Source organism: Babylonia areolata, chromosome 12 (genome assembly GCF_041734735.1).
Source record: "Babylonia areolata isolate BAREFJ2019XMU chromosome 12, ASM4173473v1, whole genome shotgun sequence".
In the NCBI taxonomy this organism is placed as follows: Eukaryota; Metazoa; Mollusca; class Gastropoda; order Neogastropoda; family Buccinidae; genus Babylonia; species Babylonia areolata.
The window spans coordinates 21,312,743-21,382,742 of record NC_134887.1 but is presented as its reverse complement, the minus strand read 5'-3'; the positions used below and the strand labels follow the sequence as shown (position 1 = coordinate 21,382,742).

The following is a 70,000-nucleotide window of genomic DNA, read 5'->3' as shown; positions in this document are numbered from 1 at the left end:
AGAGAGAGAGAGAGAGAGAGAGAGAGAGAGAGAGAGAGAGAGAGAGAGAGAGAGAGAGAGAGAGGCAACACACCAACAAAATGTCTCTTTCTTTGTCCTTTCAGATCAAGGCAAACCCCTCACCCAGTTTCTGCAAGCTAATCGCGCGGTAAAATGATTTGTGTGTGTATGTGTGTGTGTGTGTGTGTGTGTGTGTGTGTGTGTGTGTGTGTGTGTGTGTGTGTGTGTGGATACAACACTCTATCTTTGTCTCTCTCTGTGTCTGTCTGTCTGTCTGTCTCTCATGAAAACAGCACTACGATACTTTAAATGGGGTCATGGCCAAATTGAATAAACTATCGTTATCTCTCTCTCTTTCTCTCTCTCTCTGTCTGTCTCTCTCTCTCTCTCTCTCTGTATGTTTGTCTGTCTGTTTGTCTGTCTCTGTCTTTCTGTCTGTCTGTGTCTCCTTCTATTCCCCTCTCTCTTTGTGTCCTTTCACTCTCTGTCTCTCTCTGCGTCTCCCTCCCTCTCTCTCTCTGCGTCTCTCTCTCTGTCTCTCTCTGCGTCTCTCTCTCTGTATGTATATCTGTCTGTCTGTCTGTTTCTGCGTACTCTCTCTCTGTCTGTCTGTCTGTCTCTCTGCGTGTGTGTGTGTGTGTGTGTGTGTGTGTGTGTGTGTGTGTGTGTGTGTGTGTGTCTCTGCCTATCTCTGCGTCTCTCCTTCTCTCTATCTCTGCGTCTCTCTCTCTATATATATATATCTCTGTGTCTCTCTCTGCGTCTCTCTCTCTCTCTCTCTCTCTCTCTCTCTCTCTCTGTGCGTCTCTCTTTCTCTCTCAGTCTCTCTCTGTCCCTCTCTCTCTCTCTCTCACCCTCAGTCTCTCAATGCGTCTTTCTCTGTCTATCTCTCTCTCGTTCGTTATCGTTATGGTTATCTCTCTCTGCGTCTCTCTGTCTCTCTGTCTCTCTCTGCGTTTCTGTCTCTCTCTCTCTCTCTCTCTCTGCGTCTCCCTCTCTGTCTCTCTCTGCGTCTCCCTCCCTCTCTCTCTGCGTCTCTCTCTGTGTCTCTGTGTCTCTCTGCGTCTCTCTCTCTCTCTGTATGTATATCTGTATGTCTATCTGTCTGTCTCTCTCTCTCTCTATGTCTGTGTGTGTCTCTCTCTGTGTCTTTCTCTGTCTGTCTGTCTGTCTGTCTCTGTGCCTCTCTCTGTCTCTCTCTCTCTCTCTCTCTCTCTGTGTCTCTATCTGTGTCTCCCTGTCTCTCCTCCCAATTCCCTAGCCCCTCTCTCTCTCTCTCTGTCTCCCTATCTCTCTCGTTATCTTTGACTCTATCTCTCCGTTTCTATCTCTCCCTCTGTCTGTCTTCTCCTCTCACCACCCCCTCCTCCCTCTGTCTTTGTCTGTCTCTCTCTCTTTCTCTCTCTCTTCTGAGTTTCTGAGTTCTTTGTTTTCTACCCTCTCCCCCTCTTCATTCTCTTCATCTTCCGAGCGTCAACTGAATATAACAGTCTGCGAAAATGACGTTTTAGATATTTACTACATTTTACCCTTAACTTGATCATTCAACGGACAATCCATGTAGGTGTGTAGGTATGTAGGTGTGTAAATATGCGTATTAATGCTGTGTGTGTGTGTGTGTGTGTGTGTGTGTGTGTGTGTGTGTGTGTGTGTGTGTGAATATGCGTATGTATGTTTTGTGTGGGGTGGGGAGGGGGCGTGGAGGTGAGGGTGTATGGGGGGAGGGGGGTATGTGTGACACAATATTTGCTATGTTTTTATTTGAAGTCCCTTTTTTTTTAGTTTATGAATGTCGAATTTGTTGATATACTTTTGCTTGTTATTGCTTGATTTTTCTTCGTTTGCTTTAAAACAAGGATAATGAAGAATATTTCTGTCATATTTCAGCGCTATGACACATTCTAGTGAGTATACTTCACCTTTCTCTTAGTTTCTTTAATTAAAAAAATATCCATCGGGCCATTGTGAATACGATGATTTCCAGCTTGCTATAAAAGAAAGTAAGAACAAGAAAGGTAAGGCTTTCAAGACTCACTTGTGATACACTTAAAAAAAAAAAATCTAATCGTTAAAATGTGTTCTGTATTTGTTATTATAATGTTTCGGGTTAAAACAAAAAGAAAAAAAAAGTCCTAACGGCAGATTCGAAACCCGTGTGTTCGGATGAGAAGAAACTGTCTTACCCATTACACTATCGTGGCTCCTTAACTGAAGTTCAAAAATATATAATTTAAACATGCTTTTTTAAAGGGCGATGAATCGATTGCGGTATTCGCAGTGAGAACGCTGTTTAGATCATATTATTCTGGTGTATCTTGGGCATTCAAAAAATCTTTAAGGGCAAATAAAACTTCTTTTTAAGTCCGCGGTAAAGGAGACGTGGCTATCGCCGCAATCACACTGCAACATTTAGCCGTTTTATCTGGATCTAGATAGATGTACAAGTTCAGTTACACCCAGTCGACACGGTCAATCCAATATCTCTTTTATGTTCATTCTAGTTTTATAAACCGGCACTCCCACCGCTCCCTTCCGGGACTGGTGAGGCGGGTGGCTAGACACCCTTATGGAATTAAAAACGAGATCCATAAAAGGGCGTCAGCTCAGGAGAGCCACCAACGGCCAGCTAGCTCCACTGTGCTGTGTGCATGCCACACGCAGTTGGCCCCCGGGGTGTGTCTACCCATGCATGCGAAGTCTGGATCTGGCAGAATCTGCGGAAGAAACCTATCGGTTCAACGGAGAGGAAGGCGGTTACAGCAACGCACTGTGGAGTGCAGATAGCAAGATGGGACACCGAAAGGATATCTTGGTCATCCACTGCATCCGTGCTCATCCTCCAGTCGTTTCGACTAAGTCTTGCCACTGGAAATTGGTGGACAAGGACGAGAGAGTGAGGTCGACGTTGCGCAACTCCTCTTCACTTTAAACAAACTCATCGCGCAAGTCATCAGTCATCCTTAATGACCTTTCATCCTTCATCATTTCATCACCCCCAAGTCCTGTGGCGACAGGCGAGCGACGAAACGACAGGTGTGGGTACACTGGCAGTCGCAGCCGCAGACCTGCACGCAGGCGGCTCAGGCCATAGGGTCGTTCTTCGTCGACAGGAGCAGCGATGGAGCTCGGCAGCCGTCTGAGCGTCTGAGCAGCCCTCTTTAGGAATGCACTGCTCACCTCCCTGGCATGAGGAAGGGGCTAGAAAAGGTGCCCTAAAAATTGCCTGCTCCATATCACCCTGGCCAGCATTCCGCGGCTGGCTGGGACCCTACATCAGCGGTCGAAACAAAGAGAAAGAAAAGAAAAAAAAACAAGGATCGTTCCTATCACCATTGGTGCTTGGAACATAAGGACTCTCCTGGACAGAGATAACGCGGACAGACCCCAAAGGAGAACGGCACTAGTTGCATCCGAACTCGCCAGATACAACATCGATATCTCAGCCTTGAGTGAGACTCGGCTTGCAGGCGAAGACGAGCTCTGTGAACGGGGATCTGGTTACACCTTCTTCTGGAGTGGACGAGGAAGCAAAGAGCGACGTGAGGCTGGCGTTGGTTTTGCAGTAAAAACAGCACTTGTCAGTAAGCTAGCTGGAATCCCAAAGGGAGTCAATGATAGGCTTATGACCATGAAACTCCCACTGGCATCTGGCCAGAAGCACCTCACCATTGTCAGTGCCTACACTCCAACCATTACCAACCCAGATGAAGTAAAGGCGAAGTTCTACGAGGACCTTCACTCTGTCATTGCTGCCATCCCTAAAGCAGACAAGCTCATCATTCTTGGGGACTTCAATGCTAGAGTTGGCTCTGACTACATTTCCTTGGATGGAGTGATTGGAAAGCACGGTGTGGGCCACTGCAACCCAAATGGATTGCTTTTGCTTCAGACCTGTGCAGAGCATGAACTGCTGATAACCAACACAGTTTTCTGCCTCCCTACCTGTAACAGGACGTCATGGATGCACCCTCGCTCAAAGCATTGGCATCTCATCGATTATGTCATCGACAGGAAAAGGGATAGGCAAGATGTACGTGTAACAAAGACCATGTGCGGCGCGGAGTGTTGGACAGACCATCGCCTTGTAGTCTCGAAGCTGAATATTCGAATCCAGCCCAAGAGACGCCCCCAAGGCCAGAAGGCTCCAAAACGGCTCAACATCGCTAAGCTGAAAAACATCACCATCAAACAGTCTTTTGTGGAGCTGCTGGAAGATCGTCTGGAATCCGCCTCTCTGGACAACCAGAATGTGGAGTCTGACTGGAGGACCCTGCGTGAGCTGATCTATAGTACAGCTTCAGAGACCCTGGGACCCATGACCAGAAAGCACAGAGACTGGTTTGATGAAAACTGTGATGAAATCAAGCAGCTTCTGGATGAGAAACGCCGTCTGCATCAAGCCTACCTGAGCAACCCAAAGTCCACATCAAAAAAGGATGTGCACAATGCCATCCGCAGGACTGTTAAGCAAAAGTTACGCCAGATGCAGGATACGTGGCTGAGTGACAAAGCTGATGAGATCCAGGGATATGCTGACAGGCACGATATGAAGAGGTTCTATTATGCCTTAAACGAAGTCTACGGCCCCACATCCTCAGGATGAAAATTCTCGAACGATGGGCTGAACACTTCAATAGTGTCTTAAATCGCCCTTCCTCCATAAATGATGAAGCCATAGACCGTCTCCCACAAATCCCCACCAATGAAGCACTAGACGATCCACCAACACTTCTTGAGACCCAGAAAGCAATCCGTCTGCTATCCAGTGGCAAAGCACCTGGCTCAGACTCCATACCAGCAGAGGTCTACAAGGATGGAGGCACTGTGCTGACTGAGAAGCTTCATCAGCTGCACTCACTCATGTGGAAAGAAGAGACGATCCCCCAGGATTTCAAAGATGCATCTATCATTCACTTGTACAAGCGAAAGGGGAACCGGCAAGCCTGTGATAACCATCGGGGCATTTCCTTGCTCTCGATTGCAGGCAAGATACTTGCCAGGATCCTACTAAACCGCCTCACAGCACACCTTGACCAAGAGGGCCTGAGAGCCAATGTGGATTTCGGAAAGAGCGCGGAACCACCGACATGGTGTTTGCTGCAAGGCAGCTGCAAGAGAAATGTCAGGAGCAAAATGCTGATCTGTTCTCCACCTATGTCGACCTCACTAAGGCCTTCGACACCGTGAGTAGAGAGGGACTGTGGAAGATCATGGCCAAGTACGGATGCCCTCGGAAATTTATTTCCTTGGTCAGCTAATTCCATGAAGGCATGCAGGCTCGAGTCCAGGACAATGGCGAAACATCTGCTCCTTTTGCTGTCACAAACGGTGTCAAGCAAGGCTGCGTCCTGGCTCCTACGCTGTTCAGCCTCATGTTCTCTGCAATGCTTACTGATGCCTTCAGAGATGGCGATGTTGGAATCGGCCTAAAGCACCGAACAGATGGCAAGCTGTTTAACCTCAGAAGGCTTCAAGCAAAAACGAAGGTCATGACAGACATCATCAGAGACTTTTTGTTTGCTGATGATTGTGCCCTCAACGCTGGATCTGAAGCTGACATGCAACTCAGCGTCGACAAGTTTGCCACTGCCAGCAGGAACTTCACCTTACCATCAGCACGAGGAAAACTGAAGTTCTCCATCAGCCAGCCCCAGGGAAACCCTACGTTGAGCCCAACATCACAGTCAACGGTCAGAGACTCAGTGCGGTGGAGCGGTTCACATACCTTGGCAGCACACTGTCACGAAATGCGACCATCGACGATGAAGTGTACGTCAGGATTGCAAGAGCAAGCGCAACTTTTGGTAGACTCAATGCAAATGTCTGGAACAGCAGAGGCATTAGTATTGAGACCAAGCTAAAGGTCTACAGAGCAGTAGTTCTCCCCACACTACTGTACGCCTGCGAAACTTGGACAGTGTACCAACGACATGCCAAGAAGCTGAACCACTTCCACACAACATGCCTCAGGAAGCTACTGAACATCAAGTGGCAAGACAGGACCCCAGACACAGAGGTGCTCGCAAAAGCCACCTTTCCCAGCATCTTCACCATCCTGATGCAGTCCCAGCTTCGCTGAGCTGGACATGCCAGACATCGGCTGTCCAAAAGGCTCTTCTATGGCGAGCTGCAACAAGGGAAGAGATCACACAGAGGTCAGAAGAAGCGCTTCAGAGATACTCTGAAAGTCTCTCTGAAAGCGATTGATATCAACCCTGACTCCTGGGAGGAATCTGCAGTGGACCGTGACAAATGGCGCGCTGCTGTGCACAAAGGCGCCAAGTTGTGCGAGACCAACAGGACTGCTGCAGCTGTTCAGAAGAGGCAGGCCAGAAAGTCACGGGCAAACAAGCTCCCTGACAATGATATGCCTGTCTTTGTCTGCCCCAACTGTCAGCGGACATTTCGTGCGCAGATTGGACTATTCAGCCATCTGCGCACTCACAGATAGATTCATGAGCATCCTCCCCCCCACCCCACCACCACCCTCCCCCCATCCCCCAGGTGGATGACAACGATGGTCATCATCGATCTCGAAGGACACACCACAACCACCAGTTTTATAGTTTTGAAGTTGATATGAAAATTGAGTATTTTGTTAAACTGATAACATGTAGAGGCAAATAGAAGTACTTCTAAACGTCGTATGAAGTGAAAAGGACTTCATTTTGAGAAAAGTCAAGACTGGAAATTTTTACGTTTCATCAATTCAAGGGTATTAACTCTCATGGTTTATTATTTTTAACTGTGATTCTGTGGATATTTTTATGGCAGTTTGGGGCATCATCCAGTAAGTGGTGAGGCGTTCACAAATCTTTCTCTGAATAAATATTTAACGGTCTCCTTCTCCAACTTTCCATCACATGTTATCGTGTATTGTCGATTGAATATAGGACTGAACGGGCAGGTCAACAACTTGAAACAAAATGGCGTCGTTCGCGTTCGCGAAGAATATGAGCTTTGAATATGTATAAATATGTGTAACCAATTGATTTTTGCCCATGACCTTCAAGGCTCAGCCGATAGATCTAGTCCACTCGTCGTATTGATTTTAGTATTTTCTAAAAAAGACCACTTGGGCGAATGAACATAGTGAAAGCCCTGTACACTGAGAGTAAAACACACAGGCTTTTTATGTATTGAGTATAATTTCAAAATGTAATGTTTAAGATGGGAAAGATCAGTTTAATGCAAATTAAGCCCTCTAGCATTAATTACAGATTAATTTTTCTTTTTTACAATTGGCAAAAAAGACATGCAAAATAAATATAATTTCCATGCTTAGCAAAAGAAGTTCCTGGTTGAACAAAAAAAAATGATAAAAATGACTGCTCTTGTTGTTGTGTCAGAATATCAGATCAAAGTGCCAAGTTTGGAGAATAAAAAAAAATATAAATATAACTGTAAATTCAGTTTGCATATAATTTGGCTTCTTTCTTATTTTTTTGTGCCCATCCCATAGGTGCAATATTGTTTTAAACAAGATGACTGGAAGGAACTGAATTTTTTCCTATTTTTATGCCTAATTTGGTGTCAACTGACAAAGTATTTGCAGAGAAAATGCCAATGTTAAAGTTTACCATGGACACACAGACACACAGACAGACACACACACACACACAGACAACCAAAAACCGGGTTAAAACAGACTCACTTTGTTTACACAAGTGAGTCAAAAATCGGCCTCCTTATGTCCATGCGCATTTTATTTATTGACGTAAGTCATTGATTTTAAATCTTTTCACTGTGTGTGTGTGTGTGTGTGTGTGTGTGTGTGTGTGTGTGTGTGTGTGGTGCGTATGCGTTTCCGGTTATGTTGTGAAATCACGTGTTCTTTAAAACCTAGGTTGCTTATTGCTCCTAATGATTTTTTTGTGTGAATGTACATTATATGCATCATATTCAAATATCGATTTCACATACATGAGATTCACACATTCTTCACAGAGAGAGGGGGGAGGCAGATAGAAAGAAGGAAAGAGAAAGAGAGAGAGAGAGAGAGAGAGAGAGAGAGAGAGAACGAACGGACTTTTTTTAAATGAGGGAAGTGGAATAAGCATGCACATGCTTTTTTACATCCAGCCCTCAGGGCAAAGAGAAATTATATCAAAATACTCGAAAGGTTATAGAAGTACACACATGACATTCAAATACACTCAAATGCACAGTAAACAATTAAAGGTACACCATCATAATGCAATGACAAAAAATGTATATGAATATGATATAAAAGTGCAATATGAGAGAGAGAGAGAGAGAGAGAGAGAGAGAGAGATGATGATGATGATGAAGATGGTGAAAGAGGGAGGGAGGGAGGGAGGGAGACTGATTTATGTTGATGATGATTTTCCTCCATCAGCAACGACAGATGCGTGAATACTGACCTGGCTGAGCACCAGAAGCTGACACTCATCGGCAAGAGCAACGACTTCAATGACGACGGTATGGTGACGGTACAGGATCTGGAGTATGATCTTTTCACCAACTATGACGCAGACAGTAAGTGACGTCACTTTGCTGTCAGCTATCGTTCAACATAAAACAAGCTCAACACTCCGTCGCTGTAGTTCTCATAATCATCATCGTCATCACCATCATCATGACCATCATCGTCATCACCATCATCATGACCATCATCATCATCATCATCATGACCATCATCATCGTCATCACCATCATCATGACCATCATCATCATCATCATGACCATCATCATCATCATCATCATCATCATCATGACCATCATCATCATCATCATCCTCACCATCATCATGACCATCATCATCATCACCATCATAATCATCATCATCATCATCACCATCATCATCATCATTATCATCATCATCACCATCATCATCATCACCATCATCATCATCATCATCACTACCACCACCACTACCACCACCGCCATCATCATCATCATCATCACCATCATCATCATCACCACCACCACCACCACCACCATCATCATCATTATTATCATCATCACCATCATCATGACCATCATCATCATCACCACCACCACCACCACCACCACCATCATCATCATCATCACCACCACCACCACCACCACCACCATCATCATCATCACTACCACCACCACTACCACCACCGCCATCATCATCACTACCACCACCACTACCACCACCGCCATCATCATCATCATCATCACCACCACCACCACCACCACCATCACCACCACCACCACCACCGTCATCACCATCATCATCACCACCACCACCACCACCGCCACAACCATCATCATCATCACCACCACCACCACCACCACCATCACCACCACCACCACCACCGTCATCATCATCATCACTACCGCTACCACCCCCACCACCACCACCATCATCATCATCACCACCACCACCACCACCGCCACCACCACCATCATCATCATCACTATCGCCACCACCATTACCACCACCACCACCACCACCATCATCATCATCATTACCATCACCACCACCACCGCCACCACCACCACCACCACCACCACCACCACACTGGCTTCATCACTGTCGTAAATACAATTTTAATAACAATGCTGATGATACTTTTCTTTTGCGAGTGCTGAAAGCTACTTGAATACACAATGAAGGTCGCTACTTTATAGATAGTATTGTTTGTCATCATCATCATCATCATCATCATCACCGTCGTCGTCATCACCGTCTTAATCACAATGCTGATGATCACTTTACTTTTGCGAGTGCTGAAAGCTGCGTGGATAAATCATGAAGGTAAAAGTGCCTCCTACATGTATACCTAGTATTGTTTATCATGGTCATTGTCATCATCACAATCATCGTTATCATCGTTGTCATCATCATCATCATCGTCGTCGTCATCGTCATCGTTATCATCATCATCATCGTTGCTGTTGTTTTTTGTTGCAGTTGTAGGAACAGTGGTGATGGTGACAATTAATGTTCTTTTTATCTTTTATATCCCTTGATTATTATCAGTTATATGTTCATCAGTCAACAAACAATATACACAAACGACATCTACAATTATTACTTTGCGTCATGAGACAAAACATAAAACGCGTTCTATTCCTTTGCACAGAGAGATACAGTTGAAAACTATCATCACGGGATACAAGCCGATTCAGACTCTGTCCGCCACTATCTCTCAACCAATGCAACCAAGACACTTTTATGCTCTCTGGTTCTCTCAAGATTGGATTACTGCAACTCTCTTTTGGCTGGCGTTCCCAAATATCTCTTAAACAGACTCCTTTGCAGAGCTTCCAAATTTGACCATGTTTCTCCTCTCCTTCAGTCTCTCCACTGGTTGCCTGTTTCTGATCGAATAGACTGTAAGTTATCCACTCTGACCTTTTCTGCAGTCAACGGATCTGGTCCCAAGTATCTTTCTGAACTCCTCCATATATATACCCCGTCTCGCCAGCTCCGTTCTCCCTCTGATACTCGACTTCTTAGGATACCTCACGTCAGAAGTAAGACCTATGGACACAGGTCGTTTTCTTTTCAATCGCCAAAGACGTGGAACAAGCTACCTGATAACCTCCGTCATTCTGATTCCTTCGCATCTTTTAAATCTCGTCTCAAAACTCACCTTTCCGTCAGCAATAAGTTCAATTGTGGCAGGTCCACTTCCTTTGCGTTAGCCTTGCGTGACTATGTGTGTATACATATGTATGTGTACATAACTACATGCATGTATATGAATGTGTATTGTGTGTGTGTGTGTTTATGTAAGTTTGTGCAGGCCTATTTGTGCGTATGTGTTAGGGTAGCTGTTAGATACACATGTATGTTAAAATGTATGTATGCAGTGTGTGTGTGTGTGTGTGTGTGTGTGTGTGTGTGTGTGTGTGTGTGTGTGTGTGTGTAGAGTCACATTTTGGTGTGTGTATGTAACATAGATGTAATGTTTTATGTCAACAAAAGCGTTTTTGTAAAGCACCTAGAGCAGATTTCTGGATAGTGTGCTATATAAGTATCTATTATTATTACTATTATTATTATTATTATTATTATTATTATTATGTCATCACTGGTGCTAATTCATCACCACATCTACCTACTGTTGTTACTACTACTGCTGCTGCTGCTGCTGTTATTGTTGTTGCTGCTGCTAATACTGTTGCTGCTACTACTGCTGCTGTTGCTGTTACTACTGCTGCTGCTGCTGCTGTTGCTGCTAATACTGTTGCTGCTGCTGCTGTTGCTGCTGCTACCGTTGCTGCTACAATCACTAGCATGAAGAGCGGCGTTTGGCTGTGGGTGTGTACAGAGAACGGGCAGGAAACTCAGGCTGTGGGTGTGTGCAGAGAACGGCCATGTGACTCAGGCTGTGGGTGTGTACAGAGAACGTCCAGGTGACTCAGGCTGTGGGTGTGTGCAGAGAACGGCCAGGTGACTCATGCTGTGGGTGTGTGCAGAGAACGGCCAGGTAACTCAGGCTGTGGGTGTGTGCAGAGAACGGCCATGTGACTCAGGCTGTGGGTGTGTGCAGAGAACGGCCATGTGACTCAGGCTGTGGGTGTGTGCAGAGAACGGCCATGTGACTCAGGCTGTGGGTGTGTGCAGAGAACGGCCAGGTGACTCAGGCTGTGGGTGTGAGCAGAGAGCGGGCAGGTGACTCAGGCGGAGTGGGTGACTCGCTGGACGTGTGTCTACGGCGACACGGGGGACTTCGCTCGCTACAAGATGATGATGTGTAGGGCCGTGATGATGACGATGTTGATGATTGTGGTGATGATGGTGATAATGATGATGGTGGTGGTGGTGATGATGATGATGTGTACGGTGGTGATGGTGACGATGTTGATGATGATAGTGATGGTGATAATGATGATGGTGGTGTTGGTTTGTAGGATGGTGATGATGATGATGATGGTGGTGGTGGTGGTGGTGGTGGTAATGGTGATGTGTAGGGTGGTGGTGATGATGATGGTGGTGGTGTGTAAGATGTTGATGATGAGAATGATGGTGGTGATGGTGATGATGATAGTGATGGTGATAATGATGATGGTGGTGTTGCTGTGTAGGATGGTGATGATGATGATGATGGTGGTGGTGGTGGTGGTGGTGGTGGTAATGGTGATGAGTAGGGTGGTGGTGATGATGATGGTGGTGGTGTGTAAGATGTTGATGATGATGATGATGTTGTTATGTAGGATGTTGATGATGAGAATGATGATGGTGATGGTGATGATGATGGTGACGGTGATGATGATGGTGATGGTGATGATGTGTAGCATGGTGATGATGATGTGTGGTTCGTCCGTCGGGATCGACGAGGACCATCTAGTCATCCTGGGGGTGGGTGGGTTGGGCTCTGTGGGTGTGCAGATGACTGGCCAGGCCAATCCGCGCCCGGAAGGTTCTGACGCAGTGTGGACAGGGGATGGTGGCGGGTACCAGGGACTTGCTGGCACTGCTTTTCCTGGCCTGTCTGCGTTGCTCTGCTGCAGCGATCCTGTTGGCCTCGCAGGATTTGGTGCCTTTGTGGACAGCTGAACGCCACTTTGGTCTGTCCATTGCATTCAGCTCCCATGTGTCGTGGCTGAAGTTGAAGGCCTTCAGAGAAGCTTTCAGAGTGTCTCTGAAGTGCTTCCTTTGGCCTCCATGTGAGCGCTTGCCATGTTGGAGTTCGCCGTACAGCAGTTTCTTGGGGAGCAGGTGGTCTGGCATGCGAACTACATGGCCTGACCAGCGCAGCTGGGCCTGCAACAAGATGGTGTAGATGCTGGGCAAGTTTGCACGAGTGAGCACCTCTGTGTCAGGGATCTTCTCTTGCCACTTTATGCCGAGAAGTTTTCTGAGGCTGGTGGCGTGGAAGTGGTTCAGCTTTTCGGCGTGGCGTTTGTAGACCGTCCATGATTCACATCCATAGAGCAGTGTGGTGAGAACTATGGCCTTGTATACTTTGAGCTTCGTCTCCAGGGTGATGCCTCTCCTGTTCCAAACGTTCTTATTGAGTCCGCCGAAGGCAGCGCTGGCTTTGGCAAGTCTGGCATTCACCTCGTCGTTGATGACAACTGTGCGAGAGAGTGTACTGCCCAGGTATGTGAACTTGTCCACCGCGTTCAGTCGTTGCCGGTTGATGAAGATGTTTGGTTAAACATAAGGCTTTCCTGGAACTGGCTGGTGCATCACCTCAGTCTTCTTTGTGCTGATTGTGAGGCCAAAGTTGTCACAGGCAGCAGAGAATTTGTCGACGCTGTGTTGCATGTCAGCTTCGGAGGCAGCAATGAGAGCGCAGTTATCAGCAAAGAGGAAGTCGTTGACGGTGTCTGTCCTCACCTTGGTTTTTGCTTGAAGCCTCCTGAGGTTGAAGAGTGAGCCATCTGTGCGGTACCTGATGCCAGTGCCTACGTCAGCGTCTCTGAAGGCATCTGTCAGCATGGCTGAAAACATGAGACTGAACAGGGTGGTGGCAAGAACCTCACCCTTGCTTGACTCCGTTGGAGACAGGGAATGGTTCTGAAGTCTCTCTGTTGTCTTGGACTCGGGCCAGCATCCCATCGTGTAGTTGCCGTATGATGGTGACGAACTTTCTGGAACATCCGTACGTCGCCATGATTCTCCAAAAGCCATCTCTGCTAACAGTATCGAAGGCCTTGGTCAGATCGACATAGGTGGAGTAAAGGTCGGCGTTCTGTTCCTGACACTTCTCCTGGAGCTGCCTGGCAGCAAGCACCATGTCGATAGTCCCGCGTTCTTTCCGGAAGCCACACTGGCTCTCTGATAGGAGACCTTGCTCAAGGTGCGCTATGAAACGGTTGAGTAGCACTCTTGCCAGAGTCTTGCCTGCGACAGACAGCAGGGATATTCCACGATGGTTGTCACAGGCCTGACGATTTCCTTTGCGCTTGTACAGGTGTATGATGGAAGCGTCTTTGAAGTCCTGTGGAACTGCCTCATGCTGCCAGATGAGTTGGAACAGCTGATGAAGCTTCTCAGTCAGCGCTATACCACTTTCTTTGTAGACCTCAGCTGGAATGGAGTCTGAGCCAGGGGCTTTGCCACTGGATAGCAGACGGATAGCTTTGTGGGTCTCCTCCAAAGTAGGAATGGCATCGAACGATTCACTGACTGGCACCTGGGCGAGTCGGTCGATGGCTTCATCATTGATGGTGGAAGGGCGGTTCAGTACGATGTCAAAGTGTTCAGCCCATCTGTCAAGGATCCCGTCCTTGTCAGTGATGAGGGTAGAACCATCAGCACTGAGGAGTGGAACAGATCCAGAGGTGGTGGGACCGTAGACTTCTTTCAGGCCGTTATAGAAGTTCTTCATGTCGTTCCTGTCTGCAAAGCCCTGGATCTTATCAGCTTTGTTGCTCAACCAGGAATCCTGCATCTGCCGCAGCTTTAGCTAGATGGTGCTGCGTGCGCTCTTCAGTATGTCTTTCTTTGACTGTGACTTGGGATCTTCAATGTGGGCTCTGTAGGCTTGGCGTTTGTCTTCCAGCAGCTGCTTGATCTCAGTGCAGTTCTCATCAAACCAGTCTTTGTGCTTCCTGGCAGAAGGCCCCAGGCACTCCATGGCAGTGTTGTCACCGTCTCATGCAGTGCGCCCCATGCTGCCTCCACATTCTGGTTGTCCAGGACGGCGGACTCAAGGTGTTCCTCCAGGGTGTCAGCAAAGCTCTGCTTGATGTTGCCTAGCTCCAGCTTGTTGACATTCAGGCGTTTGGGTGCTTTCATGCCCTGAGGCCGTCTCTTGGGCTGGATGCGGAGGTTGAGTTTGGAAACGATAAGACGGTGGTCTGTCCAGCACTCGGCGCCGCACATGGCCCTCGTGACTCGTACGTCCTGCCTGTCCCTCTTCCTGACGATGACAAAGTCGATGAGATGCCAATGCCCAGAGCGAGGATGCATCCATGACGTCCTGTTACGGGTAGGGAGGCAGAAGACGGTGTGTGTGATAAGAAGGTTGTGCTCGGCACATGTCTGGAGAAGTAGTTGACCATTGCTGTTACAGTTGCCAACCCCATGCTTCCCAATCACGCCTTCCCAGGAGGTGCTGTCACAGCCAACTCTCGCGTTTAAGTCACCAAGAATGATGAGCTTGCCTGGGTTGGGAACAGTAGTGATGACAGCGTTCAGGTCCTTATAGAACTTGTCCTTGATCTCATCCAGGTTGGTCATAGTGGGCGCGTAGGCACTGACAATGGTGGTAAACTTCTTCCCGTTGCATAAAGGGAGTTTCATCGTCATCAGGCGATCGTTCACTCCTTTCGGGGGGCCAGCCAGCTTGCCAACGAGGGTTGTCTTCACTGCAAAGCCAACTCCAGCCTCACGTCTCTCTTCAGGTCCGCGACCGCTCCAAAAGAAGGTGTAGCCTGCGCCTCGCTCACAGAGTTCGCCTTCTTCTGCCAGTCTGGTCTCACTTAAGGCAGCGATGTCGATGTTGTACTTGGCTAGTTCACTCGCAATGAGTGCTGTGCGTCTCTATGGTCTGTCTGACTCGCCTCTGTCCAGAAGCGTACGCACGTTCCATGTGGCAATGGTCAATGGGGTGCTCCTTGCTTTCTTCTTTCTTTCCTTTGTGTCGATCGCTTGAGTAGGGTCCCCGTCAGCCGCGGTATGCTGACTAGGGTGGTGGGGAGCAGGCAATGTTTAGGGCACCTTTTCTAGCCCCTTCCTCATGCCATGGAGGTGAGCAGTGCTGTCCTGATGAGGGCTAGCTCAGTCACTCAGGGGGCTGCCGATCTCCACCGCTGCTCCAGTCGGTGAAAAACGACCCTATGGCCTGAGCCGCCTGTGTGCAGGTCCGCGGCTACGACTGCCAGTGTAACCACACCTGTCACTTCGTCGCTCGCCTGTCGCCACAGGGATTGGGGAAAATGATGGTATGGGATGAAGGATGACTGATGACTTGCGCGATGACTTTGTTTATAGTGAGGAGGAGTTGCGCACCGTCGACCTCACTCTCTTGTCCGAGACCGTCTGTATTCAGTGGCAAGACGAGGTCAAGACGACTGGAGATGGAAACGGATGCAGTGGATGACTAGGATGTCCTATGTGCCTCATCCTGCCCTCAGCACTCTGCTGCAACCCTCAGCACTCCACAGTGCTCTGCTGAACCATGAAGGTTTCTTCTGCAGAGTCCGCCGGATCCAGTCTTCACATGCTTGGGAAGACAAGCTCTAACTCACCGAGGGTTTGAGGCCCGTCGGCTACCCTCACCTAGTTTAGCCAGCCTGTCAAAGCCGTTGCCCGGGGGATGGGCGCTGCTGCATGCTAGCAGCTTCTAGGACCCATAGGTGAGAGCTGGGTGCCGGTGGGGACCAATAGAGGACGAACCACTCCCGGAAGAGCGTGACAACCCCCCCACCCCCCCACCCTCTCCTCTAGAGGTACTACCCCTCCCGTGCAACCCCTAACCCCCGGTGATGATGATAATGATTATGTGAAGGAGGAGGAGGAGGAGGGTGTGTATGCTAATAATTGCTGACACTACCCCTTCTTGGTAGTCCGTCGGGAGCCGACGGTGATGAGGTCTGTGAACTGAGCGAGGACAGAGCACGTGACTCCACAGCCCAGAGCTGGAAGCACACAGGCACCCACAGGTGTCGCACTACCACTTCTACTGCTGCTGTTACTTCTGACAGCAACTATGTGCAGCAACAACAATAACAACCACTAGAGAACTGTACAACAACAACAGCAACCACTAGAGAACTATACAACAACACCAACAGCAACAACAACAACCACTAGAGAACTATACAACAACAACAACAACCACTAGAGAACTACACAACAACACCAACAGCAACAACAACAACCACGAGAGAACTATACAACAACACCAACAGCAACAACAACAACCACTAGAGAACTATCAACAACAACAACAGCAACAACAACAACCACTAGAGAACTATACAACAACACCAACAGCAACAACAACCACTAGAGAACTATACAACAACACCAACAGCAACAACAACCACTAGAGAACTATACAACAACACCAACAGCAACACCAGCCACTAGAGAACTATACACCAACACCAACAGCAACAACAACCACTAGAGAACTATACAACAACACCAACAGCAACACCAGCCACTAGAGAACTATACACCAACACCAACAGCAACAACAACCACTAGAGAACTATACACCAACACCAACAGCAACACCAGCCACTAGAGAAATATACAACAACACCAACAGCAACAACAACAACCACTAGAGAACTATACACCAACACCAACAGCAACAACAACCACTAGAGAACTATACACCAACACCAACAGCAACAGCAACAACAACAACTACTACTACTGATGTTGATGGTGATGATGCTGGTGGTGGCACTGGTGCTGCTGATGATGATGACGACGCCGATATTAATGAGAAAAACAACAACAACAACAACATAAGATAAAATAAGATAAGATAAGAATAACTTTATTATCTCCAACTGGAGAAAATTGGTCAGGTGCATTATCACAACATAGACAAGTAAACAACATGGGGACCATAACTGTAAAAGTCAACAACAGCTTTTACGAATTTTACGAAGATACAAATGTAAAAAATATCACATACATCGTTTCATACATACATACATATTGCACATTCATTATAACCAATTGTCACGTTTTTAAGCTCAGTAAACACACACACGCACACGCACACACACACACACACATACGCACACACACACACACACACACACACACACACACACACACACACACACACACCACAACTAGAACAAGGTACAGCCTATCATGCACGGACTTTCACCCTTTCACACACACACAGTTCTCAAGAATTTAAAAGGTGGATTGAACGTGGAATAAAAGTCTTCAGAGCTCTTGATTTCAACTTAAAAGTTCTGTAGCGTCGTCCTGATGGCAATAGCTCATAATACTTTGCTAAAATATGGGTGTCGTCAGTTGCTATCTGCCTGCTTTTTTTAACCACTCGACTTTCATACAGCTCTTGCATACTAGCTTGTTTCACTCCCACAATTTTACTGAATACACTCATGACATCGTTCAAAACACGCTTACTCCTCACTCCCAAACATCAATGACAACATCAATAGCAACGTAAATAAACAGCAATGGCAATATGCATAAGAAGAAGAAGAAGAAGAAGAAGAAGTACAAGAAGGAGAAGAAGAAGAACAACAACAACATCAATAACAACATCAATAACAACATAAATAAACAGCAATATCAGTGCGCATAAGAAGAACAACAAGAAGAATAAAAGGTGGAAGACGAGGAGGAGAAGGATGGGGAGGAAGAAGAAGAAGAGATGATTATCAGGTCGCTGCAAGACTCTCCATCTCTTTATTTCCTCTCTCTCTCTCTCTCTCTCTCTCTCTCTCTCTCTCTCTCTGTGCGTGTACATGCAAAAACAAACAAACAAACAAGCAAATAAAAGAAAACAAACACAGACGCACACACACAAATACACACACTGACCCAAACACACACACACACACACACACACACACACACACACACACACTCACACACACACACACTCACACACACACGCACATACACACACACACACACACACACACACACACACACACTTTCTGAGGAAAATTTTTTATAGATTGTGTGTGTGTGTGTGTGTGTGTGTGTGTGTGTGTGTGTGTGTGTGTGTGAGGATAGTTGACACGAGGTTTGGGTCGCAGAACAATGCACACATTATCATTGAATTAAATCGTAATGTTAACCATCGGAAAACCATTTATATCGTTCTCTCTCGTCCTCATGTATCTTTCCCCTCCACCACCTCCACTCCCCACCCCCACAGCACCCCCCCCCTCCCCGCCCCCCTCCACCCCCTGTCCTCGTCTGTATAAATGATGTGTCTTGATTCATTGCGTTCGTGTTTTGCAGACACTGGAGTTCCGATTGACGGTTTCAAAGCCAACAATCGTCAGGTACAGCTGTATTCATTTTGTCTTGTTTTGTGGTGTGGGGTAGTGTGGGGTAGTGTGCTTTGCTGTGCTATTATGTGGAGTGTTGTCGCGCGCGCGCACGCGTGCTCGCGTGTGTGTGTGTATGTGTGTAGGGGGTTTCTGCCTGGCTGGTTGGAGCTTGCGTGCAAGTCTGATGTTCATCTTGCTGCGTACCAGGCGATGGTCCGACCAACAGACTGCTCCTGTCATGCAACGCGTAATGGAAACATCACCTCTGTCCCTCTGCCGGACAATCACGTAGTCCAGCATGTGCCATTGTTTGGAGCGGGGATGCATCCATGTGTTCTTGTACTTGTCCGCTTGTTGGAAGAGGGTATTGGTTATGGTCAGTCCATGCTGCGCACAGGGCGAGAGCAAAAGCAGAGCTCCCCCTGCCCTTTGGTCATCCTCTTCCGCCTTCACAGCCGTTGGGAAAGGTTTCCTTCTCCGCCTGGTCCGTCGTTGGAAGACTTCATATGCGGCAGGTAGTACTGGGTTACATGGTACCAGTAGCAAGGGCTATGCCCCTGACCTGACACACACACACACACACGGCAGTTAAATGGTTCCTAAAGGCCAACTAGCCCCCAAGTCTGCAGCACTAACAGCCAGTGCAATTTCCCTCCGAGTTTGAGAGTCACAGTCCAAAGACTATGCTGTAAATGGGGTGAGGGGGGGACAGTGAGGGGTGGTGGTGGAGAAGTGTGTGTATGTGTGTGTGTGTTTGTGTGTATATTTGTGCGTGCGTGTGTGTGTGTGTGTGTGTGTGTGTGTGTGTGTTTGTGTGTGTGTCTGTGTGTGTGTTTGTGTGTGTGTGTGTGTGTGTGTGTGTGTGTGTGTGTGTGTGTGTGTGTGTGTGTGTGTATGGGAGGGGGGCCGAGGAGCGTGGGTATGTGTGCCTGTATGCTTACACGCGCGCGTGTAGGTATATATGAAAGTTATTTAAGTGACAGTACAACGACAATGCATATTATCAATTTAGAGGATAACGATGATATTTTAAATGCATGTATTACTGAAGGTGAAATTATTTCAGCCATCAAGAGACAAAAGAAAGGAAAAATGCCGGTGAAGAGAGGATTCGTAATGAATATATCATTAACAGCGTTCCTTTGCTGACAGAAACATATTGTAAATTATTTAACAAGATGCTGTACGAAGGTGTTGTACCAGAAAAATGGGTATCCGGTTTGATATTGCCATTGTATAAAGGCAAAGGTGATACACTTGACTGTGATGATTATAGGGGAATATCTTTTCTCAGCTGTGTTTTAAAACTATTCACTACAGTGTTAAATGCTAGACTGACTGATTATATCAATGTAAACAATATATTTCCATGGGCCCAAGCAGGATTTAGACAGTCCCATTCTACATTAGATCAAATGTTTGTTTTGAAATCACTAATTGATATTTTCTCAAAAGAAAAAGAAGAACCTTTATTCTGCCTTTGTTGATTAAAAAAAAAAAAGAAAAGAAAAAAAAGCCTTTGATTCGGTTTGGAGAAGTGGGTTATGGCAAAAACGTGTTCATGAAGGCGTGAATGGTAAAATTTTGCGTATCATAATGAACATGTATGATATAATTATATATGATATAATTGTGTGTTTTTAAATGGTGAGAAATATAATTCCTTGAGCATTTGTTAGGGTATACGAGAAGGAGAAAACCTCTCGCCTTTGCTTTTATATCTGTATCTCAATGATTTAGAGTCGTATTTGACTGAGCATAAGAGTTCATCTGTTGATCTTTTATTGAATGTTAACAACAACATTCTTGGATAGTTACATGCGATTATTTGTACTCTTGTATGCAGATGACACAATTTTACTTTCGGAGACGAAAGAAGGATCACAAATTTCCCTCAATGTTTTTCATAAATATTGTTTAAAATGGAAACTAGTGTTTAATGTAAAGAAAACTACAGTGATGATATTTAATTCTACAAAGCAAAAACCAGTTTTTAAGTTTGGTGATGCATGTTTGGATGATGTCGATTCTTTTAAATATGTTGGTATCGAATTTAGTAGAAACAGAACGTTTTACAAAGCTAAAAGAAATGATTCATGAACAGGCTAAACAAAAGCTATGTTTCTGTTACTTCAGTCAGCCAGAAATCAAGATTTACCTTTACATATCGTTCTGGACATGTACCAGTCTATGATTGTTCCTATTTTATTGTATGGTGTAGAAATATGGGGTTATGAAAATGTAGATATACTTGAAAAATTAGAATTGAAATTTTTGAAACGCTTGTACAAACTGAACAGGAATTCTATGACCCAAATTGTTTATGGAGAAACTGGTATTTATCCAATTAGTGTGTTTTGGACCAGGTTAGTTATATCAAACACAGAAAAATATTCTGGGAAAATATATTTGATATTACTTGATTTTTACTGAAATGGCATTTATTCTTCAAAATGGATGAGTTCTATCAGACAAATTTTAAGTGTGGTGAAGTCTGTGATACATACAAACTATAAGCAAAACGGTAAAATTTGACAGACAACATATACGTAACAAAATAAAATACACACATATACACGCGTGCACGCACACGCCCGCCTGTATGCAAGCACCCATGCACACGTATTGTATTTTCCCATGATCAAACGAATATAGTGGTAAAATCAATTCAAATTGATACTGATCTGTAAAGCATTCAACCAAATCTTAATCAAACATGGCATGGGAGTATCAACCACAGGCAATTTAACACTAGTTCAAGTAAATAAATTATATATATATATATATATATATATATATATATATATATATATATATATATATATAATAAACAAACTAAAAACAAAAAACCCAACACCAGAACACCGAGCACGTGGACTGCTTCAGATGGAACTGTTCCGTTTCTAGCATGCAATTTTCAGTTCTACGAATACTCAATACTGACGTAAAGCAAAAAAAAAAATTATTTTGATCATTATATGTTAATAGGCCCACTGGTAACACTAAATAAGAGGTCACTTATTCACCCAGAAGGTCAGTCAGTGGATGAGATGTTTGAAGTTGAACATCGAGGATTTTACTGACCTGAGTAAGAAAGATGCTGCGTGAAACTAACTGCCGAAGCTACACCTTGCCTCAGAATCCCACAATACTAACAAACGATTTCTACCGTCTCATGAGAGTAAATAAACAGCGGAGTTGCTACACACCATTTCTTTCAGAACTGTGAAAAAACAACGGGAATCCCCAAACCAAAGGTATGCGACATTCTGCATTTCCAGTACTGTTCCATTTCATTTTATATGGGTTACTTTGTGACGTCAGTCAGCCATGGCACGACCACTGCATGCTCATACCAACCTGCCGCCCCTTTCGTGTCAACTGAATGGACTATACTGCAGCAGCTATTTTTAGACAGGCAGCGAGCAACAAAATCATCCTTCGGAACCACGCGCTTTCACCGTTTTGGATGAGTGAGATCTGTTATATGATAATTATCTCCCTTACTAATAATCAGTTTTCAGCCTGTAAGTATAACACCCAATTAACAGGCACATATAGAGATAATGTGTGTAAACGTAACTTCCACACTAAGCAAAGGAAGTTCCGTTTTCAGCAACAAATTTTTTTTGTGTAAAAAAAGAAAGAAAAATGTAACAGTATTTTTTTATGTAAACATTTAAATCTATTTTGTGCCCTTCCCAGGGATGCAATTTCATTAGGATTAGAATGTATGGAAATAACTGATCATTTGCTATTGTTGTGCCAAATTTGGCATCAACTGACTAAGTATTTTCAGAGAAAATAACAATGTTAAAGTTTACCACGGATACACACACACACACACACACACGCACACACAACTGAACACAGGGTTATTACATAATAGACCCACATTGTTTGCACAAGTGAGTCAAAAATCAACTCACACGCGCTTTCAATGATTCATTTGAAAAGGAAAGAATGTCGTATACACAGAGACAATATATGATTAATCATTCTAAGGTAAAGAACTTGCTCGCGATAAGCTTTGCAACTGGAGACCAATCACACTCACAAACACTGATTACACAATTGTTTACTAGCAAAAATACTAACACTTAACAGGAAGACTGAGCAAATTAATACCGAAAGTAATAAATCAAGACCAAGTCGGATATATCAAAGGGAGAAGTATTTTAACATTAATAAACAATGCTGCCTGTCTGACTCTCAGAGTCCCACGTAATGATCACATTTCCCCTCACCTCCGCGCTCTACACTGGCTCCCAATTGAAGCGAAAATTAGATAGAAAGTAGCGTGTCTCTGCTATTCTGCTTTCCACTCTGCAGGACCTACAAATCTTTCTGACCTTATCAGTGTTTACACTCCCGCAAGGAATCTCCGCTCTTCCCCTGACTGTCAGCGTTAACTTTTGAAACTTCCTTGTGTCAATACAAGAACCTATGGTGAACGTTCTTTCTTCCTTGCTGTTCCTCACATCTGTAACAACCTTCCTCATCATATCAGTGCATCTGATACTATCTCTGCTTTTCGATCATCACTAAAAACTCATCTTTTTAAAAGCCATCTATAAGCACTCTCAGCTTCCTTGTTCTCCAACACCACCCATGTCAGCTCACTTTGGATGTATGAAGAGTGGGAAAGGGAGAGTTTGTGTGGGGAGGGGGGGTGGTTGAGAAAAAGTGGTCATGAATGATTTATGTAATTTGTAATATTTTTCTTTCTTGTAAAAGCTTCGTGAGCTCTTAGAGAGAAATGGCGCTATACAAATGTACATTATTATTACATTATCATGATATGAACAACTGACGATGTTATGAAATATTTGAATCAAACATACAAGGCTGGGTATGTCTGCTAGCTTTAGATTATACAAAAAAACTTCTATTCAGTTTCAGTAGTTTCATATCGAACTCCTTCAGAGTTTTCGGTTTTGGCGAAGAGATGAAAAAATGGATAGCGACTCTCAGTAGTGATGCATTCAACAGCCTACATCACGGAGGGTGGGTGGATTTCTCGAACATTCCCCGTAACCTGCGGCCTTCTGCACAGCTGTCTTTTTTCACCTTTAGTCCTCATACTATGCGTTGTACCACTGGCAAACAAGATCAGAAATAGTAACGTAACAGGAATAGGATTACCACACCACAACGTACTGAATACACACACACACACACACACACACACACACACACACACACACACACACACACACACACATATATATATATATATATATATATATATATTTAAGAAAGAAAAAAAAAGCAATTAGCTGATGACACAGCACTGTTTCTTCATGATCAGAAAGACATGATGTGTGCCTCTTCTATCATTACATAATTTTCAAGGTTTTCTGGTCCTTTTTATTATTTTTTTTTTTTAACCAGTCGAAAACTTGAGGCAATGAAAACTGGAAAGCATAACCACGAAGAAAATCTACCGTCCACCATCACAGACAAGATCAACTACTTGAACATTTCTTCAAAAACCGTGTTGAAGCTGAAGAAAAACAACAACAAAAAAACCTGAGAAAATACAAAATATGATAAAATCTCAGTATGCTAGGGACCTGAGAATACACGGCAGAATAGTTATAGTTAAGTGTTTTTTAATCCGTAATTTTTTATTTGTGGTGCAATAAATTGGGACTGCCAGAAAAAAGTACTTACAGCAATCAATAGAACTTTATATACATTTATTTGGCAGAGAAAATTCTAAACAAAATGACATTTGAAAAGGTATAAAGGAAAATAATGGAAAGCAACCCTGAGCATGGTGGTATGAAAATGATAAAAATGTCAACAAATTACAAACATGCTCTCCCTGGGGAGAGCAGCCCGAATTTCACACAGAGAAAACTGTTGTGATAAAAAGAAATACAAATACATACATACATAATTTTATATATACATACATATATATATATACGTATGTATGTCTAGACGACATATATTATAAGCGGCTACTGACAGAAACAAACTCATTCACATCCAGCTTTTGGGATTTTCGAGATGCTGCCCTGTGGTCGACGGTACAGAAGTATAAGGACGAAACCAATCGCTTTGCCAATAGCTTTTTCCCCAAAGCAGTCAGTGCGCTGTCTCTCGAACAAATCACGTGTGATTAAAGAGAACTGTGCAATCAACAATCATATACCTGAAGATAGTGCGTGCGTGCGCGCGCGGCGGTGTGTGTGTGTGTGTGTGTGTGTGTGTGTGTGTGTGTGTGTGTGTGTGTGAGTGTCTGCGTGTGTGTGTGTGTGTGTGTGTGTGTGTGTGTGTGTGTGTGTGTGTGTGTGTGTGTCTGTGTCTGTGCATGTATGTTTGTGCACAAGTTCTTATACTGATATGCACATGTATCTATCCTAAATTCTACTGTATCTGATCCTAAATTCTACTGTATCTGTGTTTGTGTATGATTTTCGATTAGTGTTTTTACCTTTTATGTTCTATACCCCCCGCAGCCCCGGCCCACCCATTATTCCTTGTGACCCCGGTACACTTGGTATACAAAGCATATTCTATATATATATATATACATGTGTGTGTGTGTGTGTGTGTGTGTGTGTGTGTGTGTGTGTGTGTGTGTGTGTGTGTGTGTGTGTGTTGTATTTTGTATTTCTTTTTATCACAACAGATTAATTTTCACTGTGTGAAATTCGGGCTGCACTCCCAAGGGAGATCGCGTCGCTACACTACAGCGCCACCCATTTTTTGGTATTTTTTTCCTGCGTGCAGTTTTTTTTTGTTCCTATCGAAGTGGATTTTTCTACAGAATTTTGCCAGGAACAACCGTTTTGTTGCCGTGGGTTCTTTTACGTGCGCTGAGTGTATGCTGCACACGGGACCCCTGTTTATCGTCTTATCCGAATGACTAGCGTCCAGACCACCACTCAAGGTCTAGTGGAGGGGGAGAAAATATCGGCGGTTGAGCCGTGATTCAAACCAGCGCGCTCAGATTTTCTCGCTTCCTAAGCGGACGCGTTACCTCTAGGCCATCACTCCATGTCCTATACATCTTCATATATATTCATCTCTCTCTGTTTTCTTTTCCGTTCAACTGTACGTTTACTTGTGCATTTCAAAATTGTGGGAAAACACACGTCAGCCAAAAATGTTACCGGGTTGTGTGGGGAACATGTCTATGTTCCTCCAGGTCTATGTTCCCCAAAACGTTTTTGGTAGGTCTCTGTTCCCCCAGGTATGTACTCCCCGTCTATGTTCCCCCAGGTTTACAGTCCCCCAGGTTTATGTTCCCCCAAAACCTATGTATGTTTAAAACCGTACATATTGGGAGCTGCAGTGGTCAGCAAAGATTAACAGTGATCAGTGGTCAGTGGTGGTCAGCGGTGGTCAGTGGTCAATGGTGGTCAGTAGTCCGTAGTGGACGGCGGTGGTCAGTAGTGGTCGGCAGTGGTCAGGCAGCGGTCAAACACATAATGCGCAGATGTGACAACACAATGCAGTCTGATCACTTTTGGACTGTGGTCACAAGTAGTCAGCAGCGGGGGACATAGACCTGGGGGAATGTACACCGGGCTGAAAAAAAACTTGGGGGAACCTAGACGGGGAAACCTAGACGGGGGAACATAGACGGGGGAACATATAGCTGACCCCGTGTGAAGTCCAATGAGACGGGAAACATATTCATGGTGATTGCATTTTGTCTTTTTAATGAGATGTCGTTTTCCAGGCGTCGTGTCATCAGCTGTTATTTCATGGTGATTGCATTTTGTCTTTTTAATGAGATGTTGTTTTCCAGGCGTCGTGTCATCAGCTGTTATTTCATGGTGATTGCATTTTGTCTTTTTAATGAGATGTCGTTTTCCAGGCGTCGTGTCATCAGCTGTTATTTCATGTCCCCTGGCCAAGAGAGAGACACGGACACGGACATTGTTTTATTGCCATTGACAATACTATCCTTTGACAAGGGGGGCAATGTATGAACAAAAGAATAACGGCGGTGTACAGAGAAATTAACACACTGCTAAGAGTAAAAGAAAATCAACGACAAACAACAACAACAAAATACAACATAAGGGCCGAGAGAGAGAGAGAGAGAGAGAGAGAGAGAGAGAGAATACAGTTATTTTACCGCTCCCTGAAATGCTTATTTAGAATAATGATTCAGTCATATGACGGCGTCCCCCCCTCACACACATACACACACACACACCCATTGCTCCACCACACGTACTCGCAATCTCTTAATCTGACTGATCGTGGGCATTTTTATTCAGGCTGCTGTTGAAAGACAAAGGCCACTGGCAGTCATGAAGCTTGTTTTCAACTGCTTCGTTGCCTGTGTGTGTCTGGGCGTCATTTCTGTCCTGATATATACTGCACTGGTTTTACAGGAACACATAATAATGCGGGTAAGTACTACACTGTAATAATGTCAATCTTTGAATTGATCGGTTATTATCTGTACGACACGAACGGTTTGTTACTCCAGGACATTGAAAGAAAAGTGTCCAATGTGATCAACAGTGTCTTGTCAATATGAACTTCTGTGTGTGTGTGTACCTTTACTTCCGTTTTACTGAGAAGAATGTCTGCTAGATGTTATGTTAGGATTTTCATTTGAAGAACTTTTTATCTTGCTTTTTTGTGGCATCCTTGGATCTTGACCATGCTGACCTATCGAAAGTAAAAGCAAATGTCCTATTAAAAGAAGATGTCCATGGGGTTACTGTCTCTTCACAGTCGAGTAATATTTTCTCAATAGTTTTAGGTTTTGTGAAGTACTGATGAACTTCATATATACATAGTCATCCTTGAATTTTTTGTGTATCCAGTGAATCAATGCTTTTGGAATATTGTGAGTTAGAATAGTATTTTCAAGCAGTCAGTTTGCTTTATGGCTTCGATAAGTCGTAACAAAGTGGCTGAACAGATCGGATATGTATTGGCACTGTGCGCAGTGCAGACTGAAGGTCCAATCAAAGACAACATTTCAGAAAAGACACCTTACTGTCTGAATCTGTGAAAACGCACGCTTCTCTTCAAAATCTAGGAACGTTTCACTGCACAAGTCGCCAGAAGTTTGCTTCACTTTCAAATACTCGGAAGTCTCCAAACAAACGCACATGTGTATAGTACGAGTTATGTGTGTCAACTTCTGGAACACAGTTCAAGAAGATTCGTTGATTTAGGCGACAGTTTGTGGACATTATACGATAAGTGATGAGGTCTATGCACAAATCTTTCTCCAAAGAAAAAAAAAAAAATAGCGGCCATCGTCACCTCTATTCCGAAACATGTAGTCCCGAACTGTCCATTACCTTCCTTGTCAGAATGTTGTTTTTCCTTATTTAAAATGTTCTCTTTAGTTTGACACAATGCTCAAGTGGATAGATTCCATCTTCCAGCACTTCCGCTCGCTTGATGTTGAAGAGCTTGTTACACAAACTTTACGACAAGCCACCCGCCGCTCCATGTTGAAGAGACTGTCCTGCCCCTTACCTCTCTATTAGAGATGATAATGACATTCGCGCAAGTGTGGATGCTCAAGACCAGTCGCTCCGATTCCACCCAAACGGTCTTGAAAGGCGGTAGCTCTTCGTATAGAGAAGGTAAATAATAATTAAAAAAAATAATAATAATAAAAAAAATAATAATAAAACGGTTCCGTGATCCTGGGCGCCAGGCTCAGGCACGTCTGTTGCCATTCCCTAAATCTGTAGCCATTCCCCAAATCTGTAGCCATTCCCTAAATCTGTAGCCATACCGCAAATCTGTAGCCATACCCCAAATCTGTTGCCATTCCCCAAATCTGTTGCCATTCCCTAAATCTGTAGCCATTCCCCAAATCTGCAGCCATTCCCCAAATCTGAACCATACCCTAAATCTGTAGCCATACCCCAAATCTGTACCATACCCTAAATCTGTAGCCATACCCCAATCTGTACCATACCCTAAATCTGTAGCCGTTCCCCAAATCTGTAGCCATTCCCCAAATCTGTAGCCATTCCCCAAATCTGCAGCCATACCCCAAATCTGTAGCCATAACCTAAATCTGCAGCCATAGCCCAAATATGTATCCATTCCCCATATCTGTACTATTCCCAAAATCTGTAGCCATTTCTGTAGCCATTCCCCATATCTGTAGCCATTCCCCATATCTGTAGCCATAGCCCAAATCTGTAGCCATTTCTGTAGCCATTCCCCAAATCTGTAGCCATTCCCTAAATCTGTAGCCATTTCCCATATCTGTACCATTCCCTAAATCTGTTATAAATTTTGCGTTTGGCAATACATTTTTGACTGAGCGATTTAACGCATGAATGCATGTTTACAGAGTTTAGTATTGATACAAGATCTTTTATGTGTTCAAGGCAGATTTTGTCAACCGATTTTAAAGTTCCTTCGTGTGTGTGTGTGTGTGTGTGTGTGTGTGTGTGTGTGTGTGATATGTGCGTACACATGTGATGTTGATAACAGGCTCGTCCTTCTCAAGTCAGAATGGAGGGAGACGCTTCAGTGTCACACCTGAACAGTGTTGGGATGTCAGTACAGGGACAGTCCTCGGCGAATAAAACGATCCCAGTGAAGGTGACACCATTTATTTTCATTCATGAATTTCGTTCATTTTCGGTATATGTTCATCTACTGTAATGGGTGAATAATCTAAATTTTGTGTTTAAGGTTGTTGAATAAAGAATAACAAAATCAAACAGAAATATTCACAGGGAAATTTGAATACAGGTACAAAACGGCGCTGATCCCTGTGAGCTCAGTAAATGGTCTGAAGTCTTGGTTTTCAACTTCAATCAGTATAATTATCGACTATGGGATTTCCTATTATCTTAAAAAAAGGCGGTTTAATGGTGTCTCCACAGCGGTTCATGATGTTTCAGGTGGAGCTATTTCCTAACTGGACAACCACCAATCCCCATGATGAAAGATTCACTCGTCGTGTATTCATCTACTCTGCCATTGTAGCTCTGCACAACGTACCGCCTTATGGTACGGAGATTCATTTTGTCATCTTCCAAGATGGTAGACGGCTTCTGAATCTGACGTGCTGTGCAAAACCCTCTGACACGGACGAGGTCTACATTGGACATCAAGCCAGATTGGATTTCTCCCAATCAGAAATCTTGCCAAATGCCAATGAACGTGATTTACAGCTTGTGGGGGCCATTTACAGCTGCTGGTTCCCCCTTTCTTCCCGGCGGATGAACGGTGCTCACGCGACGCTGACGTCAACTTCATGTCCAAGAGACCTGAGCCAGTATCTGCCTGTCCACCAACCTGTCCGAAAACCAGGTGGGTTGGCCGTTTGCGCTAAGATCGCTTACGGCTTGAGGTTAGATCCGAACAAGCTGGTGGAATGGTTTGAAATGCAGCGCCTTCTGGGAGTTGACCGAATTCAGCTGTTTGACCTGAACAACACGGACATTGTGCACAAGGTCTTTAAGCATTATCAGGATTCAGGACTGCTGGATCTCCTGCCTTATAAATTACCAGGTGAGTATTCGTCCTAAAATTTAAATTATGAATGATCAGTTGTCTTTGCTTTATTTTAGGCAGCAGAAAACAATGATGAGCATGATGCAGATGCTGTGTGTAGCACAGTAGAGTAAATTTCTGTTGTTGTTGTCGTTGTCGTTGTTGTTTTTATGAAGTTTGTCTGATGCTGTTTAGCTTTATTTCAAGAAAAATACTGTTGTTGTTTTGTTGTTGTTTTTTTTTGTTTTTTTGTTTGTTTTGTTTTTTTAAGAACGCACAGAGTCCAAACAGATTCCATCATTCACAACCAGATGACGGGCGCAATAGCCGAGTGACTAAAGGGTCCCGGGTTCGAATCTCGGTAACGGCGCCTGGTGTGTAAAGGTGGAGATTTTTCCGATCTCCCAGGTCAACATATGTGCAGACCTGCTTGTGCCTGAACCACCTTCGTGTGTATACGGAAGCAGAAGATCAAATACACACGTAAAAGATCCTGTAATCCATGTCAGTGTTCGGTGGGTTATGGAAACAAGTACATACCCATAATGCACACCCCCGAAAACGGATTGTGGCTGCCTATATGGCGGGGTAAAAACGGTCATGCACGTAAAAGCCCACTCGTGTACAAACGAACCCTCAGATTGAAAGTCCAACGCTTTGACCACTCGGCTATTGCGCCCGTTAGAAAAATCAAATGCTGTTCAATGCACGGACCAAGAGTAAATGTTCTCCATTTTCTCTCTCCACGTATCAGCCGAATCAAACCCATATGTAAGGTTGTTTGTCCCCTTGACTTTTGGTTGATTGGGAGCAGCTCTATAGTTCCTTACCAGCAAGTCAAATGCTAAAACTTTAACTCGATCGAAATAAATGTTCTTACTCTACCTTTAAACGTGACTTTTGGGGAATGTATATGTATTGCATTTCTGTTGTCTCAAATAGTCAAATATATAATTTCTCTTTTTGTAAATCACCAATATCGTGACAATTAAGTGCACATGTTTTAGTTGCTGACGTTTTTGGTATTTGCCTGCCTGTCCCACGTACTGATCACATTTCTCCCCACCTCCACACTCTACATTGGCTCCCCATTGAAGTGATGATCAAATGCAAAGTTGCATGTCTCTGCTATTCTGCTTTCCACTCTGCAGGATCTACATGTTTTTCTGACCTTTTCAGTGTTTGCAGTCCCTCAAGAAATATCCGGTCTTCTCTGACTCTTGAAACTTCCTCGTGTCAATACAAGAACCTTTCGTGAACGTTCTTTCTCCTTTGCTGCTCCTCACATCTGGAACAATCTTCCTCATCATATCCGTGCACCTGATTCTATTTCTGCTTTTCGCTCACCACTAAAAACTCGTCTTTTTAAAACCTATCTATAGGCACTCTCAACTTCCTTGTGCTCCAACACCACCCATGTCAGCTCACTTTGGATGAATGGAGAGGGGAAAGGGAGAGTCTGTGGGGGACGGGGTGGGGGGTTGAGAAAGAGAGGTCATGAATGGTTTGTAATTTGTAATATTTTTCTTTCAAGTAAAGCGCCCTCAGCTCTTAGAAAGGGCGCTACATAAATGTACATGATTATTATTATTATTTTTTTTAATTCAACAAAAATAAAATTGTGACGAAGGAGCAAAACAAAACAACGTGTTTTATTTCAAAATAGGAATGCAAATAGATAAACGGGGGTTGATTAGATGCCGTAACAGCTTTTGTGATTCTGTACCTTTTTAACTGTGCTTCTAAAACTAACAGTGAGGGGAGAGTGGGGAGATAATTATGTTGATGCTCACTAAAATATGCATAACATGACATTTACAAATACATCAGAAATCCAGACCGTTAGTGTGACTGACAATACGTATTAACCAATAACAATATGTGTTTATAGGTGTTTGGATATTTAGTCTGATTTACGCCCCCACCCCCACCCCCCTCCCCACCCTCATGCTCTCCAATCGCTTAGTTACTGATCATTTAAAATGTGGGAGAGCTGGTGTGACTTCGTTCAGCCTTACGACCAGCTGTGACTGAAGTGTTACTATGGTTTTCATTTTGCATGTTTGTTCCTGTTGTGGGTGTCCATGAAGCATGGTCTTTCAGTTTTTGCGCGCATGGAAATCATGTTGCTCTTGTGCCATGCCTCTGGTGAACAATATTGGTCCCCTTTCACCTTCTGATTCAGGTAGTCGTTGGGAGGAGAAGTAAGTTCTTCCATCACGACCACACCAGATGTCACCACTTCCATCATCACAACCACACCACATTCCACAACTTCCATCATTACATCCACACTAGATATCACCACTCACATCATCACATCCACACCACATTTCACCACTTCCATCACAACCACACCAGATGTCACCACTTCCATCAACACAACCACACCAGATGTCACCACTTCCATCATCACAACCACACCAGATGTCACCACTTCCATCAACACAACCACACCAGATGTCATCACTTCCATCACAACCACACCAGATGTCACCACTTCCATCAACACAACCACACCAGATGTCACCACTTCCATCATCACAACCACACCAGATGTCACCACTTCCATCATCACAACCACACCAGATGTCACCACTTCCATCATCACAACCACACCAGATGTCACCACTTCCATCATCACAACCACACCAGATGTCACAACTTCCATCATCACAACCACATCACATTTCACCACATCCATCACAACCGCACCACATGTCACCACTTCCATCATCACAACCACACCACATTTTATGACTTCCATCATCACAACCACACCAGATGTCACCACTTCCATCACAACCACATCAGATGTCACCACTTCCATCATCACAACCACACCACATTTCACCACTTCCATCATCACAACCACACCAGATGTCATGACTTCCGTCACAACAACACCAGATGTCACCACTTCCATCATCACAACCACACCACATTTCACAACTTCCATCATCACAACCACACCACATTTCACAACTTCCATGATCACTGCCACACCAGATGTCACCACTTCCATCATCACAACCACACCACATTTCACCACTTCCATCATCACAACCACACCACATTTCACCACTTCCATCATCACAACCACACCACATTTCACCACTTCCATCATCACAACCACACCACATTTCACCACTTCCATCATCACAACCACACCAGATGTCATCACTTCCATCATCACAACCACACCAGATGTCACCACTTCCATCATCACAACCACACCACATTTCACCACTTCCATCATCACAACCACACCACATTTCACCACTTCCATCATCACAACCACACCAGATGTCATCACTTCCATCATCACAACCACACCAGATGTCACCACTTCCATCATCACAACCACACCACATTTCACCACTTCCATCATCACAACCACACCAGATGTCACAACTTCCATCATCACAACCACACCAGATGTCACCACTTCCATCATCACAACCACACCAGATGTCATCACTTCCATCATCACAACCACACCAGATGTCATCACTTCCATCATCACAACCACACCAGATGTCATCACTTCCATCATCACAACCACACCAGATGTCACCACTTCCATCATCACAACCACACCAGATGTCACCACTTCCATCATCACAACCACACCAGATGTCACCACTTCCATCATCACAACCACACCAGATGTCATCACTTCCATCATCACAACCACACCACATTTCACAACTTCCATCACAACCACACCAGATTTCACAACTTCCATCATCACAACCACATCAGATGTCACCACTTTCATCATCACAACCACATCAGATGTCACCACTTCCATCATCACAACCACACCACATTTCACCACTTCCATCATCACAACCACACCACATTTCACCACTTCCATCATCACAACCACACCACATTTCACCACTTCCATCATCACAACCACACCACATTTCACCACTTCCATCATCACAACCACACCACATTTCACCACTTCCATCATCACAACCACACCACATTTCACCACTTCCATCAGTGTCTTCAGGGCGATGTGGAGCTGGGTCAGCTGTCACTTCTCACACTTCAGCTCCTCCTCTCTCTTCGTGCTTTCCTCTGTGTCCTTTCTCGGTGACTCGTTTTCACTTTGAAGACTGAACACTACCCCCTCATTTCTTCAACACTTCCAGTCAGTTTTGATATCAGTCGTCCATTGGAACAACAATTGCTCTTTCCTTACTGCAGAGTGGGTGGAAGCCGACATCTTCTCTGCATCAGATGTATCCTCTGACAACGATCTTTAAAACACAGCAGCATTGTGCAATTTGTTTTTCTCGCAGATTCTATTGTTTGTAGAAAAGCGTCTTCTTGAAATGAAATATTTAGTTACACCAACCCCATGGATTCCTGTCTTGGTGCTTTCTTGGTTGTAGTGGGCCGAGTGATGGCGGACACAGAGTTATAAAGACTGGAGTCAGCCTGTACTGTGGAACATCTTGCCTTCCTTTCCTGTCACCGTGACTAAAGAGCAGCAGGCAACTTCTTTCTCTGTTCTTTTTTAAATTTTCATCAGGAATTCAGTCCATTGCTCCGGGTGACAAGCAGCAGAAGATTACTGCATTCCCTGTCACGCACACAGAAGATTCGGATTCAGCTGTCACCAATCTCATAGTGATGACAAATTGTATCGTCCTCGCTGGGCCCTTTACAGTGCTCTTGCTGTTCTTGTTGGCCTAGAATCGGGAGCGGCAGAACACACAGACCCAGCTTGCTGAACGTCTTCTACGCTGGACAGTGCAGGAGAGGAGGCGCCGTGTCACAATCGGTCAGGCCTTCCACTTCTGACCCTGTGTTCACCAGGGATCAGGGTTCGAAGCCCCTTTCGGCATGGTGCTGTGTCCTCGGGAAAGGCATTTTCTTTTCTCACTCCACCCAGATTCAAACTGCTATCGGACCAGACGGTGAAGACTAAAATGGCGGAAGGAGAGGACTGGGTCCCGCCTTCCTGTGCCCAGCTGTAGATACAGAAGATAGGAATTCACTTCCTGATAGTCGTACAATACTGCGGGACCTTTCTGCAACCTCATTTAGGAGAATGGAACTGGCTAACGAATTCAGTGTAAAATAACCAGCAGTTTTCAGTCAGAGCTTTTGAATTATGTATTCCAACATACCTTCCTTTTTTCCTTACTTCCTTTCTTGCTTCTTTCATTCCTTCCTTCCTTTCTTTCTCTCTTCCTCCCAGCTTTTCTTTCCCCGAAACTTTCTTTATTTCTGTCTTTCTGTTCCTCTGAAACCTGAACAAGGCCTGACAAGCGTGTTGGATTATGCTGCTGTCAGGCATCTGCCTAGCAGATGTGATGCAGCGTATATGCATTTGTCCAAACGCAGTGACGCCTTCTTGAGAAAGTGAAACAGAAAAAAAATGCCTTTATTATTATTTTTTTTTTTTTTTTTTTCCAAATTCTGTCACCTCATCGACGTTGTATCTAATGTGGTTGTTCTCTGTCCATGAAGGACGCCCATGGGGTCGCTTCGTTCTAAAGGACGGCAGAGACTGGACGCGGTACGGTGACGACAAAGTACTACCCATTTGGGACTGTCGTTTACGTCTGGCTGGCTTCAAGTACGTCTCCACCGTGGACATGGATGAGTTCATCTTCCCACGTGGCTTCACCAGTCTCAAAGCTTTCCTGAGGGTACAGCCATTCACACATGAGCACATGTGACGCACGCGCACCTATGCAAGTGTACATACACACACATGCAGGCATACATTCACAAACACTCGCACGTGCGCACACGTGCACACACACACACACACACACACACACACACACACACCGTTCATATTCTGCTTCTACCAAGCGTTCCATTTATCACACAAACAGACATGCAGACAAAGACGGACAGACACACAGACATACAGACACACATACACACACACCTTTAAACACACACAGACACACATATACATACACCCACATGTTTGCACGCGCTCTCCTGCACATATACAGACACAGAAAGACACACGCACGCAAATGCGCATGCTTCTGTATAAACGTAAATTGCTGATTGCTAAATTCAGTCTACTGTTCTAAAGAGACAGAGAAAAGAAGATGCACAGATAGAATGATTGATTGACATTTAATCAGTTCATGACTGTGTGTGTACAAGCGTGCTCGTTTTTTCACACACATAATTATGTTCCTTTACGTATGTTTTACACGCTGTGCCTCTGCTGAAGTGTAAGAATGGTTGATAACGATCTAAAGAAGATGGTATTGGAGTCGTATTTGCAAGGGAAGGGCGTGGATGTGTGTGTGTGGGAGGGGGGAGGGAGATGTGGGAGGTGTGGGGGGGGAGGGGATTGGGGGAGGGGGGCTGGGTGGGCATGTGTGTGGGGGTGGGTGGAGTTGTGGGTGGGGTTGTGAGTGTGGAAGAAGAAGAAGAAGAAGAAGAAAACTTCAGTATTCTTTATTGGCTTCAAATATGATGATTTCATCTGCACAAGGAGTGTAAAAATGACACTCACCACAAAATCACAGAAAACAATGGCGGCTCAAGCATGCTCCCGCCCCCCACCCCCTAACCCCACACCACCACATGGTGGATTTTTCTATAAAAAGTGTTGCCAGGGACAAACCTTTTGGTGCCGTAGGTTCTATTACGTGCGCTTTGTGTATGCTGTACACTGGACCTCGATGTATCATCTGATCTAAAAGATTATTTAATGACTGTTTCTTACACATGCGCGCGCGCACACACACACACACACACATCACGCACACATGTGTATACGCACGCACGCAAACACACGCACACACACACACACACACAACCACACGCACACACACACTCACACACACACACACACACACACACACACACACTACACACACAACACACACACACACACACACACACACACACACACACACACACACACACACACACACACACACACACACATTACATTCATTACTTGAAATGAAACAGGTGCTTCTACTGCAACAACTACTTTCGCCTGCTACTGTAATTTACTGACAACACTCTTTCCGCCTGTCAGTCTCTGTTTCTTTCTTTGTCTCTTTCTATAGACTTTTTAAAACATCGCATGTGATTGAACCATACATTGAGTTAGGATTGAACAGATATATAAAATGCGCACTGACAAAATTTAGATTCGGTGTTTGTACTATTGCTTCTCATAGTTTCAGACATAGTGTTTTACATGAACATATGTAAAAATGCCGTTGATGCAGTCTGGGTTAAGAAGATGAACTGCATTTTTTTGCTATGTTGCCCTGCCTTGAGTGACCTTAGACAAAGACTGATTCAACCAAAATATTATAGAGATCCGTCTAATTTTAGATTTAATTTACTCATGTCAAGACAGGAATGTACTCTGAATAACTTAGCCATATATATACACGAAGCAGTTACGTCGTGAATGCTGTTGAATATTTGTGTTAACTATTTTTGATTGATCTGAATTGTCGATTTACCGTGTCATGTCATTTTCTCATTATCATTTATTAATGAATCCCCATTCAGTAAGGGCTCTGGCCTCATCTGGATAAAACATTCGTTCGTTTGTTCGTTCGTTCGTTTGTTTGTCTCTCTCTTTCCACGGGCCTCTTTTCCCCGTTCTATGTCTTCATGTGAAAGTCGCCTGAGCAAAAAGGAAATCCCCACTACATAATATGTTTTGTCTCTTGACAGCAACAGTTTGACAAACAGAAAATCGCCGCCGTCCTGAAATTCAAGCCTGTGTTTTTTCTGGACCACTGGGGCCCTGTGGACCCTAACGCTTCTCTGATGTTCCTGCGGTATTTGAACTGTACAGACCCCAAGAATGCTGTGATCAAGACTGCCTATCTTCCTGAGCGAACGCACCAGGCTCACACACACAATGCGTATCCGTACAAACCATTTACAGCGTGAGTGCAGTGTGTGTGTGTGTGTGTGTGTGTGTGTGTGTGTGTGTGTGTGTGTGTGTTGTGTGTGTGAGTGTGTGAGTGTGTGTGTTTGTGTGTGTGTGTGTGTGTTTGTGTGTGTGTGAGTGTGTGTGTGTGTGTGTGTGTGAGTGTGTGTTTGAGTGTGTGTGTGTGTGTTTGTGTTTGAGTGTGTGTGTGTCTGTGTGTGTGTGTGTGTGTTTGCTTGACGGTTAAATCTTTCATGGCTGCTCATGTTCGTTTTTTGTTTGCCCAAAGGGCAGGTTAGCATGCACAGGAAACGACAGGTTGTGTTGAATTCGTGCCTTCCTACCCCACACCATCCCAAAATAGTCTTTTTAAAATTTTTATTATTATTATTTTTTTTTTTTTAAAGGTTATCAATTAATAAACTGTACCGATGCTTTTCCTTTTCTTTGTGGAAAACGAAAACATATGGGCCTGCAATTATTATCCACTATATTGTCACATTTCAGCATCATAGATAGATAGATATATAGATATGTATACATATATATATATATACATATATATAAACACTGGGCAGAAAGACAGAGAGAGGGGGAAATGTATTCAAGTCATTATGTCTTCGTTTTCAGTAAAGTTGGGGAAGAATCCTGTAAGCCCGCGATTTCTCTCAGTTGCGAGTCCCCCTTATTTTAATCAAAAAAAGATTTCCTTTGTCTTCGGAGTTGGGTTTTTGTCATTTCCCAATGCAAATCTCAGAGTAAAACGAAAGAGAGAAAAAGAAACGAGAAATGGAGAGTGGCCTGCCCCTGGTTAGCAACCACAACAGGAATCAACAGCTCTACAAATATTCAGTCTTTTCTCTGTTTTTTTTTAATTTAGTTGTATTTTGTCTTTGTTTTGTTAGTTTACCTCTGGACTTCAGGATCAATATCTTCAGTTAGCGCGGTGACCTCGGTGGAAGCTTACTGTAAATATACATCTAATGCGTCCTGCTGTGTCTCTGGGGTAAACCATTGTACCGGCGACCATCCCTTGGAAGTTACTGGACACTTCAAGCGGGTTCTTCTTCTTCTTCCTTTATACAACCAACATCATTATATTGATGATTCTGTTGTAGTTGGGGAGGTTGCTGAGGATTGCGCTGTCGTGAGGATTGAAAAAAAAAAAAAAAAATTGGGGGGGCGACCTGGCCAGCCAGTGCACATTCAGCGTACACTGACATGATGCTAAGCCTCTGCATCAGCTGTTGAGCGCGCGGGAGAGTGGGGGGGGGGGGAGATGGTGATTTTAGGGTGTGTGGGTGGTTAGGAGGAGGGTGAGGGGGGCAGTGCTGGGCGAGAGGAGGGAGGAATGGGGGGGGGGGGTCACAACTTCCTGAGGCAGCTTGTTCCATTCTGGTATGGTCCTCGGGAAAAATGCCATCTGCCTGTACAGTGTTGTGCAGAAGGGAATGTCGTAGCTCAGTCTGTTGTTCGTCCTAGAGCTCAGCCTGCTCTTAGATGGTTTGGGCAGGTACTTGGAGTTGATGGAGATGAGACCATGGTGGAATATGTAGAACATCTCCAAGCGGGCTTTCTTGCGGCGCTGTTGTAGGGAAGGCCAATTGAGTGAATCGAGGATGGAGTCCACGCATGATGTTTGGCGGTGGCGATTTCAGAACCATCTTGCTGCTCTTCGTTGGATTTTCTCGAGTACCTCAATCTCGTTTGCAGTGTAGGGATCCCAGACGGTGGCTGCGTACTCAAGCAAAGGGCGAACAAGGGCTTTGTACGTAGTTTCCTTTGTCTTCTTGTTGCCGATCTTGAGGTTGCGCCGGACGAAGCCTAGGGTCTTGCTGGCTTTCTTGGTGATGGAGTCAATGTGGGATTCCCACCGCATATTGTCCTGAATGTTGACGCCCAGGTACTTAGTGGTGCTGACGTTTTCAATCTTCTGTCCTATACTTTGTTTTGAGCTCTGGGGAATTTTTCATCGATTTTCAGAAGTACTTTGATCTTTTTTAGATTTTTTTTTTAAAGATACATGTTTTTTTGTGTTTTTTCTGCTTTTTAAAAATTTTATTTATTTTTCTTTTAAACAAAGCTCCAATGATGACGTAAAAGCATAATGTTACATGATCTCGAGATGACGTGTTTTTCTATCTCGTCATTCTTATCATGGAATTTTGTATCGGAAAAGACAGTCCTTATTTGACAGTGACAACGCCTTCCAAACAAGTTCAATTAAAATATCGTCTGTCATTTGTGCCCGATTTTGTCAATAAAGAAAATCAGTTTCATCTTCTCATAAAGGACTCCGAAAACAGTTCTTTAAATTTAAAACTAAAACATTTATATCCGCACTATCATACGAAAGCGATTGTTTCAGCTGTTGGAGAAGTTATATCCATTTCAAAATTAAAGAGTGGTAGGTTTCATGTCAAATGTAAAAATGAAAGACAATACAAAAAACTTCTGCAGACACAGACAGTTGCTGGCATTCCAGTTATTACTATAAAGCCTCAGGTGAAAACAGTTGGAATCGTTTTCCATGAACTTGACATTGACTTTCTTGTGGCTCTACCTATTGTGAATGCCTGTCGAAAGATAACATTGAAGAATGGGAAAATAGCAACTGTAATTACTTTCAGACTGCAAAGTCTTCCAGAAAAAAATTACAGTTGACAATATTCCTCATAACATTGTCTCATATTGTGCACCTGTAAGAAGATTCACGAAATGTCAAGAACTCCATCATACCAAAACATTTTGTCACTCCAAGTTAACACGATGCAGCAGATGTGGTCAACAGTCTCATACTCGGGAACATTGTACCGAAAAGTATTTTTGTCATAACTGTAAAGGTGACCACTCTGCTGCATTCCATGGATGTCCTGCAAAAGCTCTGACACGAAAAGCTAACAAAATAAAATCTGAAACTTATATTTCTTTTCAAGAGGCTCTTGGACTGGCCCAAAATGTCACTGTGGCACGAAGAAAACATGCCGAAGCCACTCGTTTTACACCAAGTCTTCACAAGACAACGCAGACTGAAACTGTAAAGTATTCTTGTGTTTCAACACAAACTGATGAGAAAAATAGGGTCAGTTTCTCGGAAGACCACCCGTCTAAATCGTCGCTGCGGTCGTCTGGTGGTCAACGTGGCGACCACCCGTCCACATCGTCGTTGCGGTTGTCTGGTTGTCAACGTGGCGACCACCCGTCCACATCGTCGATGCGGTTGTCTGGTTGTCAACGTGGCGACCACCCGCCAACATCGTCGTTGCAGTCGTCTGGCAGTCAACATGTCGACCATCAGTCAACATCGTCAGCTGGTGGTAGGCATGGCAACAATTCAACATTGTCGGAACAGTCGGCTGGAGGTAGACGCGACAACCTTACATCAGCATCATCAGTGCAGTCAGCTGGTGGTCAGCGTGGCAACCATATCCTAACGTATTAACTGTTTAGTTTGTAAGCAAAAGCTAATGACCTTTTGTATTCAAATGAAAATGTGATTTATGGCGAAAACAAGTAAGAAAAATATTAAATGTGAAATTTCTTTCATACAATGGAATTGCAGATCCATTGCTTCTAATCTAGATTATTTACATGAATATCTTGGTCAAAATAACCATCAAGTTTTACTTTTACAGTCCTTAAATGTAACTAAAGGTAAATTGCCTTCTTTAAAAAGATACTATTTTCCTCCGTTGTATCACACAGACCGCTCTGAAAGGGTTACCACGGCATTGTATGTCCAGTGTGGTCTTAATTATGAATTCATTGCCTCCCCTGTCCCCGAAAATATTATTGATGTTTCAGCTACAGGTGCCAAGATTAAGATAAATGATTTAGTCATAAATTTCCTTTCTGTTTATTTTAAAAATGGTCCTTCTGATTCAAACTCAAACTGGCTTCTGAATTTAGTAAAAGAAAATGAACAATGTGTTGTCGGTGGAGACTTTAACGCCCATGCTCCCTTTTGGGGGAAAAAATGTCAGTGCAATCTTACATGCGAAAGCATGCTGACACAAACAGATGAAGCATGAAATGGAGCACATTCTAAATAAATGTGTCAGAAAAGTTTGCATCACAACAAACATCAAAACTATTTGGTCCAGTTTTCACGCTCCCAACACGAGGATAAAGCATTGTGAAACTTTTTTTTTTCTATCGCATTTAGGTAGATAGTTGAATCATTTTGATGTCATTACCTGTTACATCCCTCGGGAAATATTCGGTTCAAGTCTTATTATATTATATTATATTATATTATATTATATTATATTATATTATAATATATCATATTAGATCATGTTACAATACATCATATTATCAATGTTACATTACATTGTATTATGTTATTATTATATTATGATATATTGCATTATTTTTCTGTTTGAGCTATGTACATTGCCTTGATTTTGTTGCTTGCTATTGATTCCGATGTTGAAGTTGAGGTTAGTGCATTGCAGTGATCCATCTTATGTGAAATACAATAAATAGATGTATTTCAGTTTCACTACTGTTGATGTCTTCAAGAACACCACTGTCGTTATCATTATCGTCATTATCGTCGCCGTCCTCTTTCTCTTTTCTTTTCATCTCTGATTTTTCACTTATTGGGAAAAGACAAGAATTGAGCCCCGATGACAAAAGGAATATATATATAAATATGTGTGTGTGTGTGTGTGTGTGTGTGTGTGTGTGTGTGTGTGTGTGTTAAAATAAGGAAGACTTCCCACGATTTCTCACACATCTCTCGCAACAGAGAGAAAAGGTGGGAGGGGAAGGACCACGATTTCTCGCAATCCCACGATTTCTCTTAAAGTGAAAGGATTCGTGGAGGCGTCCCCGGCCATTTCTCTCAAAGTGAGAGAAATCGTGAGATTGCGAGAAACTGTGGGCTTAGAAATCTGAGTTTAACTATTAACCTAAACATGCTCGCTTATTAAGCGAAGATTGATTGGCATGGACCTATCTTTTATAAAGAATACGTCTATCTCAAAGGCCAACATGACTTGGAAGGAATAAAACAGCAGGCTAGGTCTGTGCCGGACGAGAGTATCCCCGGGGACCGCTACGGTAGCCGGATTGGCCTAGCTGGAGATGCGAACACACCAGTGGACTGCGCCCCACGCCCCCTATCAATTAATAGCACATCCCTCAGTAGCCCAGCTGAATTGGGCCCAACAGCAACCACCCACAACACGACAGTTTTCATCAACATTCTGATGTTGGTCGTCTAGTGGAAGAAGAAGAAGAAGGTTTTCCTGAAATCCCTAAGTGGAGAAATACCAGACACGACATACTGGGATCAGTAGTAACACAGGGGATTGAAAGGAGCGCTGGGCAGTAAATGACAAGACTGAACAAGAGAGGCAAGGCCATCAAGACTCACTTGTGATACACTTTAAAACAAGAGAGGCAAGGCCATCAAGACTCACTTGTGATACACTTTAAAACAAGAGAGGCAAGGCCATCAAGACTCACTTGTGATACACTTTAAAACAAGAGAGGCAAGGCCATCAAGACTCACTTGTGATACACTTTAAAACAAGAGAGGCAAGGCCTTCAAGACTCACTTGTGATACACTTTAAAAAAAAATCTAATCGTTAAAATGTGTTCTGTATTTGTTATTATAAAGTTTCGGGTTAAAAGAAAAAGAAAAAAAAAAAAGGTCCTAACGGCGTCCGCGTGTTCGGGTGAGAAGAAACTGTCTTGCCCATTACACTATCGTGGCTTCTTAACTGACGTTCAAAAATATAATACTTAAAAATGCTTTGTTAAAGGGCGATAAATCGATTGCGGTATTCGCAGTGAGAACGCTGTTTAAATCATATTATTCTGGTGTATCTTGGGCATTCAAAAAATCTTTAAGGGCAATTAAAAATTCTTTTTAAGTCCGCGGTAAAGGAGACGTGGCTATCGCCGCAATCACACTGCAACATTTAGCCGTTTTCTCTGGATCTAGATAGATGTACAAGTTTCAGTTAGTTACACCCGGTTGATTCAATTTCTCTTTTACGTTCATTCTAGTTTTATAGTTTTAAAGTTGATATGAAAATTGAGTATTTTGTTAAACTAATAACACGTAGAACCAAGTACAAGTACTTCTAAACGTCTTATGAAGTGAAAAGGACTTCATTTTGAGAAAAGTCAAGACTGGAAATTTTTACGTTTCATCAATTCAAGGGTATTAACTCACATGGTTTGGGCTTGCCTCTCTTGTTTTTTTTAACTGTGAATTCCGACTGATTCTGTGGATATTTTTATGGCAGTTTGGGGCATAATCCAGTAAGTGACGAGGCGTTCACAAATCTTTCTCTGAATAAATATTTAACAGTCTCCTTCTCCAACTTTCCATCACATGTTATCGTGTATTGTCGATTGAATATAGGATTGAATGGGCAGGTCAACAACTTGAAACAAAATGGCGTCGTTTGCGTTCGCGAAGAATATGAGCACACGCTTTGAATGTGTATAAATATGTGCACGCAATTGATTTTTGCCCATGACCTTCAGAGCTCAGCCAACAGATCTATAAAGTCCACTCGTCGTATTGATTTTAGTATTTTCCGAAAAAGACCACTTGGGCAAATGAACATAGTGAAAGCCCTGTACACTGAGAGTAAAACACACAAGCTTTTTCATGTATTGAGTATAATTTCAAAATGTAATGTTTAAGATGAGAAAGGTCAGTTTAAAGCAAATTAAGTCCCGTAGCATTAATTACAGATTAATTCCCCCTTTTTGTTTTACTATATTCACCAAAACGTTTGCAAAATAAATATAACTTCCATGCTTAGCAAAAGAAGTTCCTGTTTGAACAAAAAATGATAAAAAATGACTGCTCGTGTTGTTGTGTCAGAATATCAGATCAAAGTGCCAAGTTTAGAGAAAAAAAACGAAAAACAAAAAAAAAACCCACAGTAAATGCAGTTTGCATATAATTTGGCTTCTTTTTGTGTGTGTGTGTGTGCCCATCCCAGAGGTGCAATATTGTTTTAAACAAGATGACTGGAAAGAACTGAATTTTCCCTATTTTTATGCCTAATTTGGTGTCAACTGACAAAGTGTTTGCAGAGAAAATCGCAATGTTAAAGTTTACCACGGACACATAGACACACACACAAACAGACAACCGAACACCCTGTTAAAACATAAAACAATATCATCTATATGTATACCCAGCATGCACACCCCCCAAAACGAAGTATCGCTGCCTATGTGGCGGGGTAAAAACGGTCATACACTTGAAAGCCTACTCGTGTACATACGAGTGCACGTGGGAGTTGCAGCCCACGAACGAAGAAGGTGAAGAAGAAGAATTTATATGTATCTCTATCCCCCCCCCCTTGCCCCCTGTGTGTGTGTGTGTGTGTGTGTGTGTGTGTGTGTGTGTGTGTGTGTGTGTATGTGAAGAGAATAGAATAGAATCAATTTTATTGTCATGAAACCTTAAGGTTTATAACACACAAGTACAATGGTAAATAAATGAATAAATAAACACACAATGAAATAATCAATTAGCTTAATAAATGGAACAGCATTCATAAATAAATCTTCTTAATCTTGTTTGTATATATTCATCATGTGTTACCGTCAATTGACTGGGAATAATTCCTGTGTTATTCGAATTTTGAAATTTGTGTGTGTGTGTGTGTGTGTGTGCGCGCGCGCGCGCGCGCGCGCGCGTCGTGCGTGCATACTGGACTAACATTGCAATCTTTATGATCATGTTAAAAAACAGGGAGTTCGTGAAACCCGAGACAGCGGTCGTGTTCCATTATAGAGCCTGCAAAAAGAACTGGAAGTTCAGCTGTGACGGGCCGCGGAACACCGACAGATCCATGCTGAAGTTTGCGGACAAGCTCATCCCTGCTGTCTCGAAAGTCCGACACAAAGTGGGACTGCATCTTCATGGGTTAAAGTAGTCAGATGTTACATTACTGTTTGTGCGTGTGATTTTCTGTCAAGCAAGCAAACATTCTGATGTGAGATGGGGGGCTAGGGGGGTGCATCGGTGACATAGTTATCAGCAAAGAACTACAATTGCGTGGAAACATGTTTTCTGAAAGTATTGATACAGATAATGAAATGAACACATAAATCATTATTATTATTTATTATTATTGTTGTTATTATTATTCTTGTTGTTGTTATGATGATGTGGTTATTATATATAATAACAGTAAACGAATTCAACAATTTTTATTTTTGAATAATCGGGTAAAAGGGTCAGCAACACATTCTTTGAGAAAAAAAAAAAGTCACAATAGACAGAGAAAGACCCGAAATAACAGGATACACAGCTGTTCCATGAGTGTTTTATTTGAAACATCACTAACATAACCAAAACAAGCTGAGCTGTTGTCTGTATTGTTTGTTGGAGCAAGTCAACTGTTAACTGACGCCATGGAGTTCAGGACAAGAACCAGCAACATTGACGACGCATTTCTGATCTTCATGACATAATAGACAAATACGATCATGGGCGTTTCACTGTCTATCTGTCCTGTTGTCTCGTAGACCGTAGGAGCACCACACAACCAGCCTCCTCCATCCCACGTTGTCTGTCCTGACTGACTCACTCAGGGTTACACCTGTCCACTCTGAGATGTTGACCTTTCATCTCTTCTTCTGTCTGCCTCTTCTCCTTCTCCTGTGCACTGCTCCCTGCAGGAAGGTCATGGCCAGTCCTGATGAACGCGAGACGTGGCCAAACCACTTCAAGTTCCTTTTCTTGCTTGACTCTTCTACACACTTCATCGTTTGTGATAACACACACAAAGAAGAAGAAGATTGATTGATTGGTTGGATTTTTAATGGGTAAAGAATTAGGCACAGTAAAGACCTTTCTATAATTCTGCCCATTTAACGACACACATAAAAAAGAATAAAGAAATAAAATGAAAAAAGATGAAATAAAAACGACGGATGAGAACAGTGACTGGAATATAAAAAAAGCAATGAAAAGAATAATTGTTATATAATCACGTACATATCTGCGCACACACAAGCGCGCGCGCGTACACACACACACACACACACACACACACACACACTAAAAACAAGCAAACACAGACATGCGTACACATTCACGCCCACACACTCACACACAAACGCACATCCATTCGTTCGTTTGCTTGCACAATCACACATACATTCGACTTTCCATTCATCATGGCATGGCAGCAAGTGGACTGATAATAAGCAAGTATTTGCAAAAGACCGCGAGTAGGTTAATCAAATGTATCGAACAGAAATATTTTCACTTTTGACTCATACAGAGATATTGCTCGAATCTGACGACATGCTTTTGGAAGTATTTTCCATCCTGTGCTTCCATAAAATGAGAGACTCGTCTTAAATAAGTCAATTTTAGGCTCAGGAACAATAGCTCTACCTGATTTACGTTGGAACTGAAAATAAAATAATGATTTTAGATATTGTAGGCATGCCTTGTGAACAATTTATGCATAAGAATAAATGTGTTATATCTAATTAGTAGGTGAACAGGTAATATTGAAAAAAGAAGAAGAGTGAAAAAATAAAAGGAATAAAAAAACTAATGATAAACATTTAAATTTGATTTTATCCCACATAAACAGAAAAAGACTGGCATTTATCAAACACATTCGACATTACACATTCAAGAGACGTCAGTGAATAATGTCTTGAAAGAAAGCCACTTTGCTTTAAAGTCATGTATGTTGCATGGTATTCTTGCGTCGTGTTCTTCTATTTTATAACGTCGATAGGAAAAATAAATAAAACTGCACAAAGGAAAAAATACCAAAAAATGGCTGGCGCTCTCAGTGTAGCGACGCATTCTCCCTGGGGAGAGCAGTCCGAATTTCACACAGAGAAATCTGTTGTGATAAACAAACAAACAAACAAACAAAACAAAAATTACAATGCAATCTTCCGAAAACAAAGGCATATACTGGGAATCAAAGTAGTAGTGATTAATAGTGTCTCTATCTCTCTACCACATAATTTGCATCTATCATTTTCTATTTCACCGACGCTTTGTACAATGACATTTGTCACCATAATGATATGTGATATTCAAATGTAAAAACCATTTTAACTTCATGTTATACATTTTGCAGATCTTATCAAACACTTCTTCCCAGCCTAATCGTATTGTGACTGATACTCTCACGTCAAATGATTTTATGTAAAACAATTCACTTTTTTTCAGTGAAATATTGCAATGTTGTTTAAACCCTTGGTTTACACTTAATTTTAAAGTTATTTAGATCTTGTGTTAACTCCTGCTCTATTATCTTCAATATTATTCATACAATGTTTAATCGGTTGATTGCAACCTGCAAATTCCATTAAAATTCATTCTGTCTCATTTGTTTGAATGCTTTGTTTGCATATTCACAATCTACCATTTTCGCCTATCAATTCTTTAACAAAGAAAATGATTCGTCCTGCCCACCCCTGGTACACACACACACACACACACACACACACACACACACACACACACACACATGTATATATATATAGAGAGAGAGAGACAGAGACAGACAGACAGACAGACAGAGATAGAAATATATATGAAAGAAAATCTGCATGATCTATCGTGAAATTTACGTAACAATATGGGATCAGCGATTATCTCCTCGCCCTTATTTAACTCCACATTTTTGGCAAAAGTTGGTGCATGTAGTAAATGAGGCGTTACTGCGTTCGGCCAAACGCATATACGCTACACCACATCTGCTAGGCAGATGCCTGACCAGTAGCACAACCCATCGCGCTTAGTCAGGCCTTGAGTACATGCATGTACACACACACACACACACACACACACATACATACACACACACACACACGCTCACACATAATCACACACACACTGACACACACACACACACACACAAGTTTCAAGTTTTAATTATCCTTTCACTCCTATTGAAGTATGGAGGATTACTGCAAAATAACCTTTTCATGCCCAGACCAAACATTTCCAAATACACAACAATGTCACATAAAAATTGAGAAAACACAAATGTCTTTTAACTCCAAAAGTATAGCTAGGCAACATTTGTAAATCTAATCATCTTACTTACACCTAAAATGACTTTTTTGCCTCCTTTGAGCATATTATTATTACACAAATTAAAAACCGATTTTGGAGACAAATATCTTTTTAGGAACATATCTATTTCGTAACTGATCATAATTGGGACATTACATTATAAAATGAAACTCATCACCAATCACAGACATGTTACAAACCTTACAAAGCCGTAACTCTCGTGGTATGCCTTTGTGTCTCCCTGTTTCTACTTCCAGCTTATGATTACTACTTCGAAATCTGAAGAAGCTGATAACGTATTTATCAGGCATTTGACTTATATATTTTTCTCTACCAAATCCACTTCTGAAATTTCGATAAAACATACATTTACTACTCGCCTCTAGAGCATGTCTCCCTAGATTTTGAAAATTATCTCTCAAAGCAATGTTGACATTCTTGCAGAGAGATTCCCTCTCCAAAAAGAATTGAGCATCCCAAACACAGTCATAACCTGCTTCTATTAAATTTTTGTCTGATATAATTCATCCATTTTGAAGAATAAATACCATTTCGATATAAGTCAAGTAATATCAAATATATTTTCCCAGAATATTTTTCTGTGTTTGATATCACTAAGTTGGTCCAAAATCGAACTAATCTCATTTTCACTAACACACTATTTGGATAAATACCAGTTTCTCCATAAACAATTTGGGTCATAGTATTTCTGTTCAGTTTGAACAAGCATTTCAAAAATTTCAATTCTAATTTTTCAAGTATATCTACATTTTCATAACCCCATATTTCTGCACAATACAACAAAATATGAACAATCATAAACTGGTACATGTCCAGAATGATATGTAAAGATGTATCTTGATTTCTGGCTGACTGAAATAACAAAAACATAGCTTACTTCATAAATCATTTTTTTTAGCTTTGTAAAAAGTTCTGTTTCTACTAAATTCGATGCCAAGATATTTAAAAGAATCAACAACATCCAAACATGCATCACCAAACTTAAAAACAGGCTTTGGCTTGTTTGTAGAATTAAATATCATCACTTTAGTTTTCTTTACATTGACCACCAGTGTCCATTTTAACGAATATTTGTGAAAAACATTGAGAGGCTGTTGTAATCCTTCTTTCATCTCTGAACATCGCTCTAACATCTCCAAAATTCAGAGCAGAAATGAACGCAGAGACGCTTCCACACCAAGGCAGTGACCACCTCCCGGTAGTTTTCAGTCTACAGAAACTGTCAGATAAACGCTGTATGAAACCGTGTGATCCATTTCAGTATGAAACCAAAGAGACAACCGTCATCGAAAAATTAAGACGCAGAAGAAACAAAAGAACGGCACTGAACAGGATGCAAACTATTCAGCCCCCATGGTGGAATACCGACACAGAGAGAGCCTGGATAGATAAACATGCGGCTGTCAAACTTTGGCAAAAAGAAAGAACAAAACCATCTCCAGACAAAGATAATGAAACTAAAATGAAAGAAAAAACTAAACAGTTTGAAACCATTGCTCAAGAGGCCAAAAATGACAAGTGGAAACAGTTTTGCGAGGCACTCAGTTATAACTCAACATTGACAGACTTCTGGCAATTTTATCGTCGCATGGAAGGGAAAACGTGCACAACAACAACCCCAGACATGGTAGACACTGACGGAACCAAGCTTAAGACAAACGAAGAAAAAGGATCCGCCCTGCTCAAACGTTTCATACAACAGAGCGATCAAAGAAACTTAGATGAGAAAAAGAAATATGTTGAGGAGTTAAACCAAACCCTTATGCAGACTGGACCTGATGATGACTTGACAATAGATGATCTAAATGAAGCAATAGCTAAATGCAAGAAAGAATCTGCCCCTGGCCCAGACAAAGTTCGCTACTCTGACATCAAGGAACTATCGGAAGAAGACAGAAGCAAACTTTTCAATCTATATCAAAACAGTTTCCACAATGGACATGTGCCGGAGGACTGGACACACAGCTTCTTAAAACCCATACCAAAACCAGGAAAGGACCATCATCAGGTAAGCGGCTGCCGGATCCTAACCATGCAAAACATCGCTGGAAAGCTCATGGAACGCATGATAGCCAGGAAACTTGCAAGGGATCTTGAACACAGGCACAGTCTCCCTTCAAATCAAGATGGTTACAGAACAGGCAAGTCCACATGGGAAAATGCAGCTGCTTTTGCATATGTGTATGAAGGATTTCAAAGGAAAGAAGAAACACTAGCATTAGCAATCGACCTTGAAGATGCCTACAATAAAGTCCAGTTTGCACACCTCATGGAGCTGCTACTAAGGTATGGAGTAAGTTTGACACTGACAAGATGGATAGCAGCAGCGCTTCAGGAAAGAACCGTCGTCCTACGCCTCGGAGATTGGATGTCTGCACCTTCTAAACTATCCATGGGACTGCCACAAGGGTCTCCACTCTCTCTTGTCCTCTACAATGTCTACACGAAGGGCCTTGCAGACTTAAACAACAATGGAATAGCTCGGGTGCTTACTCTTGCGGATGATGGCCTGGTCTTTAAAACTTCGAAAGATGCTCAGGAAAGAACCAAAGCCGTCCAGAAACAACTAAACAATATTGCTCAATGGTGCAAAGACACAGGATCTTCCATCAATCCAGCGAAAGCCCAAACGTTTCTGTGCACCCTGAACAACAGAACCGCGAGCAAAGCACCACCTTCTGTGTCATTCGATGGGATTCAGATCGTGAAAACTGAATGCCTACGGTACTTGGAATACACTTCGACAGGATGCTGACCTTCAGAAAACATACGGAAAATACTGTTCTCAAATGCAAAAAAGGCCTTTCAGTCTTAAAGGCAATGGCAACCAAAGGTATTGAACAACGCCACCTCTTCCTGCTATACCAATCACTCGTCCTCAGTGTGATCGACTACGGACTTGGGCTAACAACACCGTCTCAAAGCAACCTCCTAAAATTAGAAAGAGTACAAAATGAAGCTATGAGGCTGATCCTTGGAACAACAAAAGACACGCCCACAGAAACCATGCGATACCTGCTTGACCTTCCTTCAGTGCAGGCCAGAAACAAGTTACAACAGGTCAAGACCTACTTCAAAGCATTAGAATACCCTCAAAACCCACTGCATGACGCAGTCAAAGAACCAAAAGACAGCGTCTAGGACGAGGAAGATCATGGATGGGCAAGCAGAAGACACAATCCAGCTAGTATGCCGACTACAAGACCTGAAAGAAACAAAAGAATGGGAGAAAAACCCCGAAAACCTCAACCATCTATTCAACACAGCCATTTCACCCACTCTAGGAAGACATTGTCGGGAATGGCCAGAGGGCAAAACTGATGTGGAAGTGAAGCTACTCATAGAAGAAAACAGTAAAGAAGAGGACATCATCATATACACAGATGGCTCAGTCACCAAAGACCAATCCAGTTGGGGATTCACTGCGAAACAAAATGGAAAAACAGTTAGGGAAGAGAATGCTGCCTACAAAGTCACAACCTCCAGCTTAACGATGGAAGTTGAAGCTGTGACACATGCCCTCCAGTGGCTATCGTCCATCCATACGCCCGGAAACCAACATGCCATGATTCTAACAGACTCAATGAACCTCATACAGAAAATTGAAAACGGAATGGGAAGCCCAGAGTGGCATAAGGCAATGCGCAACTTTCAGATAAAAAAACTCACATGGTCATACTGCCCGGGACATGCAGGAGTTAAGGGAAATGAGCGAGCTGACAGACTTGCTGGTAACGCAACACCAACGAGCGGCCTACATCTAGGAAAATCGGAAATCCTCAGAAAAGTCAAAGAATATCAAAAAGAACAGGTACAAGGCCATCACACCATCGATCGCCTCAAAGAAATAAAAGCAGAGAGAGGGAGCGGCCGTAAGTCTAACATGAAAGGTAGAGCACGATGCTTTGCAAATCAAACAAATATCGGCATCATTTCCAAACCAACATTGCGCAAATTTCTTCAAAACGGAACAGAGTCTCTGTGGGCTTTTCCAAATACAATAGACTGAGCAACACACTAGACGCCATGTTCTTCGCATCAGAGATCTTTTCCCATCCCTCTTGCGGCCAATCAGTGGCAGCCTCTGTGCGTGTGTGTATGTGTGTGTTTGTGTGTATGTGTGGGTCTGTGTTTTTGAGTGCGTTTGTGCATGCGTGAGAGTGTAATTGTACACACGTGTCAGGAGAGTTCTGTGCATGTGTGTGTGTGTGTGTGTGTGTGTGTGTGTGTGTGTGTGTGTGTGTGTGTGTGTGTGTGTTGTGTGTGTGTGTGTGAGGGGGAGGTGAGATAGAGGATGAGATATGTGAGTGTATGCATGCCTACACTGTGGGAGCATCAGGATATTGGAACGTATATATATTATATATATATATATATATATATATATATATATATATATCTTTGTATATATGTGTGTGAGGTTGGGGGTGGGAGATATGGGCGTGTGTGTGTGTGCTTGCACAAGTAAGTGTTCATCTGTGTGTGTGAGTGTGTGTGTGTGCGTGTGCGTGTTTGTGTGTGTGTGTGTGTGTGTGTGTGTGTGTGTGTGTGTGTGTGTGTGTGTGTGTGTGTGTGCCGTGGAAGCTGCGATACATAGACTAGAAATGAGTGTGTGGAGGAGGGGGTAGAGGAGGTGCAGGGAAATTTGTGGTGTGTGTGTGTGTGTGTGTGTGTGTGTGTGTGTGTGTGTGTGTGTGTGTGTGTGTGTGTGTTGGAGCTCATGTACGTTTATATGTATTTGACTGTGCTTTCATATCTATGAAACTGCGTTTTGGGGGCATATCTGTTATGCATGTGTGGGTGTATGTGTGAATGTGTGTCTTCATGTTTTATATTTATTTGCTTATTTATCATCATTGTTGTCTTATTTATTTATTTATTTATTTATTTATTATCATTATTATTTTATCATTATTTTCATTACTACTATCTTTTTTTCTTTTTTTATCATAATTATTATTTATTTATTTATGTATGTACGCTTATATATATATATATTTTTATTCTCTCAAGGCCTGACTAAGCGCGTTGGGTTACGCTGCTGTTCAGGCATGTGGTGTAGCGTATATGGATTTGTCCGAACGCAGTGACGCCTCCTTGAGCTACTGAAACTGAAAACTGAAACTCATCTCTGAAAGTAAAATTGTGCCATCTGCATACAACAGTACAAGTAATGGCATGTAATTATCTGACTCTGAAATGTTAACATTCAATAAAAGATCAACAGATGGACTCTTATGCTCAGTCAAATAAAATCTAAATCATTGAGATACAGAGAAAAATGCAAAAGCGAGAGATTTTCTCCTCGTCGTACACCCTTACAAATGTTAAAGAAATCAGATTTTTCACCATTTAAAAACACACATGACTTAATTCTATCATACATGTTCATTATGACACGCAAAATTTTACCATTCACGCCTTCATGAACAAGTTTTTGCCATAAACCCACTTCTCCAAACTGAATCAAAGGCTTTTTTAAAATCAACGAAAGCACAGTAAAGTTTCTTCTTTTTCATGGGAAAATATCAGTGATTTCAAAACAACACACACACACACACACACACACACACACACACACACACACACACACACACACACACACACACACACACACACACACACACACACACACACACACACACACACACACACACTCATACACACGCACACACACACACACACACACTCAGACACACACAGACACATACACACACTCACACACACACACACACACACACACTCACACACACGCACACACAAACACACACACACACACACACACACACTCACACACACACACACACACACACACACACACACACACACACACACACACACACACACACACACACACACACACAAACACACACACGCACGCACGCACGCACGCACGCACGCACGCTCACAGCAGATGGTTTATTATTCGAAAGGGGGTACATCAGGGAAATACACTCAGCTCAACTCTATTCAATATTTTCATAAATGATATCACCACAGATATGACAGATATGAACTCCTCAACAATTCACAACACTTCATCTACTAGAATCCCATGTCTTTTATATGCATATGATTTAGTTATTTTATCATTATCTAAAGACGGCTTGCAGCAAAATCTTAACATTTTACACTCTTACTGCATAGAGAAAAGACAAAAGTAATCGTTTTTTTTCAAAAACTGAAATATCCCTACATTATAAATGTAGAGAGGACATAATTGAAACAGCAGAAGAATATATATATTTAGGGGTTATATTACATAGAAATGGCAACTTAAGTCGAGCACAAGGTCATCTTAATAATCAAGCAAATAAGACTTTACATGTGCTACTTAGAAAATTTCGTAATACAAATATGAATATAGATATCATGTGTCAGTTATTTGATACTTTGATAACGCCTATTTCAACATATGGAGCAGAAGTTTGGTTTTCATATGATGCTGCAGGAGATGTATCGTTTAATTTATTCGAATTATTCAGTAATTGTCTCTTCAACAAATTTCCACATGAAAAACTTCATGTCAAGTTTTGTAAGCAATTACTTGGTGTACATAAAAGAGCAGTGGTTCTCCCCGTTTTAGGAGAATTAGGAAGATTCCCTATTAGCATAAAAATAATATGTCAAGTAATTGGCTATTCGATACAAATATTAGAGCTTCCTCAAAATTCACTTGTATACACAACATATAAATGCATGTATCGTCAAACAAATGAAAATGTTCAGTGGCTACTTTTCATAAGGAATGTATTAACTAGCACTGGATTAGATCATGTTTGGAAAAATCAGTTCACTTTTAGTGTTAAAAGATTAAAGTATGCTATATCCAAGGAGCTTGAAAATGAATATGTAAAATTTTGGAAACAGAAACATGACAGTTCATCTAAATTAGAATTTTACAAGAACGCTGTGACAAATTATAAAATTGAACTGTATTCAAAGAATACAGCAAATACACAACACAGGAAAGCACTGACCATGTTACGATTCAGCGCCCACGATTTACAAATCGAACAGGGAAGATATAAAAATACACCGAAAGAGCAAAGACTGTGTAATACTTGTAACAGTTTAGAAGATGAACTGATCCTTCTAACAGAAATACAGCCAAGGCTGGCGAAATTTGTTCATGAATGTTTCTCTTCTTAATATGTTCATGTTTATGTTTCATTGTGTCTTATAAACTTTAAGGTTTTATGAAAATAAAAAGTATTCTATTCTATTCTAGTCTACACACACACACACACACACACACACACACACACACACACACACACACACACACACACACACACAGCTTAGTCTTTTGTGAAAGACTACGTCTCTCAAACCGGCGAGCAAAATTGCACTGGCTCTTTGTGCTGCATCCTTGGGGGCTAGCTGGCCTCTGGGCACCATCTCAACGCCGACTGTCCTAATATTAACCATTTCGGCCGAGAGAGTGGGAATGTTACTCGGGCAAGACACTCTCCACTGTATGAGAGCAGCACGAGAGCGTCTGGCCTGTGTCTGGCCTGTCCGAAACACGTCATCACACAGGCCTGCCGAGCTTGCTTCATCGGGCAATCAGACAGTCATTGTGGATGAAGCGCCATGTCGTAGGGTAGAATCAAATTTTTGCCAAGGACAGCAGGTGCCTCCTGTTCTGTCCCGATGGTCATAATGGGACAAGACTCTGTTCTGATGGTCAATGGGACAAGACTCTGTTCTGATGGACATAATGGGACAAGACTCTGTTCTGATGGACATAATGGGACAAGACTTTGTTCTGATGGTCATAATGGGACATGACTGTTCTGATGGTCAATGGGACAAGACTCTGTTCTGTTCTGATGGTCATAATGGGACAAGACTCTGTTCTGATGGTCAATGGGACAAGACTTTGTTCTGATGGTCAATGGGACAAGACTCTGTTCTGTTCTCATAGTCATAATGGGACAAGACTCTGTTCTGTTCTGATGGTCATAATGGAACAAGACTCTGTTCCGATGGTCATAATGGGAAAAGACTCTGTTCTGATGGTCAATGGGACAAGACTTTGTTCTGATGATTAATTGGACAAGACTCTGTTCTGTTCTGATGGTCATAATGGGACAAGACTCTGTTCTGTTCCGATGGTCATAATGGGACAAGACTCTGTTCTGATGGTCAATGGGACAAGACTCTGTTCTGATGGTCATAATGGGACAAGACTGTTCTGATGGATATAATGGGACAAGGCTGTTCTGATGGTCATAATGGGACAAGACTCTGTTCTGATGGACATAATGGGACAAGACTGTTCTGATGGACATAATGGGACAAGACTCTGTTCTGATGGACATAATGGGACAAGACTTTGTTCTGATGGTCATAATGGGACAAGACTGTTCTGATGGACATAATGGGACAAGACTCTGTTCTGATGGACATAATGGGACAAGACTGTTCTGATGGACATAATGGGACAAGACTTTGTTCTGATGGTCATAATGGGACAAGACTGTTCTGATGGACATAATGGGACAAGGCTCTGTTCTGATGGACATACTGGGACAAGACTTTGTTCTGATGGTCATAATGGGACAAGACTTTGTTCTCATGGTCATAATGGGACATGACTCTGTTCTGATGGTCAATGGGACAAGACTCTGTTCTGTTCTGATGGTCATAATGGGACAAGACTCTGTTCTGATAGTCAATGGGACAAGACTCTGTTCTGATGGTCAATGGGACAAGACTCTGTTCTGTTCTGATGGTCATAATGGGACATGACTCTGTTCTGTTCTCATGGTCATAATGGGACATGACTCTGTTCTGATGGTCAATGGGACAAGACTCTGTTCTGTTCCGATGGTCATAATGGGACAAGACTCTGTTCTGATGGTCATAATGGGACAAGACTCTGTTCTGATGGTCAATGGGACAAGACTCTGTTCTGATGATCAATGGGACAAGACTGTTCTGATGGTCATAATGGGACAAGACTGACTGACTGGCAATATTGACCATTGCCAGCAGATGATAGTGTGCTGTCGGAGGGGTAGTGCATAGCGAGGATCCGCTGTCGCTATGGCACACGGATTACGTGTCTCAGTACATCTGTGCCATCATCATCCAAGTCAGGTCAGGTCATTAGATCTGCTACTGGTAACCTGTAATCCAGTACAACCTGTTCAGGGTCGGGTTGCCGACGACTAAACCGGCACTTCCACCGCTCCCTTCTGGGACTGGTGAGGCGGGTGGCTAGACACCCTTATGGAGATCCATAAAAGGGCGTCGGCTCAGGAGAGCCACCGACGGCCATCTAGCTCCACTGTGCTGTGTGCATGCCACACGCAGTTGGCCCCCGGGGTGTGTCTACCCATGTATGCGAAGTCTGGATCCGGCAGAATCTACGGAAGAAACCTATCGGTTCAACGGAGAGGAAGGCGGTTACAGCAACGCACTGTGGAGTGCAGAGAGCAAGATGAGACACCGAAAGGATATCTTGGTCATCCACTGCATCCGTGCTCATCCTCCAGTCGTCTCGACTTAGTCTTGCCACTGTAAATTGGTGGACCCGGACGAGAGAGTGAGGTCGACGTTGCGCAACTCCTCTTCACTTTAAACAAACTCATCGCGCAAGTCATCAGTCATCCAAAATGACCTTTCATCCTTCATCATTTCATCACCCCCAAGTCCTGTGGCGACAGGCGAGCGACGAAACGACAGGTGTGGGTACACTGGCAGTCGCAGCCGCAGACCTGCACGCAGGCGGCTCAGGCCATAGGGTCGTTCTTCGTCGACAGGAGCAGCGATGGAGCTCGGCAGCCGTCTGAGCGTCTGAGCAGCCCTCTTTAGGAATGCACTGCTCACCTCCCTGGCATGAGGAAGGGGCTAGAAAAGGTGCCCTAAAAATTGCCTGCTCCATATCACCCTGGCCAGAATACCGCGGCTGGCGGGGACCCTACATCAGCGGTCGAAACAAAGAGAAAGAAAAGAAAAAAACAAGGATCGTTCCTCTCACCATTGGTGCTTGGAACATAAGGACTCTCCTGGACAGAGATAACGCGGACAGACCCCAAAGGAGAACAGCACTAGTTGCATCCGAACTCGCCAGATACAACATCGACATCGCAGCCTTGAGTGAGACTCGGCTTGCAGGCGAAGGCGAGCTCTGTGAACGGGGATCTGGTTACACCTTCTTCTGGAGTGGACGAGGAAGCAAAGAGCGATGTGAGGCTGGCGTTGGTTTTTGCAGTAAAAACAGCACTTGTCAGCAAGCTAGCTGGAATCCCAAAGGGAGTCAACGATAGGCTTATGACCATGAAACTCCCACTGGCATCTGGCCAGAAGCACCTCACCATTGTCAGTGCCTACGCCCCAACCATGACCAACCCGGATGAAGTGAAGGCGAAGTTCTACGAGGACCTTCACTCTGTCATTGCTGCCATCCCTAAAGCAGACAAGCTCATCATTCTTGGGGACTTCAATGCTAGAGTTGGCTCTGACTACATCTCCTGGGATGGAGTGATTGGAAAGCACAGTGTGGGCCACTGCAACCCAATTGGATTGCTTTTGTTTCAGACCTGTGCAGAGCACGAACTGCTGATAACCAACACAGTTTTCTTCCTCCCTACCCGTAACAGGACGTCATGGATGCACCCTCGCTCAAAGCATTGGCATCTCATCGATTATGTCATCGTCAGGAAAAGGGATAGGCAAGATGTACGTGTAACAAAGACCATGTGCGGCGCCGAGTGTTGGACAGACCATCGCCTTGTAGTCTCGAAGCTCAATATTCGAATCCAACCCAAGAGACGCCCCCAAGGCCAGAAGGCTCCAAAACGGCTCAACATCGCTAAGCTGAAAAGCATCACCATCAAACAGTCCTTTGTGGAGCTGCTGGAAGATTGTCTGGAATCCGCCTCTCTGGACAACCAGAATGTGGAGTCTGACTGGAGGACCCTGCGTGAGCTGATCTATAGTACAGCTTCAGAGACCCTTGGACCCATGACCAGAAAGCACAAAGACTGGTTTGATGAAAACTGTGATGAAATCAAGCAGCTTCAGGATGAGAAACGCCGTCTGCATCAAGCCCACCTGAGCAACCCAAAGTCCACATCAAAAAAGGATGCATACAATGCCATCCGCAGGACTGTTCAGCAAAAGTTACGCCAGATGCAGGATAAGTGGCTGAGTGACAAAGCTGATGAGATCCAGGGATATGCTGACAGGCACGATATGAAGAGGTTCTATGATGCCTTAAAAGAAGTCTACGGCCCCACATCCTCAGGATCATCCCCCCTCCTCAGTGCAGATGGGAATACCTTGATCACCGAGAAGGAGAACATTCTCGAACGATGGGCTGAGCACTTCAACAGTGTCTTAAATCGCCCTTCCTCCATAAATGATGAAGCCATAGACCGTCTCCCACAAGTCCCCACCAACGAAGCACTGGACGATCCGCCAACACTTCTTGAGACCCAGAAAGCAATCCGTCTGCTATCCAGTGGCAAAGCACCTGGCTCAGACTCCATACCAGCAGAGGTCTACAAGGATGGAGGCACTGTGCTGACTGAGAAGCTTCATCAGCTGTATTCACTCATGTGGAAAGAAGAGACGATCCCCCAGGATTTCAAAGATGCATCTATCATTCACTTGTACAAGCGAAAGGGGAACCGGCAAGCCTGTGATAACCATCGGGGCATTTCCTTGCTCTCCATCGCAGGCAAGATACTTGCCAGGATCCTACTTAACCGCCTCACAGCACACCTTGACCAAGGTCATTTGCCTGAGAGCCAATGTGGATTCCGGAAAGAGCGCGGAACCACTGACATGGTGTTTGCTGCAAGGCAGCTGCAAGAGAAATATCAGGAGCAAAATGCTGATCTGTTCTCCACCTATGTCGACCTCACTAAGGCCTTCGACACCGTGAGTAGAGAGGGACTGTGGAAGATCATGGCCAAGTACGGATACCCTCGGAAATTTATTTCCTTGGTCAGCCAATTCCATGAAGGCATGCAGGCTCGAGTCCAGGACAATGGTGAAACATCTGCTCCTTTTGCTGTCACAAATGGTGTCAAGCAAGGCTGCGTCCTGGCTCCTACGCTGTTCAGCCTCATGTTCTCTGCAATGCTTACTGATGCCTTCAGAGATGGCGATGCTGGAATCGGCCTAAAGTACCGAACAGATGGCAAGCTGTTTAACCTCAGAAGGCTTCAAGCAAAAACGAAGGTCATGACAGACATCATCAGAGACTTTTTGTTTGCTGATGATTGTGCCCTCAACGCTGGATCTGAAGCTGACATGCAACTCAGCGTCGACAAGTTTGCCACTGCCAGCAGGAACTTCGGCCTTACCATCAGCACGAGGAAAACTGAAGTTCTCCATCAGCCAGCCCCAGGAAAACCCTACGTTGAGCCCAACATCACAGTCAACGGTCAGAGACTCAGTGCGGTGGAGCGGTTCACATACCTTGGCAGCACACTGTCACGAAATGCGACCATCGACGATGAAGTGAACGTCAGGATTGCAAGAGCAAGCGCAACTTTTGGTAGACTCAATGCAAATGTCTGGAACAGAAGAGGCATTAGTCTTGAGACCAAGCTAAAGGTCTACAGAGCAGTAGTTCTCCCCACACTACTGTACGCCTGCGAAACTTGGACAGTGTACCAACGACATGCCAAGAAGCTGAACCACTTCCACACAACATGCCTAAGGAAGCTACTGAACATCAAGTGGCAAGACAAGACCCCAGACACAGAGGTGCTCGCAAAAGCCACCCTTCCCAGCATCTTCACCATCCTGATGCAGTCCCAGCTTCGCTGGGCTGGACACGTGGCGCGCATGCCAGACCATCGGCTGCCCAAAAGGCTCTTCTATGGCGAGCTGCAACAAGGGAAGAGATCACACGGAGGTCAGAAGAAGCGCTTCAGAGATACTCTGAAAGTCTCTCTGAAAGCGTTTGATATCAGCCCTGACTCCTGGGAGGAATCTGCAGTGGACCGTGACAAATGGCGCGCTGCTGTGCACAAAGGCGCCAGGTTGTGCGAGGCCAACAGGACTGCTGCAGCTGTTGAGAAGAGGCAGGCCAGAAAGTCACGGGCAAACAAGCTCCCTGACAATGATATGCCTGTCTTTGTCTGCCCCAACTGTCAGCGAACATTTCGTGCGCAGATTGGACTATTCAGCCATCTGCGCACTCACAGATAGATTCATGAGCATCCTTCCCCCCACCCCACCACCACCCTCCCCCCATCCCCCATCCCCCATCTGGATGACAACGATGGTCATCATCGATCTCGATGGACACACCACCACCACCGCCATCATCATGCAGGGCCAACAGTCTGTCAACTTTTCCAACTTCAATCAGCCACCTTTCTGTGTCTGAAGAACAGGTTCATCTGGTGTTGTTTTTTCTTTGTTTGTATGTGTGTGTGTTGGGGATGGGGGTGAGGGTGTCGACGTGTGTGTGTGTGTGTGTGTGTGTGTGTGTGTGTGGTGGGTGGGGTGGGGGTGGGATCGAGCAAACAAGAGATTAACAGGTAGACAGACAGACAGACAGACAGGTAGACAGACAGACAGACAGGCAGGTAAACACATAGATAGATAGACAGACAGACAGGTAGACACATAGACAGACAGGTAGACAGACAGAGGCGATACATTGTTGTGAACAGACAAGAAACTAATGAAAAGAAATACACTGACTGGCGGACAGGACAGGACAGAGAGAGAGAGAGAGAGAGAGAGAGAGAGAGAGAGAGACACGCAGGTCCACACACACACACACACACACAGAGGCGCGCGCGCGCACACACACACACACACACATACACACACGCACACACACAAACACACACATACACACACAAGTCTGTGTGTCTGTGTCTCTGTGTGTCTGTGCACGTATCTGTATCTCTCTCTCTCTCTCATGAAAACAGCCCCAGGATACTTTAAATGAGCCCATGGCCAAATTGAATAAACTATCGTTATCGCTATCGTTATCTCTCTCTCTCTCTCTCTCTGCGTATGTCTGTCTGTTTGTCTGTCTCTGTCTGTCTTTCTGTCTGTCTCCTATTCCCCTCTCTCTCTGCGTCTCTCTCTCTGTCTGTCTCTCTCTGCGTCTGTCTCTCTCTGCGTCTCTCTCTCTGTCTCTGCGTCTCTCTCTCTCTCTTGCTCTCTCTCTCTCTCTCTCTGCGTCTCTCTTTGTCTCTCTCTGCGACTCTCTCCCACCCCCCCTCTCTCTCTCCCTCTGCGTCTCTCTTTCTCTCTTTCTCTCTCTCTGCGTCTCTCTCTCTCTCTCTCTCCCTGCGTCTCTCTCTCTCTCTGTCTCTCTCTGCGCCTCTCTCTCTCTCTGTCTCCCTCTCTGCGTCTCTCTCTCTCTCTTTCTCTCTGCGTCTCTCTCTCTTTCTCTCTGCGTCTCTCTCTCTTTCTCTCTCTCTCTGTGCCTCTCTCTATCTCTGTCTCTCTCTCTGTGTCTCTATATCTGTCTATCTCTCTGTGTCTCTGTCTCTACCTCTGTCTGTCTTCTATTCTCATTTCCCATCCCCCTCTCTCTCTGTCTCCCTGTCTCTCTCGTTATCTCTGACTCTCTATCTCTCTGTCTCTCTCTGCGTCTCCCTGTCTCTGTGTCTCTATCTCTCCCTCTGTGTCTTCTCATCTCACCACCTTTCCCTCCTCTGTCTCTCTCTCTTCTGAGTTTCTGAGTTGATATCGTTACTTTTGCTTGCTATTGCTTGATTTTTCTTCGTTTGCTTTAAAACAAGGATAATGAAGAATATTTCTGTCATATTTCAGCGCTATGACACATTCTAGTGAATATACTTCGCCTTTCTTTTAGATTTTTTAATTTAAAAATATCCATCGGGCCATTGTGAATACGATGATTTCCAGCTTGCTATAATATTTTTTTTAAAAGAAAGAAAAATCGGCCTCCTTTTATCCATGCGCATTTTGTTTATTGACATAAGTCATTGATTTCAAATCTTTTCACTGTGTGTGTGTGTGTGTGTGTGTGTGTGTGTGTGTGTGTGTGTGTGTGCGTGCGCGCGCGCGCGCGCGCGCGCGCGCGTGTGTGTTTCTTGTCACGTTGTGAAATCACGTGTTCTTTAAAACCTAGATTGCTTATTGTTCCAAATGATTTTTTTGTGTGTGAACGTACATTATATGCATCATATTCAAATATCGATTTCACATACTTATAATATTCACACATTCCTCACAGAGAGAGGGGGGAGGGAAGAGGGAAAGATCTTAGAGTTAGAGAGAGGGAGGGAGGCAGAGAGAAAGTAAGAGAGAGAGAGTGTGTGTGATCTTGGAGAGAGAGGGGGGGAGGCAGAGAGAAAGGAGGACACACACACACACAGAGAGAGAGAGAGAGAGAGAGAGAGAGAGAGAGAGAGCTTTTCTTTAAATGAGCGAAGTGGAATAAGCATGCACGTGTTTTTTTACATCCAGCCCTCAGGGCAAAGAGAAATGAAATCAAAATACTCGAAAGGTTATAGAAGTACACACATGACATTCAAATACACTCAAATGCACAGTAAACAATTAAAGGTACACAATCATAATGTAATGACAAAAATGTATATAAATATAATAATATAAAAGTGCAATATGAGAGAGAGAGAGAGATGATGATGATGATGATGATGATGATGAAGATGATGATGATGGTGAAAGAGGGAGGGAGGGAGGGAGGGAGACTGATTTATGTTGATGATGATTTTCCTCCATCAGCAACGACAGATGCGTGAATACTGACCTGACTGAGCACCAGAAGCTGACACTCATCGGCAAGAGCAACGACTTCAATGACGACGGTATGGTGACGGTGCAGGATCTGGAGTATGATCTTTTCACCATCATCACCACCACCACCACCACCACCATCACCACCATCATCATCATCATCATCATCATCACTACCGCCACCACCACCATGATGATGATGATCATCATCATCACCACCACCACCACCACCACCATGATCATCATCATCATCATCATCATCATCATCATCACCACCACCACCACCACCACCATCATCATCATCATCGTCATCATCACCACCACCACCACCACCACCATGATCATCATCATCATCACCATCATCACCACCACCACACTGGCTTCATCACTATCGAAAAATACAATCTTAATGACAATGCTGGAGATACTTTTCTTTTGTGAGTGCTGAAAGCTACTTGAATACACAATGAAGGTAAAAGTGGTTGCTACATTATAGATAGTATTGTTTGTCATCATCATCATCATCATCACCGTCGTCGTCATCATCATCATCACCGTCGTCGTCATCATCATCATCATCATCATCGTTGCTGTTGTTTTTGTTGCTGTTCTTGTTGCATCGTCACTACTACCATCACCATATCTTCATAATTACAATCTTAATCACAATGCTGATGATCACTTTGCTTTTGCGAGTGCTGAAAGCTACGTGGATAAATCACGAAGGTAAAAGTGGTTCCTACGTGTATACCTAGTATTGTTTATCATGGTCATGGTCATCGTCATCATCACAATCATCATTATCATCGTCGTCGTCTTCATCGTCATCGTCATTATCATCATCATCATTGCTGTTGTTTTTGTTGCAGTTGTAGGGACAGTGGTGATGGTGACAATTAATGTTCTTTTTATCTTTTATATTCCTTGATTATTTTCAATTATATATTCATCACTCAACAAACAATATACACAAACGACATCTACAATTATTACTTTGCGTAATGCGACAAAACATTAACTCTCTCCATACGAACGGCAAAAGAGACGACGTTAACAGCGTTTCACCCCAATTACCATCATCAAAATATTACAAGCGGAAGGCTCTTATACTGAAGAGGTGAATGTTGACATAGAATACCACAATTCTGACTACGGAAGCTAAAGGTTGGGTCATTCAGACACCCACTGGACATCCGAGGAGTCTGTGTAGAGGAGAAGAGAGGACTGGCCGTACTGAGTGAGTTAAACGCGTTCTATTCCTTTGTACAGAGAGACACAGTTGAAAACTATCATCACGGGATACAAGCCGATTCAGACTGAATAATGAAGCATATACACATCATATACATACACACAGTTTCAGTTTCTGAAGGAGGTGTCAGTGCGTTCGGACAAATCCATATACGCTACACTACGTCTGCTAGGCAGATGCCTGACAGCAGCATGACCCAACGCGCTTGTCAGGCCTTGAGTGCATGCTTATATATATATATATATATATATATATATATATATATATATATATATGTATGTATATATATATATACGTATATATGTTTGTGTACCTATCAGAGTGGATTTCTTTTTACGTAATTTTGCCAGAGGACAACACTCTCGTTGGCATGGGTTCTTTTTCAGTGCGCCAAGTGCGTGCTGCACACGGGACCTCGGTTTATCGTCTCATCCAAAAGACTAGACGCTCAGTTTGATTTTCCAGTCAAACCTGGGAGAAAGGGCGAGAGCAGGATTCGAACCCGCACTCTCACGGACTCTCCGTATTGGCAGCTGAGCGTCTTAACCATTCTGCCACCACCACCCTCTCTCTCTCCAAGATCTCTCCCTCTCCAGATGCTCTCTCTCTCTCTCTCTCTCTCTCTCTCTCTCTCTCTCTCTCTCTCTCTCTGAGGGATATGTGAATGTTATATGTGATACGCACACCGAGCAAATATGAATATGAACCAAAAGCTATCGCTGTTTAAAGTAATAATAATAATGATAATAATAATAATAATAATAATAATAATAATAATAATAATAATGTTTATATAGCGCTGAATCGTGTGCAGAGACAAATCAAAGCACTATCGCACCAGTCATTCACACGCATGCATAACTCTAAAACTGGAGAAACTGAAGACAAGGAAGAGGCAGGGAAGGGAGGCTATTTTGGGAAGAGGTGGGGTTTAAAGCCAGACTTGAAAGAGCTGAGTGTGGAGACTTGACTACTGCCACATATTACTCATGTCATCAATTCTTCCTTATTGTCTGCTTGTTTCCCTGAAAGCTTCAAATCTGCTGTTGTACGTCCACTCATCAAGAAACCATCTTTGGACCATAATTGTTTGAAATATTATCGACCTGTCTCTAATCTGTCATTTTTATCAAGACTGCTAGAAAAGATCATATTGTCTCAGCTCTTAGCTCATCTGGAACAAAATGGTTTACTTAATTAATAATAATAATAATAATGGATACTTATATAGCACACTATCCAGAAATCTGCTCTAGGTGCTTTACAAAAACGCTTTTGATAACATAAAACATTATATCTATGTTACATACACACACCAAAATGTCACCACACACACACACACACACACACACACACACACACACACACACGCACGCACGCACGCACACACACACACTGCATACATACATTTTAACATACATGTGTATCTAACAGCTACCCTAACACATACACACACATAGGCAGGCACATACTTACATAAACACACGCACACACAATACACATTAATATACATGCATGTAGTTGTGGGCCTGCCACAACTGAACTTATTGCTGAGGGAAAAGGTGAGTTTTGAGACGAGATTTAAAAGATGCGAGGGAATCAGAATGACGGAGGTTATCAGGGAGCTTGTTCCACGTCTTTGGTGATTGAAAAGAAAACGATCTGTGTCCATAGGTCTTACTTCTGACGTGAGGTATCCTGAGAAGTCGAGTATCAGAGGAAGAACGGAACTGGCGAGACGGGGTATAGATATGGAGGAGTTCAGAAAGATACTTTGGGCCAGATCCGTTGACTGCAGAAAAGGTCAGAGTGGATAGCTTATAGTCTGTTCGGTCAGAAACAGGCAACCAGTGGAGAGACTGGAGGAGAGGAGAAACATGGTCAAATTTAGAAGCTCTGCAAATGAGTCTGGCAGCGTTATTCTGAATTCGTTGGAGTCTGTCTAACAGGTATTTGGGAAGGCCGGCCAAAAGAGAGTTGCAGTAATCCAATCTTGAGAGAACCAGAGAGCATACAAGTGTCTTGGTTGCATCGGTTGAGAGATAGTGGCGGATAGAGCTGATTCTACGCAGTTCCAAATAGGCAACTTTACAGATATTCGAAATGTGCTGTTGGAAGGAAAGACACTGGTCTAGGATTACACCAAGACTGCGAACAGAAGGAGAAAGTGAAACAGGTGTGCTATTGATCAGAACAGTCAGGAAAGGAAGGATGTTGACGAAATTTCTTTGGACAGGTTATCATAAATTCAGTCTTATCATCATTTAGTTGCAGCTTGTTGAGAGTCATCCAGTCCTTTAGGCCATCAATGCACTCCTGTGTTTGAGTCACCAGTGCATCAGATTCAGCGAGGGAATCCGACTGATAAAGTTGTGTGTCATCAGCAAAGCTCTCATACGACATCGCATGATGACTGATGACATCCGACACAGGAGCCGTATACAGTACAAAAATAACAGGACCTAGGACGGACCCCTGTGGGACACCATATTTTAAGGCAGATACTCTAGAGTATCTACCATTTACACACACTTTCTGTGTACGATCTGACAGGTAAGACGTGATCCATGCTAGTGCAGTGTCACGAATACCAAAGGAAGTTTTAAGTCTGTTCAAGAGGATAGAGTGGTCGATAGTGTCAAAAGCTGCTGGCAAATCTAAGAGAGCGAGAACAGATATCTTATCCTCATCAAATCCCGATAGGAAATCATTCACTATTCTAAGAAGGGCCGTTTCGCAACTATGACCACGTCTAATAGCTGACTGGTGGGAATTAGCAGTCTTGATGATAAGACTGAATTTATGATAACCTGTCCAAAGAAGTTTCGTCAACATCCTTCCTTTCCTGACTCTGTTCTGATCAATAGCACACCTGTTTCACTTTCTCCCTCTGTTCGCAGTCTTGGTGTAATCCTGGACCAGTCACTTTCCTTCCAACAGCACATTTCGAATATCTGTAAAGTTGCCTATTTGGAACTGCGTAGAATCAGCTCTATCCGCCACTATCTCTCAACCGATGCAACCAAGACACTTGTATGCTCAGAAGTAAAACCTATGGACACAGATAGTTTTCTTTTCAATCGCCAAAGACGTGAAACAAGCTCCCTGATAACCTCCGTCATTCTGATTCCTTCGCATCTTTTAAATCTCGTCTCAAAACTCACCTTTTCCCTCAGCAATAAGTTCAATAGTGGCAGGTCCACTTCCTTTGCGTTAGCTGTGCTTGACTATGTGTGTATACATATGTATGTGTACATAACTACATGCATGTATATGAATGTATATTGTGCGTGCGTGTGCCTGGCTATCTTGTTCGTATGTGTTAGGGTAGCTGTTAGATACACATGTATGTTAAAATGTATGTATACAGTTTGTGTGTGTGCGTGTGTGTTTGTGTGTGTGTGTGTGTGTGTGTGTGTGTGTGTGTGTGTGTGTGTGTGTGTGTGTGTGTAGTCACATTTTGGTGTGTGTATGTAACATAGATGCAATGTTTTATGTTAACAAAAGCGTTTTTGAAAAGCACCTAGAGTAGATTTCTGGATAGTGTGCTCTATAAGTATCCATTATTATTATTATTATTATTATTATTATGTCATCGCTGGTGCTAATTCATCACCACATCAACCTACTGTTGCTACTACTACTGCTGCTGCTGCTGTTATTGTTGTTGCTGCTGCTGCTACTGTTGCTGCT

General features: G+C 43.4%; 1 protein-coding gene across 1 annotated transcript; it reads left to right on the top strand.

Annotated features, from left to right (window-relative positions):
- The first annotated feature begins 18,875 nt into the window (after positions 1-18,875).
- On the top strand, positions 18,876-47,312 carry LOC143288103 (uncharacterized). Its single transcript, XM_076596390.1, has 7 exons — positions 18,876-18,915; positions 27,150-27,284; positions 29,353-29,463; positions 29,769-30,381; positions 35,857-36,038; positions 38,065-38,282; positions 46,003-47,312. The coding sequence occupies exons 2-7, from the start codon at positions 27,183-27,185 to the stop codon at positions 46,184-46,186; spliced, it is 1,410 nt and encodes a 469-aa protein (XP_076452505.1). The 5' UTR covers positions 18,876-18,915; positions 27,150-27,182; the 3' UTR covers positions 46,187-47,312.
- The last annotated feature ends 22,688 nt before the right edge of the window (positions 47,313-70,000 follow it).

What these genes read in the sequence shown, in the direction of transcription:
- LOC143288103 (XM_076596390.1), top strand. Translation starts at nt 27,183, where the DNA reads ATGAAGCTTGTTTTCAACTGCTTCGTTGCCTGTGTGTGTCTGGGCGTC. An exon ending in AGGAACACATAATAATGCGG is followed by an intron (nt 27,285 to 29,352) that starts GTAAGTACTACA and finishes TGTTGATAACAG; the next exon opens with GCTCGTCCTTCTCAAGTCAG. An exon ending in ATAAAACGATCCCAGTGAAG is followed by an intron (nt 29,464 to 29,768) that starts GTGACACCATTT and finishes ATGATGTTTCAG; the next exon opens with GTGGAGCTATTTCCTAACTG.